Below are 72,089 nucleotides of genomic sequence, written 5' to 3' on the forward strand. Positions count from 1 at the left end.
TATGGGAACTAATGAAGAACTTTTCTGTTTGCACCCTCTCCACCCAACTCCTGCTTTTAGAGACCTCTATCCTGTCCTCCCTCCGTCTCCTCTTTTCTAAGCTGAAAAGTCCCAGTCTCTTTAGCCTCTCTTCATATGGGACCTGTTCCCAACCCCTGATCATTTTAGTTGCCCTTCCCTCTCCCAGCCTCTCTCTTCCCCTCTCCCTCCTCCTTTTCCCAGTCTCCTCCAGTTTTGTTCAATAAAGACAAATTCCATTTTTGAACACAATTGTCCTTTATTTTGTACATCAAGAAAAGGGGCTAGGGAAGGGTAAGTGGAAGGAGGTGAGGGAGGAATGGGGTACGAGCCCCTGATGGGGAGGACTGGGCTGGCTCTGCAGGCTTCTGGGGGTGGAAGCTCTCCTGCAGCCCCCCAATTGTCCCCTCTCCCCAGATGGCAGCCTGCGGCAAGTGCAGCCGGGCTGATGGCCGAGTGCTGTGATGTGCCCAGTGTGGGCACTCCGGGCACTCCAAGCCAGGACTGGTTTTCAAACGGGGCACCCCTGAGAACTGTCTGTCCGGGGTGGGGGTCGGGTCCCTTTAAGCGCAGCCCTCAGCTAGCCTGAGACAGCATCTCCACGCTCTAAGTCCTCCTCTGATGCCCTGCCGGCACTGCTTCCGGCCAGCCTTAAGTTCTGTTCAGGGTCCACTTAATGTGGACATGCTAGTTCGAATTAGCAAAACGCTAATTCGAACTAGTTTTTAGTTCTAGACGCGTTAGTTCGAATTAGCTTAGTTCAAATTAACTAATTCGAACTAAGTTAGTTCGAACTAACTCTGTAGTGTAGACATACCCTATTTTACTAAAAGCATCTAATAAAACATTTTTTTTAAAAATCAGCTTTGGTTTGGAGAAAAGCCTGTTGCTTTGGATCTAGCACATAATGCATTATTTTGCATACCCCTAATAAGAATTTGTAACTAATATGAGGAAGGTCATTTGTTTTAAACAGATAATAAAAATTGGACAAAACAAAATGGTATATGAATGAGGATAGATTTGAAATTTTGTACAGATCAAGGAAAAAAGTTCTAACACATTCACAGTTTATTAATTAAATGCAGACAGCATTAAAACCATTCAGCTTTATGAATACTGTATCTCATGCCATCACATAGGTGACTAAAGACTGAATAAAGGCCTCCAGGATTTGCTACACATATTTAAGTTATTATTTTCTGTATAACTTTTTAGCATTTTTAATTAAAAATCGTTTTTTACGGTGTAGATGTTTATTTGTTGTTAGCAGCCAAAAATACTAAAATGTTAGCAACAAGAAAGATGCAAAGATCCTCCAGTCCTTTTATTGGGGTGTTAAGTCTCAAGTGTAATTGCAAGCCCTTAAGTACAAAATACTATTAACCTCTTCTCTGCTGTACAATAAATATATTCAGCAATGCTTGCTTAAGTGTCTGGATTTTCTAGATAGAAGGTGGGTGAGGTGAGGTAATATTCTTTTATTGGACCAACTTCTGTTGGTGAGAGACAAGCTTTTGATTTTCCAGTATGTCTCAACTGCCAAGTAATTTGAATGGACAGCACATAGAAATATGAAAAACTGATGCCATAACACATTGATGTTATACAACAAACCAAGATTAATGAGATCTGTTTCCGTTCTGGCTTAAAATAAATTAAAAAAACAACATGTATATAAAATATGTAACGATATTAAAAATGCTAAAAAGTTATACAGAAAATAATAACTTAAATAGATGTGGCAAATCCTTGAGGCCTTTATTCAGTGTGTTGTTTTTGAATTGATATACACACACACACACACACACACTCACACAAACGTATTTCACCGTGGACTCAAAACTGTGGTTTCTAACCTGCAGCTTCATTTAAGAGATCAGTTATTTGCAATGATGTGCAATTAAACCTGACTGCATATAATTAGTAACTTCTGGTAACTTTACTCATCTGTGTCTGGAGGATTTATAGTCCATTAAATTCAGTGGGCTTTATATCAGGCCCTTCGAGCAGTACTTCATTTCTAAAATATTCTATTGAAATGCATTTTTAGTATTCATTGTATAAAAAGATAACCTACAATCTCTTGGAAAAAGATGTTTCATCCTGGGTGGCATTGCTGAGGTAGTGAGTGCATTTGAGGGAAAGGAAGAATTAGGGATCTCAGAACATCAGAGCTCGATCACTACAAATATAAATGCATTCCCTTGTATATTTTAAATTATGTTTATTCATTTCTAATAAGGTAAATATTTCACAGTGACTCTAAATGCAGGATCCCAAAGCACGTTACAATCTTTAAGAATGTAAAGTTCAGTGAGCTTGTGAACAGGAGCAGCTAACAGGGAGTTTGGAGAAGGAGTTCTCCAGGTAAAGGAGGAGTAAATACGGGACCCTTGTGGTAATTGGCTGTCTGTAGTATGTGTTTGTGTGTGTGTGTGTGGGGGGGGTTATTTGCTGTGTGCTGAGCTTGTGTTTGTCTGTTTGGTTTGTTTACTTGTTTGTTTGAAGGAGCTTCTAAAAAAGTTTGAAATCTAGAAGCCTCTGTTAATTGGCTGAGCCTCAGTCAGGGGGAGGGGCTACCAGGACTATATAAGCTGTGAGTCAGCGACCAGGGAGCTTGCGAACAGGAGCAGCTAACAGGGAGTTTGGAGGGGGAGGTTAGAGGGCACTAGTGACTTCTGAACTTCTTTAAACATAACTTTTATAATAATCTATAATTCCAGACATTTAATAAGAAGCCCAGTTTATACTTAAACTTATTCATAAGAAAAATGGAGACAGAAGCCCAGCAGCAGAGTGGGGGCTATCCTGTTTATTGTGTCAAGTGTAACATGCATGATTACTCTCAGTCCCCGTAATACACGAGGTTCGAAGGGATGCCGGAAAGGATGAGACCACAACTGGGGGTTTCAAAAAGCACAAACTGATTTTATTTTGATGGCGCCAGACAATCATCAGAACAAAAATTAAACAGATTGCCAGACAACACAAAACAATTCCCTGAGGCTTTTCTAAATCACAATAATTCCCAATAACTGCCCAGGGGTTAGGAACAGTTGAATTAACACTGGTATTATCCATAGGGCTGACTATTTACACAACTTTATACAAGGAAACAGTAAAAAACCTAAACCACAACTATTTATAAACTAACGTAGTAACTTTTTAGCCACTGTCACTTGGCAAGCAATAAGGACAACTAAAAAATCAATTAGGATAGGGATGATGGTGGTGGTGGAGGGGTGTTATACCAGTTCTGGAGACAGCAGGAACACAAGTACCAGTCGCATGCTCATAAACTGCCTCCACTCGGGTCGACCAACTCAGAGTACGCTCAGTAAGACTCAAGAGCGGGGGGTGCAAAGCGTCTGGGTGATCAGGCCAGGCGTTCTCTCAATGCGAATCCCCAGTGAGAGAGGGGCTGCCTGCCTGTTTTATTGCCTGTGAACTTATCACCCCATAGGTTGGTTTTTGCTGCAGTGGGTGGAGTAGCAGGCCTGAGCACCAGTCAGCCCACTGGCTGATCTGTTACTGCAATGGGTGGAGCGAGCAGGGGAAGATTATTAATTTACATGCCCTTATATGGAAAACACTCCACCTCACAGACAGAGCCCCCTATACCAGCCTCAGAGGTATTACAGGCTATGGCTCCCTGCGACGGGCAGCCATTTCTGATGTTCTGCCTCGGACAATTACCTGCCCTGTGGGCGAGTGGCATATGTGTGCACCAGTTGCAAGGAGCTCTTGACCCTAAGAAACCAAGTTCAGGCTTTGGAGGCCAGGGTGGCTGAACTGGAGGAGCTAAGGGAGGTAGAGAGCTATGATGATGAGACTTTCCGAGACACTGTAGTACTGTCTCACCTCCAGTCTGAGAGCCCCAGTGCTCTTAAAGGGGATGAAAGTCTCAAGGGAACAGAGAATTCAATGGGAACAGAGGGAAACCATCCCGTAGTTGGGACCCTCCTTCCAGAGGATGTTCGGTATCCTCTCGCACCGAGGATACTTCTGAGGGGGAGGGAATGCCAGTTGTTAGGAAGAGGTAGGTGCTAATAGTGGGTGATTTCATCGTTAGAAACATAGATAGTTGGGTTTGTGATGACCGGGAGAACCGTATGGTCACTTGCCTGCCTGGTGCAAAGGTTGCGAATCTCTTGAGGCATCTAGATAGACTTATGTGTAGTGCTGGGAAGGAGCTGGTGTTCGTGGTACATGCAGGTACCAATGACGTAGGGAAGGGTAGGAGAGATGTCCTGGAGGCCAAATTTAGGTTGCTAGGAAAGAGACTGAAATCCAGGACCTCTATGGTTGCATTCTCGGAAATGCTTCTAATTCCAAGCGCAGGGCCAGGTAGGCAGGCAGAGCTTCAGAGTTTCAATGCATGGATGAGATGATGGTGTAGGGAAGAGGGGTTTGGATATTTTCGGAACTGGGGACACTTTTGGGAGAGGGGGAACCTATACAGGAGGGATGGGCTCCACCTAAACCAGGGTGGAACCAGACTGCTGGCACTAAACATTAAAAAGGCCGTAGAGCAGTTTTTAAACTAAGAGATGGGGGAAAGCCGAATGGTGCAGAGATGCACGTAAATCGGACGGAGACTTCTCTTAGAGGAGAATCCATTGATAGAGATTCTCTAAGCTGTAGTCAGAAAAAGAGGAGGGGAGAGGACAAACCATGGGCCAGAGCAGACAAACAACTGCATATAAAGGAATCCAATGCATCAGGGAAGGGCAGACAAATAAACAGTGGCAAATTTTTAAAGTGCTTCTACACAAATGCTAGGAGTCTGACTAATAAGATGGGTGAACTACAGTACCTGATTTTAAAGGAGGAGCTTTGACATAATAGGCATCACTGAAACCTGGTGGAATGAGGAAAATCTGTGGGACACAATCATACCGGGATATAAAATATATCGGAAGGACAGAGCAGGCCGGGTGGGTGGCAGAGTTGCACTGTATGTGAAAGATAATGTAGAATCAAATTAAATAAAAATATTAAATGAATCAACATGTTCAATAGAATCACTATGGATAGTAATTCCATGCTCTAATAATAAAACTTAGCAGTAGGGATATATTACCGACCACCGACCAGGACAGCGATAGTGACATTGAAATGCTGCGGGAGATTAGAGAGGCTACCAAAATAAAGAACTCTATAATAATGGGGGATTTTAATTATCCCCATATTGACTGGATACATGTCACCTCAGGAAGAGAAGAAGAGATAAAATTTCTCAATGGCTTAAATGACTGCTTCTTGGAGCAGCTGGTACAGGAACCCACAAGGGGAGAGGCAATTCTCGATTTAGTCCTGAGTGGAGTGCAGGATCAGGTCCAGGAGATAACTGTTACAGGACCGCTTGGGAATAGTGACCATAATATAATAACATTTAACATTCTGGTGGTGGGAAGAACACCCAGGCAGTCCAGCACCCTGACATTTAATTTCAAAAAGGGGAATTACACAAAAATGAGGAGGTTGGTTAAACAGAAATTAAAAGGCACAGAGACTAGAGCCAAATCCCTGCAAGCTGCATGGAAACTTTTTAAAGACACCATAATAGAGGCCCAACTTAAATGTATACCCCAAATTAAAAAACATAGCAAGAGACCTAAAAAAGAGTCACCATGGTGTAACCACCATGTAAAAGAAGCAGTGAGGGACAAAAAGGCATCTTTTAAGAAGTGGAAGTCCAATCCTAGTGAGATAAATAGATAGGAACATAAACACTGTCAAATCAAGTGTAAAAATGCAATAAGAAAAGCAAAAAAAGATTTTGAGGAACAGCTAGCCAAAAACTCAAAAAGAAATAACAAAATGTTTTTAAAGTACATTAGAAGCAGGAAGCCTGCTAAAAAACCTGTGGGTCCCCTAGATGATCGAGATATAAAAGGAGCAATCAAGGACGATAAAACCATTGCGGAGAAACTAAATGATTTTTTTGCTTCAGTCTTCACGGCTGAGGACGTTATGGAGATTCCCAAATCTGCACCATCCTTTGTGGGTGATGAATCTGAGGAACTTTCCTGGATTGAAGTGTCATTAGAGGAGGTTTTGGAACAAATAGAAAAACTTAATGTTAACAAATCTCCGGGACCGGATGGCATTCATCCAAGAGTTCTAAAAGAACTCAAATGAAAATTGCTGAACTATTATCTGTGGCTTGTAACCTATCCTTTGAATTTAACTACATAGAAAAATAGATCAGTTCAGCCTCCGCATATTGTAAAGTCACAATACTTCCTTCCCCTGACCTGCTAGTTTGGGTCAGAGAAGATCCAGATATAAAAGCAAAGGCTCACACATTGTCCCACAAATGATGACAAGTTGAGATTGCTAGTCCAGGAGCAAAAGATTTTCTCTCAAATCAAAATCCAAAGGTTCCACTTCTCTTTTAAACCCTTAATCTGAATTTAACAACTTTGCTGGGATTACTCTTTTCCTGCAAACACAAGCACTTAGAACAGCAAATATTTTTCCTACAGAGGACTGATCACATCACCTCTGTAATGTTCAGAGCTTCTGCCCAAGAATGGTGAAAACTAGCAAATTCTTCTAAAGTCAGATCTCTCATGCTGTGTTAGCAGGGCAAACAAATACTACCTCTCTAATAATGGAGACATCACCCTGGGCACTGAGATTTTCTACAGTGAAAAGCAGCTGACCCCATCCCAAAAAAGAAGCAACATGAGAGGGGAAGTTCTAGGTCTGATTCTAAACTGTCTTAATAGCATATATAGTTCATCACTGATCAACTAGACATAATGCAAGACAAGGCATAATTTCAAATAATGAAAATTTAGAATAATTGAGGGAATATTATGTGTAATTAACAGACAATGGAAGGCACAAACCAGCATTTTCTCTAGTAGTGGAACCATGAATTGTATAAGTATAAAAATAATTAACATACTGACTTCTATCTTCCTGTATGGTTCCGTCTCAGGGTTTTGTATTGTCACCCAACATTGCATTATCTGAACATCTTCTGTACAACAACATATATTAAAGATAATTTTATGAAGTTTTTATCTTTTCTCCTTCCCCTGTGCTCTCCCTGCCTTGTTCCTTTACTCTCAATTGACTTTCTTCCCCTCATTATTACAACAGCGTGACATCTTTTAAGTGCCCCATTGACTTTCAGTGAGACTTACCTTCCTAAGCACCTCAACCACAGGTGGCATTACAATTCTAAGCAGAGCAATGCCTACTAAAAATCTGAGTTCCCCATCTATAAGATACATCTAAAAGTACTTCCCAAAGGAGAGTGTTGTCAGAATAAATACCAAAAGTATGATCAGTTACTGCAGTAATGGGTGGTCACTATCTAAACAGACAGCTTGGATTGTGAAACTTACATTAACAATAGTTCCAACATGGCAGGGTCTATCCTGTACTGAACTCTGAGAAGTAGATTATCTGTGGCCTCTGCCAGTTATTTTCTCTGAGCCTCAGTGTCCAATATCCACATTAGCAATTTGAAACAGAATTGGAGGTAACTAGTTACAATTCTGAGTTGCAACTCTGATTTAGTCAGGTCACACACGAGCATCTCTTTGCGGAAACACTGGACACAATTCTTTTGGATAATTCACTTAAAAAACCTGAGGTTCAACTATATTGATCTTCTTACAACTTTGCTACTTGCTACTCAGATTCATAGCTCTGCCTTGACATCTTTCTTCAGACATTTAAAATATCCTCGCTAATCTTGACTGATAGGCCCAATTACAATGTAAGATAACTCTATTATTAAGAAGAACTCTAATATAATAAATCAAACTATAAATAACCTTAAAGGACTTTTCAACACAGAGCTGTACTTAAAATATGCTTTATTACGCAGAGTTTATAAATTATACATTCTCTCATTCTCAACATTTCTATTCCACCTGATGAACCCCATTTCAAAGAATACAGTAATGTCAGCCAAATCAAAAAGTCTCTTGACATATATAAAAAATGTGATACATATTACATTCAAATTCCCTTTAGAAATTTAAATTTTAATTACCTTCCAAATACTAAGTTACTCAATAGTTCATATACTCCGCATCATTCCAAGGTTCATTTAGTATATTATAACTAGTTTGTTTTCATTTCAGTTTATTTCCTCCTGCAATTAAGTAAGGGTTAAAATTGCCCATCCTTTTAAAAAAAATGTGTATTTTTAAGAATGTATTCTCTCTCGTGATTAAAGATGAGTTTGATCTAAAGCCTCAAATACTACCCCTTCATCCATGCATGTCAAAGGGCAGAGAGATTTTAGTTCTGAATCTTTGAATCCATGTTTGGCTACTGCTTGCCAGATGAGGTCCTATCTATGTTTATATCTGTCCCATTGACATGGCATTAAAGCTTCTTATGTATTTATTAAAGAGAGCACAAAGGCTACATCTAGACTGCAAGCCTCTTTGGAAAAAGAGCGTCTAGACTACAACCAGTGCTTTCGAAAAAGCAAGCCACTTTTTTGAAAGAGAGCATCCAGGCAGTCTGAATGCTCTCTTTCGAAAAAGCACAGTTTGCATTACATAGCGCCTTTTTTCGAAATAGCACTTTTGAAAAAAGGCATCCTTCCTTGTAAAACGAGGTTTTCCACAGTCAAAAAAACTGCTGTGTTCTTTCCACTAATTTGAAAGGGTGAGGCAGCAGTCTAGGGGACTAAGTGAGTGAGCAGGAGTCTAAGGACACTTTTTTCAAAGAAAAACCCTGTAGGCTAGACACATCCAAAAAGTGCTATTTCTCCCTTTCTATTCCTCAGCCCCAGCCAGCAGGAATTGGTTGGTTTGGTTTTGAGCTCTTGAAAGTTGAGAGAAATGGGACTCAGTTTGTTCTAATGACACAGAGATTCCTGATCATTCCAATCTATTCCAGATGTGAGCTCCACAGTTGTGGGCCAACTGACATGAAAACTTTAGCTGCTGTATACATTCTTATTATCAGACAGGGAAAAGGAGTCTGTCAGACAGCTTAGGTCAGTCCTATGGATTTTGATGGAATATTCAGTGGCAAACAACTTGGTTAGCTGCTCTCAGGAGCTTGTATTGTTCAGCTGATGAGATGCTGTGTACTTAACTGGTTGGAGTTTTTGTTAAGTTCGTCAGTTTCATGCCTCATTATGTTTTTTAACATAGGCTCAAGACCAAAATGACGAAAAAAATCTTACAATTTCACCATGCAAGATGAATTTTTTTGTGTGGAATCAGCTGCAATTGTCAGAATTTTGACAGTGACATTGAACTCTAGTCTAAGTATAAATATGAACATTGCTTTCTTGTCTCTATTATTGATGTCTCCTTTACAGAAACACTGTGTTTTGTTACAGATCCTATCTGGTAATACACCTTCCAACAGAGTGGTTTTACATGCCAATGGAAGTTGAATAATGAGCTCTGCTAATTATCTGAAGTCTGATGCTAAGCATACAACATAAAAAATAAGATTAAAAAATGGGTAAAGCACAGACTGCAGGCATTTACTTATTTGGAAGCAATGAAAGGCAGAAGGGCCGTTCCAGCATGCTTCAGCGAGCATAACAAAGAACAATAAGCTTCCTCCATATAATTGCACATGGTGCTATTCAAAAATTGCTGCTTTCTGATCCAGAGCATGGTAAATTATGGTGTAAGTACAATCCTCTCTGGCACAGAAGCTGTATTTTATGCTGGATTTGAGGGAGACTGATGCAAGTTCTTGTGTGACAGCAGTGCCCACTGAGAGACGTCTGTTGAAAAGATTCTAAAAATAGTTGGAATCAAAGGTAGCCTTGACATTTTTTTTAAGACCAAAGACATTAATTTTAGTGAGTACAATGCAGTGGTCCAAAGACACCAGAAAATTAAATGAAATATGCTCTAAAGGTTACATCTACACTACACCCCTCTGTCGGCAGAGGGATGTAAATAAAGCACATCAAAAGTGCAAATGAAGCGGGGATTTAAATATCCAGTGCTTCATTTGCATAATCACATTCTGGCGCTGTTTCGAACAAGCGCCATTTTGAAACTGAAACCATGGTTTAGATGTGGTTTTGCCGACAATGGGGTGATTTTTTGACAGATCCTGTACTCTTTGTTTTTTGAGGAGTACAGAATATGTTGAAAAATCACCCCGCTGTCGGTAAAACCATGGTTTCAGTTTCGAAATGGCGCTTGTTCGAAACAGTGCCAAAATGTGATTATGCAAATGAAGCGTGGGATATTTCAATCCCCGCTTCATTTGCACTTTTGATGTACTTTATTTACATCCCTCTGCCGACAGAGGGATGTAGTGTAGACGCGGCCAAAGTGGATAACGTTTTTGAATTTCAACAGAAAACTGCACAATTAAAAAGGCCCTGGCACTGTTTCTAAATATAAAGACTACTTTATTTTGGGGAATGCACTCTGATCAACTTTTAATCTGAACAATTTTTATATCCCCCAGTAGAGCACCTTTGGCACAATGTTGGGCAATCTGCAGCCCAGAGGTTACCAGGGGCTCATCGGGGTTCTACGTGTGGCCCACAAGACATTTTGTGTATTGTTACCCATGTGCAGGGTTACCACATTCTGATGGTTTCTGTTTACATAGGTTTTTTCCTACTGGTATTTACTAAAGTGACATATAAAGCAAGGCATGCTGATTTCACACAACATTGACTATGAGGGCTGTGCACTGCTTCTGCATCAACTCAAAGCACTACTGCAGTTCAGTTAGCACACCCCATAATTTCATGGCACACAAGCAAAACTACCCTATCCTGGGAGACTGTCTTAGTTATGACACTCTTGCAGCCCACTGAGCTGAAGAAGGGCTTACTCAAGCGGTCCATTCACTAGCCTACATTGCCCATCACTGCTATGGAAGGTATTTGTCACTTGATGCTGTTGTTAAATGGATTCTGTTTAAGAATCCTACAAATTATACAGCCCATGCTAACTAAGGAACAAAAGTCAGACGGAGGAGACAGCTGAGCCTGAACATTAAGGTTAACATAGTGAACATAAAGTATATAGAAGCAGTTATACTCAGTTAATGGTATCACTACCTTCTTTGTGTCAACCAGAACTATTTTTCTCACAACATACATTGATTGCACTGAGTTCATGTTATAACCAATCTTTTGCAAATACATGAATTACCATCGGGATGTCAGATTTTGACTTTTTAAAATAATGAGAAGATAATATCCATTCTTAATTTTAAGTCTCTGTCCCATTTTTATTAATATAAATGTTCATAGTTGTCCAAAATGATAGATTTAAAGCATTTCCTCCCAGTTTTTAGCTATTTAAATTTTCAGAATTATGGGAGGCCTGATAGTAAAAAGGGATCACATAATTCTGAGATAAAAAATTAAAGCTTTGTAATCATTAAAACAGAAATTGTATATTTTTACATGTGATACGGGCAAAGTAAATATCCTTCAATCAAACGAATCAGACCAATCAGATCTCAAGCAGAATTTTTCTTAGAGCATAGCTATAATTGAGTGTTTACTGTGGCTCCACCTGTAAGCAACCTGATATAGATACACTAAGCTGATGGAAGAAAGCTCCATACTGGTGCTTATGTTGGTGTAAATTATATTCATCCACGAGGATGATTTATTCACATCCTTGAGCAACATAAATTATGCCGACATAAGTTGCAATGTAGACATAGCTTTTTGTTACCGATCTATACATTTCATTTATCATCAATGGAAATATTTTTTCATCAATTTCTGTGTGTAAGGTGAAATCAATATTTACTGACATGTACTGATTAAATTTGAATCCTTCCAATGCTAACTATCCACTAGCAGTTAAATGCTCTACCATTATATGCTCCCATACAAACAAAATAATAAAAAAGACACTTGCAAGTTTCCAGTTTTTCTGGCATGTAGGAACCTAATACTTAACTAAAATGCCTTTTTAATTCAATAAAGAATTCATTCCACAAAAGAACTAATTTTTGGTTCTGGTTCTCTTGCTATAATGAAGGCTTTATTTGTAACGCATAAATGTTACAGTTCTATCTATGGCATTTGTCTAGCCCCATTACCATACTTCCCTGAACACCTGAATCTCACAGGGAGTCAGTGGATGAGCAGGGAATTGAACCTAGTCTCCCACTACCCAAACTAGCCCCCTAACTAGTGAACCACCCTTCTTCTGATCCTTATATATCAATTAGTCTGATATGAGTATGTTTGAATTTTGGTCACCAATATATGAAAAGAACATAAAGAAACTGGAAAGATGTGACAGGGTATGGTCTCCCCAGCCAAGGCTCAGTGAGGGGACTGCTGTCCACTTTCCCCCAAAGAACAATACAGACCCTGAATCACCTCAGGTCTGAGGAGAATGTAATTTCAGGTCCAGATTCCAGGCCCAGCCTCCAAATGGGATCAGAACCCCAAATAAATCATTCAGGCAAGCCCCCTTTAACAATGAAAGGAAGATGTACACATTGATTCCTCCTCCAGCTAAGATTGTTTACATTGCACTTGATAGCAAATAAAAATGATTGTATTAAGTACAAACAGTAGAATTTAAGTGGTTGCAAATGAAAAAAGGCAGAGCTTGGTCAGGTTAATCTTTTCTATACCCCCTAGTCAGCCTATTACAGTTAGAAGGCAAGCTGTGCTTTAATCTCTCTAGAATGTGCAGGCCCGCCATTTGCCTTTGAGAGGCAAAGGAGGCAATTGCCCCAAGGTCCAATGATTGAAAAGGGCCTAGGGCTCCTGGCCACCACCACTCTTGCAGCAGCATTAGCAGCCAGAGCTCTGGGCCCTTTAAATTGCCACCAGAGTACTGCACCACACACTTTGGAAGGCACTGAGGGCTGGGGGAGGGGGAGAAGTGCTCTGAGGCCCAGGTGGCATTGAGGGTTGGCTTCCTCAGCACCACCTCTTCTGTGTGAGACCTCGCCCCTCCCCTCCTACATCTCTCCCAGGGGCCTGTACAGGCTGTTGACCCCACTGGAAATGCACCCTTCAGGCCTGGCTTCCTGTGCCTCATTCTGGCTGGAACCATGTTATCCAACCACTCTTAGGCTGAGTCTCTGAGATGCAGGCCTCTGATTATGAATCATTAGTTCAGCAGGCCCAGTTGTTTTTTGGCACCTGTAAATCCTTTGTCTCCAGGAATTTGTCACAACAGCTATTAAAAGTGACTCAAAACCAGCATCTCTTCCTCCAACCCTGATCCTCCTCCTCCATTCCTGAACTTGGGCACTGCAAATTAACTATTTACAGTGATCCAGAAGCTCTGGGAAGGCAGGGGCAAAGTTGCTGGGCATGGGCCCTGACTTTTCCCCATGCTAGGGAGTGTTACTTGCTCTTGGAATCAGCCAAGGAATAAGCCAGACAAATGGTGAACTAGAACAGCACTGAGGTTTGTTTATTGGTACAGGTTCTTAATGTTATGGCAATATTCACCCACCCACACATCCCATTCTTGCTGGCAGTTTGGAGTCAGGTTGCAAGTGTGGCAAAAGTCAGTTTCAATTTCACAGGTGGCTGAGGCTGGCCAGGCAACAGCTTTCTGGAGATTGGCTGTGAGGTGACAAGAGTCCCCGGAGTCCCTTTCAATACATGGGACAGGTCTACTGCTTCCAGTCAGGTCCTGAGCTTGGCATGCTGTTCCATCTTTCCCAAGGAAAGAATCCCACCTGGCCTCCCATCACATCAATTTATGCACTTTGCAAGATCCTTCCTCACAACCATAAAAGGTAACATATGCCATACTGCTTTATGATTGGTGGTTTCTCATTCACACTGCCTCATACACTTCATACATTGACAGGTTTTATATTCATAAACATGAATACCATTGATTCTATTAAGGCAATGTGATTTTAGCAAGCATTTAACATTATGGGGATTTCCACTACTCGTCTAACAGGAAACTGTTCAGATTGCACTTGAAAGAGCAAATGGGGATGGAGAAGGCATGTCTGACTACAGGGAGCACTCATGGGAATTCCAGACCACTGATGTTGCTGAAGTACAGAAATCCGAACTAGAGATGACCAATCTGTATTTATTTACCATAAATCTCTAATTGTTCCCCATTTACAGAGGAAAGTACATTTTAAAAATAATTTTGATAAACAACACTCAATAAATCTCAGTGTCAGGGGATTAAAAAGCAGCATATTTTCAACAATAAACAGTGGTATAAAGGCATAGCAAATTTAGAAATTAGCATAAGGATTCAATTTTGAGTTGCTAGAATGATTTCTGGGGTGCATGTTGTACTATACTGATAAATCTGTGCATTTTAACTATTTTAATTAGAAAAACAACCATATATATATTTCTAGCTAATCCCGGGTGTGTTATTTACCACAGAATATTTCAGGTATTTTGTTGATTTCATAATGGTTGTGCATTTGGGATGTTTCCAACAGAGCTCTACACAAAAGTGAAACAATCCTGTTTAGAGCACCAAAGCATCAATGTCAAGCACAGCAGTTATAGAGTGTACTTTACGTTGCTATGAAATTCATATTTAGCAGTTTGTTAGATAACAATAGTTCCATATAAAAAGATTAAGATGAATAAGCTATGTCCTTCTCATAACTTTTCCCTGAACTCCAAAAATCATAAGGAAAGGGAATAGCATGTCATCATTTTACTACTTACGTTGCAATTTGCCTTCTGGAAGGTTTTTTTTTTTTTTTTCTTGGGGAAAGAATGTATCACGTCATTTAGCTTATAACAGCTACATGTCTGTTCTTCCCTGTGAAAAGTGCCTGCAGGTTGAAGAGCCCCCATAGACCTAGCATAAAAAATGAGAAGGGAATAAAGAGAGGAAGAATGATCATAAAGAACTTAATCAAAAACATTATTAATGTGCTGTTCCTCACCAGTTTGCTAATATTTAAAGTTTAGAGTTATATTCAAATGCAAACTTTACATCGAGAAGGTTGTATCACCTATCAACAAATAACTGTAGGAGACAACATTATCATCAAGGCCAATGTGTCTCATCAGACCCAGTTATTCATATCCCACCGCCCATTTTCAATGTATGTCGTGGAGAGATGGTACATTACCAGGCAATGTTAATTGATTAAAATGTCATTCCTTAGGCTGTGCAGCTTCAAATTTGAGGCATGCAGAATGAGGGACAGTTGTCCATCACACATTATTTAAGTGCCCCATACAATATCAGATTCAGTTTAATGTCTAGTTCTCATTTTCAAAGCCCTCAACGTACTTTGGCCTGACTGCCTACAGACAATTTTCCCCTCTACATCAATCTACAATTGATGGAAGCAGTGGAGTCCAAACTAGGAGTAATAGGAAGCTTGAAGCTAGAGACCACAGCCACTTGAATTAAACACAGCAAATAAGGAATGGGTTAGAGTAAATGAAATTGGAGCTGGAACAGATTCATTGGAAGAATGGAATGAAGCAGATGGGATAAATCTAAACTTTGGTAAAATACTTGATACAGAGACTCATGAAAAAGATTCTGACTTGTATGTGGGCACTTTCATCCATTGTGACCCAGAAATAAGCTTATTTGGTACATGCAGGAAACACCAAACTCCCATGTTTTGGCCCCCACTCTGTGGACTGTGTTCCTGAATCAGTACTGCCATGCTCTGCGCTGCAGTCAATGCAGCAGTGGTCTGAACATAGCTGCTACTCCCTCTCAGTCAGGTTCAGCTGAGTAGTATGGTGGATGACGTGTCATCTGCTTCCCAATGAAAGGTGCATGAAGCAATGGTAGTTCCTGGCCACAGTTTATCTCAGAGTAATAATCTGAGGAGAAATCTTGTCAAGGTGATCAAGGTTGCAGTCATAGCCCAGGTCCAGATGTGAGAGAGACCAAGTGAAAAAGAGGTGAGAGTGATCCTACTGCATCAACAACAGCAGAGATGACACTGGTGGAGAGAAGAGATATGCAGTGGTTTCATTTCAGTTCATTTCCCTCTGCTACAAGACCCATCATTGACTAAAAGCATGTGTTATACTGAGAGGTGTTATTTCCCAACTTTGTGAAAATGTTTTAAAAATTCTAGATATCTAGTAGAGTGGAATCAGATAAGGTGATAACACATTTACACAGAAACAACTTACTGATTCCCTCAGAGCAATCAAAGCTGAGGTCTAACTCATCAACTGCAACTGCAATGTTACAGGACATCTTTGTGCAAGATCACCTCTCAGTCCGTCAGGCATAATTCTTGGACAAGAAATTTAAACATTGTAGGAACTCCTGTTTGAACTCTTCAGGTCTAGGATTTAATTTTAAAATCTCATCTGATGATATTACGAACATGAACAATCTGCAGTAGTAAGATAAATGGATGCAGCAACTACCAAGCATTTCACAGAATTTAAATTCTAAATTCATTCTAATAAAACTAATTACAATTTTGAATAAAACTAACTTGGGTTAACTAGTTTGGTTTCCAGTTTGTTTGACATGAGCGTGCCAGAGCATTAATTCATTCTGTTAGTTCTTAGCTGATGTAAATAAAGCCTTTGTCAGAACTGGCTCTCAGTTTACTAGCATTGCATATTGTTAAGCTCAAAGTGCTGCTTCAACATACATCTTCTGCTAGACCCTGAAGTAAATACTGTCTGTGGAAATCAAAATAATAGCTGTGTAGAGAATTATTCACTTTGACACTAGACTGGTTAAAAACATACTTAGACACATTCCTCTATCCAATAGTTTTCTGCTGTCTTCAATGAAAATATATCAAAATTAATCAAAGCTTTCCTGCTCTAACAGAAGACTCTGAGCTTTTTCAAATCCCCAATATAAATTTCTTTGACACTTGACTTTTTTTTCTAAGACCAAAAGGCCATCACTATACTAAGCTCCTTAGAGATAAGGAGGTATTAAAAATAGAGTTCTGTGACCTGTAGGTCATTAATTGATTGTTAGACCAAAAATGAATCTGTGAATAACTACTTTGATTCTCTGTATCATCACAAAAGCATCCTTCCCACATAACGAGTATATTGATAGGAAAGTTTCATAGATGTTTTATCACTCTTTTTACCGAAGCACTACAGGTTTTGGGCTAACATGAGGTACAGTTCACTAACATACCTTGTATCAATGCTCTGACCTTTTACTGTGACTCCCAGCTCCAGGAAGAACTCAGACTTACAATAAGAGTGTGAATTTGAGAGAGGTTATTTTCCAGATCTCTCTTGTTGCTGTTTGGAGGTCAATTGGTAGCAGTGGGGAGAGGTACAAGATATTTCTAATCATACATAGAGCATTGTATGCTGTAAGAGGGCAGTGATATTAAAAAGGTATGTAGAGAAACAGATAAAATGTAATACAAGTTGTACGCCATACAGATTTTAACTAAACGTCTACTACCTCTGGACTATTGAAATGGCTTAACAAGCTATGGGTTGACCTGTGGAACCTGATGTTCCAAAGGACTGAGACTGACAATTAGGTTGGGAACAGTAACCCTGTTAACCCAACAAGATTCTGAATTTTGAAGCACATAACAAAGAATCAGTCCTTCTCATTTTCCTGGGCGGAGGTAGGAAAAAAGACAGTTCCCATGTTTGAGCAACCTTGACCACTGTGGTAATACATAAAATTGGTGCATAATGATTAACATTGCTGAAATCTACCTGAAGAAAATATGCAAGAGACACAAAGTGTAATGGGATGATGCCCCTAACTATGAGCACTAGAGCTGAGCAGCTCATCCAAGAGGAAATGCTATAAGAAAACATAGCTACACACAGATTGATATAGGAATCTGAGGCTCGGAGATTCATGGAGTGATAAGCTCAACAAAATAAATATTAACAGTAGGTGAACAGTGTTCAAAGTTTTTCAAAAATACTCCTTTACTTTTAAGCAAATTGACTTTGATTGTGTTTGTGTCCCTTTTGTATGTGGTTTCCACAACTGTTCTAACAAGTGTACTGATGGGAATAGTGACAGTGAATTTGAAGTGAATTTTGAATTTGTAAACATAAGCACTTACCCCAGCAACCTGACTGAATTCTTCCAACCACAGAGCGGATTTACACCACGTTACCTATGAGTCCAATCAAAACTAATTACCATTCAAATTTCAGTATCAACTACAATGTGCCTTATTGTCTATAACTCAAAGACTAAGATTATTCACTTATATTCTTCAGTGATTCAATGTGACATTTAACAACAGCTCACGGTAAGGGGCCTTGCAAAAAGCACTAGGGAGAAGTTCAACAAGTGGAAAGCAATCTCTGCTCCAAAAAGTGGAACAACAGCCATGGGCCAGATCCTCTGCTAGTGAAACCAATGGAGCTCTGTCAATTTACGTCAGCAGAGGATCTGCCCCATAAAATCTGTGTGTACTTAGGGAACCCTAAAGGACATTCTGCTCAGAGATGAGCAGAAACTGTGTAGCCATTGCTTCTTTCCTTTGGGTGGAGTTTACTCTCTGCAGGAGCTGAACAGCTCTGCTAGGCTGGGTATACATGTTAGGAGGGAGGAACCAGAGCACTGGGCTTGATTACAGTAAAAAATGTACATGGGTAATAATTGGTGATGGAGGAGGAGAAGAAGGCTCCATGCATCTTCCATGCATTCTGTACACCTTCATAAAGGCTGGGCATAAAGTGACTCTTACTGAATAATTTCAGACAAACATGTCTGAGAAACGTATAAATTCGTCCCTAACAATTCACAATAGAAAAAAAATCAGATAAATTATTAACTGCTAATTTTTCTTAGATCTAAAAGTATATTTTAATTTATATTTTAAAAACCTATTTAGCTAGTCTCAGAGGGGTAGCCATGTTAGTCTGTATCTGCAAAATCAATGAGGATTCCTGTGGAACTTTAAAGACTAAAGACATGTCTACACTAGGCATTTTTTTTTAAAAAACTACATTTGAAATAACTCCAGGAATAACAAAATCGAAATAGAGTGTCCCCATTATGGGGGAGCCTGAAATTAGTCTGAGGCAGGCTCCATTATTGTGGATGTCCTATCTTAACTTAGAGCCCCAGGAAGTACTGGGGAGTGATTACTTCAAAGAACTCTGGGGAGTCAGTATTTCGAAATACCAGCAGCAGTATGTCCACATGAAAATCTACTTGGCAAAATATTTCTTTGATATCTTTTCTAATGTGCAATTTAGTTGCATTGTAGTATACACAATTAACAAATCCAAGTTAACTTATTATCCCTAAAAATGGGGACTAAACAGACCCTCTATACTAAACTCATTCCTCAAAGAAAACCTGAACAGATTGATAAGTCTTTCATTCCACTCAAAAGTTCGGGCTCTTTTCACTGTCTTCTGACATTGAAACATAGGGAAGGTCGGTGTAGTTGCTTTAGTTACCTCAACTTTTGGAGAATAGTACAAAGAGCAGCAGTTGTAAAATGTGTAGGAACAAAGCATAAAAACCCTAAATTGCACCCAGAAATTAAATATGTAAGCAGGCAGCTGCATTCTACACCAACTGAAGTTCATATGTGGTCTTCAGGTACAAAATCAATATAACACATTGCAAGAAGCTAATCTGAACAGATAGAAGTATAATTAATTGTCCCAATCTGAGAATAGTTTCCACCTCCTATCCAGATATGACAGGAATAAAGAAAAGGAAACAGACCCACAGGGCAAATTAAGTGGGGAGGAGAACCTCAGTGATAGAGAACTGGAGACATGATGGAAGAGAACAGTGTCACAATCTTGGAAGAGGCAGGCAGGCAGGCAGAAGATCAAGCAGGGGAACGGGTACTTGAAATGAAGCCCCTTGGGCTGGCTGTGGTAGGTAAGAAGTTGCTACTACCTGCTAAATATGTGAGCTGTAGAAATGGTTATTCTGAAAAGGCAAGTCCCTCCCAAACATCCTTTATCTACCATCTACGTTCATCATTCATCTCTTTTCTTCTTAGAGCTAGGGGCACCCCTCTCTCCTCACCCAATCAGGAACTACCCCAGAAATGCCTTCCTTCCTCTCCCCAGGTATCCCAGAAAAGCTCTGCAGCTTCCAAGGAATGCATCTGTTTTTCCAAAAAAAAAATTCGGAAAAGCAGACAGGGTTTTTTGGCATCCCTGTAAACCTCCTTCAACGAGGAAGAATGGGTGTTCCGAAAGAGGCTTTTTTTGCCAATATTTGGCCCGGTATAGATGGATATGTCAGACAAGCCTCTTTCGGAAGTTCACAATTTGAGTATCTTTTTCTGAGTTTTCTTTATAGTCTAGATACAATGCCTATGTCCAGTGATAGAGCATGCATTCTCTTGTCCATGGCATTCATATCTCCCTCCTCTCAGAAACTCCTTAACTCTTTGGTGCTGTGTGCTGTTGCTGATGATGGGCGGGAGACATGAAGTGGAACATATGGGAGTATCTGTAGTTAAGAGAAGCATAAGCTGAAAGTTATCAGCCTTCCCAGCAAGACACTACAGTTCTCTACTGGAGGACAAAGATGGAAGAGTTGCCAAAGACTGCAGCAAACTCTATGATTACACAAAACACTAGTGAGGTTTGTTGGCTTAGTCTTCCCTGAACAAGTATGTTGAAGTTAGGGCAAATCGTAGCAAAGCTGTCTCTGTCAAACTATAGTTTCATGAAAAAGGGTCTAAAAACCTCTACATCTTACAATAGGAGACGCTTCAAGATTCAACAGCAGAATCAATGTTTCACCCAACGACTGTAAAAATCAAAAAGGTTCAAATGTTAATCCTCACTTAATTCTCACCACACATCTCTTGGACAACCAATAAACTGACCAAATCTAATCAGCAAAAATATCACAGTTTTCTAAGAAAGTAACTCACATACATAATGTTTTACAGGATTGAGCTCTGCATCATAATTAAAATAAGAATTAACAACAATGGAGAGGCAAGGTGGGTGAGGTAACATTTTCTATTGGACCAAACTCTTGGTGAGAAAAAGATAAGCTTTCAAACCACACAGAGCTCTTCTTCAGGTCTGGGAAACCTACTCAGAGTGTTACAGCTAAATACATGATGGAACAGATTGCTTAGTGTAAGTAGTTAACACAAATTTCAAGGGACCTGTATCATAGGGAGGAAAAGAGGAAGCAGCTGGGCGAGTTGGTTATCGATTGTTGTAATAAATCCAATGTTTCTATTTCATCCATAATTTTTAGAAAGGAAAGCTTTCTTACATAATGGGGTTCAATAGAGGCTGGGTTGTAATGTGATCATACCCTGTACAGGTTCCATTGTGGGGTGACAATTAGGATTGGGTGATCAGAAAGGGTATTATTTCTATATTAAATAGGGTTCTCTTGAATCCTAATGGCAGTGGTTAACACTAGCGCTGGGTACATATTGTAATCTTATTCCAAAAACATTCACTCATATTTTTAAATGAATTTGCTTCAGACGTGTTCACATATTTTGAGTTCATTTTACTGGGGAAAAAAAAAGTAGAGAGCAAACTTCAAAGTTGCAGGGTGAATATTTGTGGAAACTGAATTTTATATCTTGACACAGTTATTCATGATATTAAGGGGACAGAAACAGCACCAGATGAGCACAATACATCACTGCAAGTCATTACAAATTTAAGCATACCAAATATTCATATTCCACATTTCATATTCCATTACTTTTTGCTTGGTCAAACACATAAGAAAAATAGCTTTGCTTGTTTTTCGTGAAGCTATTACTATGAATAAAAGGGCTCACAAAACACTAAAAAGCCCAAACATTACTTTTAAGGATGTTTTATTTTCACTTGACAAAAATATTGCTTATACATTTTTGAAGTGGATTAACACAAAACTTCATTCTGCTTCTACTCTTCTTTGGAGGGTAATCACAAGGTCCAGATGCCAGGCTATCTTTCAGTTTTCTTCTGAATTAAATTAGATTTTGACTTGAGAAACGTGACCACATTATCTCTTTGAACATAAGGAAACTGCACAAATCCTTCATAAGACCTATGTTAAACTCCTTTTATGATTAAGAAGGGGCAATTTTCTCCTGTCCATATTTCTAAGAGAGAAATGTGTGTTGCCCTTTGAGGAACTTGCATTCTGGTCCATATTCTGCTGCATTTGTGAATCAGTAGTGAGATATGTAATCAATTTGCTAGTCAAAATAATAATTAACTTGAGTAAGTTTTCTGTAGGTTCCCATTGTAATAAAGATGTGATGCACCTATTACAGCCAAGGTGCCATAATAAGTATGTGGCACTTATGGCTAAGTCTATGACATTTCTTATAAGAGATAACCTAAAGTTCAAATGCTAAGATAAATTAATTTAACATTACTTTAGAAATGGAAGGGGAAGAAATTATGTGAAGATGAACACTAAAAGTTGCAATGAAGATCCACAATTAGGAAAAAAAAAGGAGAACAAAGGTAGGATGTGTGCATCCATAACTCTATCCCCTAGTGCATATACATAATAGTTCAGGCATTAATTACGTATTACTCCTCAAATTCATTGCTTCCTAAATCATAAAAAGAATCGGAAATACCTCATGGGTATTTTATCATCTTTCCATACTTATATTACCTTCACAGTCATCCTTGTACTGTATGTCTTTCCAACTCCTTACATGAAAAAAATCTACTTTTTATAAAATAGCATACATTTCACTAGTAGGAGATAGTTTTTATTATTTGCATGTAAAAGGCCTAGTGAAATGGGCTCCTAATCTATCATTTGGACCTCAAGACACTAGCACAATGTACATAAATTAATAAATATAATAATAATAATACATACAATTTTCCTTTTGACTGAATATACGTACATCTCATGTAGGACAAATCTTGGCTCCCAGAAAAACTGTAATCCTGTAGACATGCAAAGAGATATTTAATTTTTCTTTTTTATAGATCTTTTTTTATTCTTATCTTTCCTCTGAACTGATGTCAAACTTCCTTAATATAGTTCAACGACTGGCAACAAAACTGTATACAATAACTTTAAATATTATTAAGTATTTCTAACAAGTTTTTTAAAGTGAGTATTTACAATTTTCCACATACAAAGTTAGATTTTTTTTTCTAACCACAATACCCTATTACAACAATTTTTGGCTAATAGGCAGTTCATCTGTTGTACAACTTTAATTTCTATGAAAGCAGATAGAATGTGCTACAGTTATCAACGTAAAACAATGATGATATCATTTTTAGAAGATTGCACCCTTTAAATAGTGCAACACCCATTGTTCAATACAGCACAGATGAGGGCTGAAATCAAAGAGAACACTGAGTATGATTTGTTATTTATAGTCCAGTAAAGGTGAATAAGCCAAGGAGAGCAGATATAAAGATTTATAAGACAACAGGCATACTGCCAAGAATAGGTTATGGGGCACCGATCATCAGCTGGCTGTAAGACTTACGGGTTTTGTTTCCATCTTTTGGACACACTTGGCTAGTGGCTAGCCCCTGCTCTTAGTTTCTTCCAAACACTAATATCATTTATGTGAAGCTATTCTACCTGTTGCTGATAACAATAACTGAAAATCCTAGACATCAGCAGGGCAATAAGGAAGGAGGCTGAAGTTAGCTAAATGGGGAGGTTGTCTCTCTGGGTGGGTTTGCAGAGTGGCAGAATAGGGCACCAAATGGCTTTGTTGGGGAAAGCTCACTGCAGCCAAAAGATGACAGGAGCACCTAAGAGTCACTGTTTGACTCTACCTCTGCCCAGGATTCCTAAACTCTAAAGCTATGTCTATACAATGCTCTTCGCTGGAAGAGGCAATGCAAATGAAGCGCTGATTAGCATTTTCTCATGCTTCATTTGCATAAACTCTTCCAATCCGTTTTTGTGCAAGACGTTTTTGCGCAAAAAACATGCAATATGGGTGTTTCCTTTATGCACAAAACCCCCTTTTTGCACAAGATCCTGAGGCATAATGATCTTGCGCAAAAAGGAAATATGCACACTGCGTGTTTTTGCACAAAAACTTCTTGCACAAAAATGGATTGGAAGAGATTATAGAAATGAAGCACAAGAAAATGCTAATCAGCACTTCATTTACATTGCCTCTTCCAGCGAAGCGCGTAGTGTGGACATAGCCTAAGTGTATCTACGGTACTCTTTCATATTATGGTACCACTGAGCCCTCATGTTGGATGTAATTGCTTTACTGCTCCCTGTCTCATCTCTTGTTGTTTTTCTCTATTCATCCCTCTATAAATAAATATTTCCCTTTCCTATGTTAATTGTACTCTTCTTATGTGTGTATATTTACCTGCGGGGGCAGGGGGGTGTGGAACAGGTTCTCTTGGGGCAGAAAGAATCTTCTCTACTGCATTCCAGACTCCATCTTGGCCATGAGTAACCATATAAGTTAACACACAAAAATAAACAAAATACCATCCAAAACAAAACATTTGGTGTGCACCTTTCTCCTCCTGGGGGGAAATTGATAGAACACACAACACATGATAGATGATAATAATTTTTTAGTGTACTACCCGGAAGGAGTGCAAGATGGTGATGAGCATAGTAAAATAACAGACTGTGTTATTCTTGTGCATCAACAGGTTCCACATAGTCACTTAGGCTACGTCTAGACCACAGGCTTCTTTAGGAAGACACTTTTCTGGAAGAGTTCTACCAAAAAAACTTCTTTCAAAAGAGAGTCCACACTGCCAAAGTGCATCGAAAAAGCTATCTGCTTTTTCAAAAGATAGCGTCCATTCTGAATGGATGCTATTTCATATTTAAGATGTGATTACTATGGACGGAGTGGCCACCAGGCACCTGTGCTTTTTCCTCTTCTTTCGAAAGAACTCCCTCTTCCCTATCCACACATGCCTTTTTCCTGAAAGAGCTCTTTTGGAAAAAGGCTTCTTCCTCATAGAAAGAGGTTTACCAATGTCGGAAAAACCCCTCTGTTCTTCCATTTTTTTCTGAAAGAACATGATTGCAGTGTGGATGTAAGTAAAGTTTTTTTGGAAAAACGCCTGTTTTTCAAAAAAAAAAAACTCTGTAGTGTAGACATAGCCTTAGTATGTGACAGTCTAGTGAACCCCATGCACTAAGTGCCTCTATAGACAAACCTTAAAACAATCAGCAGGTTTTCAGATTAACCATGCTTTCCCACTTAATCTTCATTCATCATCATCATCAAAAAAATTATGGCAACAATAGACTATCATTTTAATTATAATTTTCACTCTATATTTGAGACTGAAGTGTGCCCAGAATAATTTTCTTCCTCTTTCCCCCACTTTAATTAGTAGGGTGTCTAATTTCATTTACACATTCATTTGTACATTCTATAGCCCACTTTTCCAAACACAGACAAAAAGAATTTGTAGACTACTTTATAAAAAATGGCTGCATATCCACTGACTGCAGTTATTTGCCTACTGCCATCATTCTATATTTACCTCTGTTTCGACAACATTTTGGAATATTGGTTCTACCTGCCTCATCCACAATAAGCTTTTAAGAACTATTATCACTAGAAAACTCCTCAACTTATTTTGAGCAAAATTGACAGTGATTTATACAACAATTCAAAATGGCTATCATCTTTCTCTTCCCCCTATTTAATTAGCTGCATACTGAATATATTTAAAGAGGCCTAAAGAACTTTCTGTTATGTAACCCATGAATTAACTGAGCTCATATTTTCTAGCAGAAACAGTTTAGCAGAATTCTTGATTCTAATCAGAAAACCTGACTCTTACAACATAGAAACACATGAAGGGCTGGATCCTGATCTCTATTACACTTCAGAGATACTGCAGGGACTTACATCAGTACTCCAGTTCAATTATTATTGATTCACAGGAGTTCAAAAGAGATCACAATCTGGTCATAAGGCCTGTTGTTATAAATACACAAATAGAAACTAGAATCCTATTAAAAATCAGGAAAGAGCTAAAAAGTTGTGCATGTGACTGAAAAAAAATCTATAGCTTCTACTGATGTGAGTAATACTCACTTGAGTTCTCCCATAGAAATCATAGGACTATTTGAATGCATAATGGTTGTATAATCTGACTCTAAAATTGTATGAGAGAAGATACCAATTTAGGATCATATGCTATTTTATATTGTGTGCATACATGTAATTTAATATTCCTGCATTTGTAATGCATATTTAAAATGAGATATTAATATTATGTCCTGAATTAATTAACATAAATATTGTATTTTTTCTTTTACAATAAAAAGCTTTAACCTATAATAAATACAAAATCTGAAAACTGTATGCTGTAGATTTGCCCCATCTAGACTACGGTTGGGTAATAAAATGGTGGCAGTTCATCAGGATTAGCCCCTGCCAGATTACCACTGCTATATTTCTCTGCACCTCCCTGTATTGGCAATTGCAGCTCCCTTTGGCTGGTGATAACCCTGGTGGACCAGATCTGGCCAGGGACCCAGTATTTGCCCACCTCCAATCTAGACACACTAACAGCAGCACAACAGAAAGAATAAAATCATTAATGAACAGGGTGCACTCACTGAAGGGAAAAACAATATAATCTCAAATGATGGGATTTCCAAGCCTTCATTAAATTGTTAAGGCTTAATGAGAATTAACTAAATTGTTGTACATTATTCAGTACATTTGAGGCTGAGCTGTCATGTACTCTGGACAAATGAGATTTCCTTTTATGTGTGCATGAAAAGGATAAGAAAATTGACTTTTTTATTATTATTTCTTTAACTTTTACCATTTAGTTTGAAACTAATAAAATTGGTTAAAATGTATTTTTTCAATCGGCACATTTCTATCAGAATCAGTTCCATCCATCATATGGAATCAGAAACGGCTTATGTATAAAGTCAGAATCAATTACTACTGCTTGTATTGTAGCAACTGTATGTCAGTTATGGACAAGACCCCATAGTGCTACATATTGTAGAAACAGCACAAAATGGGAGCCCCTGCCTCAAAGAGCAGACAGTCTTTCTGGGGGTGAAACTCTGGCACCATTGAAGTCAATGGTAAAACTCCCATGAATTTACCTTCGCTGTTACAGACTAACTTACTTATTCCTCTAAATCTATTTGTTGTTTTTTTAAGTTTTTCCTGTTACAGACTAACTTATTATTTCTCTGAAGCTTATCTACTCACTGTTTTTTTTTCTTCCTCCTCTCCATTCCTCCCTCTCCCTTATTTATTCTTGGATCTGGACTTCCAACGCTCCTGTCATCTGAAGAGGTGGGTTGTGCCCATGAAAGCTCATGATACCATCCACATGTTTTGTTAGTCTTTAAGGCGCTATTAGACTATTTGTTGTTTTTTAAGTTTGTATTGTTACAGACTAACTCGGCTATCCCTCTGAAGCTTTTGACTATCAGAGTAATTAGATGACTTAATTACTGTAGTCTTTGAACCTGAGCTGTATTCACGCACAGAGTTGGAGCCCAAGCTTTGGAAGTTTTCATAGAATGTCTTGGCCACTTCCTTGCTCTCTGCCTGCATTTTAGCAGGGACTCCTTTTGGAAATTTTACCCTCAGACTAAAATTTCAGGTTTAAGAGCAATATATTAAAATGCTCTAAAATCCACATACATATTCACATATTTCTTTAGAAGTGCAAGTTGAGTACATTAGGATTTTTTAAATAGAGGAAAAATTAAGGATAGGATATAATCATGTTACCCGAATGACGAAGATGAGTATAATCAAAGGAAAGCAAGTTGCTGGGTTCCTGACACATAGCTGCTCAATATTTTCAGCATCTTATTACATTTTTGGTGCAGAGCTGAAAAATACGTGGGAATGAAGCTGTGAGGAGAGAATGGGGAGGATGAGTGTTGGTGTAGTGAAGGACACAGGGACTGGAAAGGTGCAGGGTGGGTAGATCAGGGGTCCGTTTTGATTCTACATATGTACATTCACTGTAAAATATTGAATGTTTTAAATAGTTTTTGTGCCTTGTAGCCCACCAGGGCTCCTCCCCCTCAAGGCAGCCACTCTGCCTGACTGTACCCCACCTCAGTTCTTTTGGGGAATAAGCTGTGCTGGGATTTGGCCTCAGGTCAGTGCATAGTCACAGTCACTATGTCCGGGGGCTCAGGCTGAGGATCAAGTCAAACCAACAGTTCAAAGAGACAGGTCCAGGCCCTGGATCAGGGTGGGGTATGAAACAAGCATTTCTGAAGCCCAAGCCCTGGGTCAGGGCAGGGCAGCAACAAACAATCAATAGTCCAATTAGAGCAAACATTCCTATCTCCTTGCTCAGGTGTGGGTCAGACAAACCCAGGCAGTTGGCCTGGAACAGCTGAGGGTAGAGACTGAAACCCAGGGATTAGGTGGCAGGGGGAGGATGAAGGCCTACCCACTCCACTGCAACCCAGTCTAGGGCCCTAACAGCAGCAGAGCTGTCTGCTGCTGAGTCAGCAGGGATCCTGACCACAACATGCTGACTCCAGCTCTGGCTCAGGCAAACTGTTGGCTATCCCTGGGCTCCTTCCATTATCTCCCTTGGCACATACCTGTCTCCAGTGCAGGTCTTCTGGTTGTTGCAGGGCTGGAACTTCTGGGCTGTAATCTACCTCTGGGCCCAGCAGTTCAGGCCAGTCTTCCACCTCTTTCAGGTCTAACTCCACCTCCTAGATTGAGAGCGCAGGGTAAGCATCTGGTTCTACTATCAGCTGGGGGCTGACTGGCCTCTCAGGCTGGCCTTTTATAGTTGTAGCCCCACATCCTGATATTGGTCAGGTGATATGCTGGGCCGGACTATGCCCACCTGGGTTCTGGGAGAGGCTCATCCCCTTTAGGGTCAGTGGGTGGCCACTCTGCCTCACTACATGCCTATACTTTATCCTATACCACTGAACATCATATATTAATCCTAAATGGAGAAAGTTTAGGCAGTTACAGTAGGGAACCACTGTAGATTACATTGTTCAGCAATACTTCATTATTACCTTGTGCACCCTGTTGCATCCACCTTTATTTGTCATGTTATACTTAAGTTTGAAGACTCCTCAGGAGAGGTACCCTCTTTTTGCTATGTGTTTGTGTCATGTGTAGTATTCTGATCACTGGTTGTGGCCAACAGGTGCTACCAAATTTGTACAATCACTTTTTTTTTATTTGTAAGAGATAAGGAAATAATCAAATCTTTACAACCCATACTATCCCTTTAATATGCAACAGTGAAATTCCGAATGCAGATAAACGGTAAGTGAACAAAGATCATCTCATTATTATTAGATTTAAGGGGATAAATGGTCAGTTAGGATCCACAGAAATTGGGTATTTAAATTTCCTTTGTGCCTTACCTCTTCAGTCTTTAGAAGTGACCATTATTATTGCCACTATCTCGGCTTTGCTCCTAAACTGTGATCCCACTGATGCTTTAAAAGCTCTGTTCTCCTTTAAGGGAGAATAAGGGACAGTTTAATTTTGACTGATTGGAGATCATAACTGGAACCTTAGAGAAAACAATGCCTTGCAAAAAATTATCAGATGACCATTGTGGAAGGTATGAAACCAATGCAAAAGCACACAGTTCTTTCCAGGGCCTGAGACGCATCCAATTCCTAGCACTTGTAGATAGCCCCAAGAAACTGCTTTTCTGATCATCAGAAAAATATTAATTTTATTCCTCAATGGAAGTTTCTTTCTACTGGTAATATCTTGGGCCTCCAACATGCTCAATTTTGGATAAAACTAGCAATTAGAATGTCTCACTTCTTTATTCAACAATGATTCTTTACAGAAAAGACCAAAACCACCCTGTCGTAAATAGGTATGGATCCCACTAAATCAGTGGATGCCACATCTACTTATGCAAACACTAGATACATACTTTTATTATCATTAGTGTCACAACCAACTCATTAGTCTGAGCAGACTTGTAAAAGTTTCATCTGACAGATGAAAGAGGCTGTTCCTTCTACATGTATTGAGATAGCCAAACAGGCTACAAAATATTAAGCATAACCTAAATTTCCTTCTTTATGAGATTGACATCCCTTGAACAGTCACTGGAAACCTAAACTGTAAAATATGATATCTTCCAAAAACTAAGAAGTCAAAAGGTGAGATTCCTTTCTTTCTGTAGATTGTAAGCTCTGTCTTTTGTTAATATACATGGACAAAAAGTCTAGCACAATGGAATATCATGGTCTATACACATTACCACAATACAAATAAGTTTATAATTAATTTTCAAAGATAATTTTGCTGAAAGTTTCTTAATACCTTTAAAGAAGACTGGTAAGATACACCAATTGCTTCTCTAAGCCACCATGCCATGTGAACATGAGGAAAATGTATCAAAGGAATATTTTGCCAAAAATTGTAATCCGTTTTAACTCTAATATTCAAGGCAGAAAGAAATGGATATCCTTACAAGTTGCCACCAAGAATTATCACAACTCGCCTTGTAAAAACTCCTTTCTCCTTTTAAAGATTCTCTTCATAGTCAACACAGGTTTTCTATTTAAACATCCCACAGATAGGATGTCATGCCAAATTAATTGTTATTTCCCCAAACCCTGTCAATGCTATGTTTATTCTGGGGTGTTATAGACCTTACTATATCTCCCTTAGCTGGTAACCTAAACACTTCAGAAAAATCTTTACATACAAAGATATTTTATTGGGTCTCAAATTATTTTCTCTCAGGGTATGTCTATACTAGCCCCCTAGATTGATCTATGGAGGCTAACGAGGGCCAACTAAATTGCTAATGAAGCGCAGGATTTAAGCATGGCAGTGAAACAGATTCGGAAATAAAGCTCTAACTTGAATTAGCTGGTAATCCTCATTGCAGGAGGAATACCAGCTAATTCGAGTTAGGGCTTTATTTCAGACTCCCGTTTCACTGCCACATGTACATGCGAGCAGTTACTTCAGGCTAGTCAATTTCTAAAATGGCGACCGGCTGGGAACATGCAAATCAAGCACGGGATATTTAAATCCCGCGCTTCATTTGCCATTTTGGTCACCCTCATTAGACTCCCTAGATCGATCTAGGGGGCTAGTGTAGACATACCCTTATTGATTCACTGGAGTACATTTTGGGAAATATCTGCTTTAAATATCTGCTTCCAATTCTAATCTGAGGAACTGAACAAATATTTCATATTAAGTGGGATATCATTGCTGACCTGAAAATATTTTAAGTCCTTCCTGTCTACTCTTCTGAAATGCACTTTTCTTTCATATGGGAAAATAGAATACACAAACTCCACAATTCCATTTTACCATGAGAGTTCATTGGACATGAATGATCTCCTTGATGGGGACTGACATCCTAGAGTTTGCTCTTGGGCTTTTAATTGTTTCTTTGAGTATGAGCTGCTCATCTCTAGCCCACAATAGTAGCCCAATATTTTAATATGGTAACTCTGCTCTCTTCTCTTTATCCAGCATTACAGGGTTTCATCAATTGTAATATAAAGCAGAAAGAGAGAGAGAGAGAGAAAGGATAATGTCCCAATCCCAGATTCAGCAGTTTCTGAACACGGAGTTGGCAAAAAAGGTATCTGCAATATTAGCTTCCAAAGGGAGGGAGAAGTGTGAACACTTTCTGCAGCTGATTTTATCTTTTTGGGCCTTTGTGGTGTCCATTATAATGGGAGCTGATGGTGCTGGAAGAAAATAGCTTTTATTGCTGCAAGCTGACTTGCTGCCAGAAATTCCTCAACCTCTGGGCCCTGCAGTCAATCAGCCACTTGAATAGACTGGACTTACAATCTTAGGAAAATTCTGCCTGAAGGCACAATAAAAAATAATAATAATAAAAAACACCACCTCTGAAACAGTAAAAAGACTTTGGAATTGCTTCCCCTGTTAGAGGCAGAAAAATTGAATAAAGATCACCAGCAAGCTTTCTGGACACAGTACAGACAGGCTACCTCAATAACCCAGGGATGTTTGAACACAGGGTTTGGTTACAGCCCATTTCCAATACATTGTGAAAAGACAAGCTAAATAGAGACCCACTAGGTTGAAAATCAGAGTAGCTGACCTAATCCCCTGCCTTGATAAATGAGATGATTATTCTGTCACTTGTTGGATCTCTGTCAATAACTACCATCTCTCAATCTCAATGGCTTTCTGACCACACAACCATTTTCTTCTTCCCATTTCCCAAAAATCCCTTTACAATGACTGTTTGGCTGTCAAAGAGGATCTGTTTGGACTCTGGGTTTCCAGTTTCTTGTGTTCTGCCATTGTCATTTTTTTTTTTTTGCTTTTTCAGGGAGTGTTTTATCTATCAGTGCATAAGCATTGTCAGAAGTATTCTGGATGTCCTCAAAAATTAGAGGGCCAGCTATCTCAGAAGTTTCACTGCTGGGTTTCAGTGAGGCAAAGGTTTTAAATCTCCCCCTCCCCTTCCAAATATTTTGCTAGTAATACTGGAGTTATCAATTTTAATGGGGCAACCTGGGTGCTGAAATTTAGGTATGCACAAAAAGTACCTTGGTGAACTTGCTACTTCTACTCCTGCCAATATTTGGGTCATATTGTGTTTCACGTTTGGTAGTTACTCACTTCATGCTGATCTATTCTGGTAATGAAGTGAATCAATCTCACAGGAATATATTTTCATTTAAATAAATGTCTTAATTTGTAACAGTGTGGTTCTCAACCCACAGCCTCAGAATCACCTGTGGCCCAATCAACACACAGCTGTGGCTCATGTGACATCCTCTGAGTAGATATATATTGCATGCATGTGGCCCATATAGCATACAGGGAGCTGCATATGTGGTCCACAATGGTAAATATGTTGATCTATAGCATGCTTATTTGCAATGAAAACCTGAATTATTTATTAGTTCTATGATAAGTAGGGCCACTATTTAACTGAACATTACTGTTAACTCCAGAGATGCCAGTGTACTAATATAACACAGAAATATAACACACAGTATAAATAAGCTAACTTCAAGGCACAGGCCACTATAAGTCACATGCAAACACCCTAGCACAAAAAGATTACATTATAAAAGCATACTTGAAAAGAATGCTTGATCAAATAATATAATCATTCTTTTGGAAATTCACTTTCCATACTACACTTCCATGTAACTATGATTTTGTATGTGTCTGTGTATTCATCAGGTCTCTGGAGGATAGCAAAATGATTTAATCAGTAATTATTTCTTTGAGCTAAAGACAGTCTAGTAACTGCAAGGTAAATTATCTATTATGATATGCAGACTAAACCACAGATTCTTTTTCTAAGCAAATTCTATTCTGTAAGACACCTCTCTCCTTTTAAAGATCAGTATACAGTACAACTAAATTTTCAGAAGTAACAGTATTATCTGAAAGCAAGCATTTTACCCAGTAAAGTCAATTATTTAAAGTGAAGCTCAACTATTATGGCATCTGACATTATCTAATTTCAATAGAAAATATTTTTTTCTATTTGAATGTAATTAATAGATCCAGAAGCAACATGTTGTTGGTTTTTTGCATAATTTGACTTATTTGGAAAATAAGTTTTGTAAAAGGATAAAATTATCAAGAAATGGAGAAAATATATCAATCCTTATAGGAAGCTTAATTATATACTAATATATGTTGTTAGAGCATTAAACATCTTACATATGGAGGAATTTTGAGTTTTAAGCACAAATCCAAGAAATGTTGGAGTCAGTTTGTAATAATGGAATATTTTACACCTACTAAACTAAAATACAGTTTCCCATTAATATTTTAATGACTTGCTATGTTTGAATTATGAACAGATTTGGTAATACATTTTTATTCAACTGTTTCTAATAAAGGTTCCTTTGAAATAAGCAAGACACTGATACATCTTATATAGATTTGACTCACAAAAAAAAGCACAAATAAAGACTGCCCTACAGACCACTCCCAGAGTACAATAATATGGGTGGGAAATATTTTACTCACCAGAGGCTTTGAAACAAAACACAAGAGATCACATTAGAAAGATTCAGCTTGTCTAGGTGCTACATCAGCTTGGACCTTCTCTCACTTGTCAGTGATTCAATGCATACTCAGAAAAAAAGGCTTCATGGCAATCCACCCCCTGCACATCACTTATTCTGATAATGAATCCTTGTGTAACAATTTCAGCTTTCCAAGAGCATAAATGGCATTAATTTCCTACCTATAAAATATCCTATTCAATTAAAGATGAAGTCAAATACTGAGAACTCTACTGCAAGACTTCCTATTATTAGGCTACTTCTGTTATATACTATTATACTCCGCTCAAACTTACAAACATAAGTTTTTTTAAAATGCATACAGCTCTTTAACTGTAGTACACATACTTCTATAGTTCAAGGAATCAATAGTATACATGGTTAAAAGTATATATATTCTGTATGAAACCCTCTGTATCCTGATCTCTAATATATCTGACAACAGAAACAGCTGCTTTTACAGATGCTTCAATCTATTTTAGTCTGTCAACTCTTTTATTTTGTGAAAATTTGCCAGTTAATACAAAGTATAAGTAATATTTGCATAGTGAGAAAACTTAATAAAAGCCTGAAAATCTAAGATAATATGAGCATTCTGTCTTTAACTCTTCCAATTATAACTTTTCCTCTACCTTATCACATAATAAACTTGTTTTGTTTTTTAAGGTTTGATAATATTACACTGAAAATTGTTACCAAAAGTCTACTCAAGGTTTGGTAACACTGAGGTTGTTTGCAGCACACACTATGGTGTATTACTAATCAGTTTGAAAGTGTGATTGACTCATGTGACAAGTGTAGTATTTTTCAGCCACTGGGACCTACTAGACAGAATCCTGAATTCTCCCTGCCACTTTCTACATTTTAAAATTTGGGTACAGTTCTAATGGAGTAAAACTCTCAGTGATTTCATTGAGAATTTTGCTTGCATACTGACTGTAACAAGAGTGTAGTGTTCAGTTGTACCAGACTAGAGGCCAGTAGGATTAATATAAAGCTATGAAAACTAAATGCATACATGTCTAAAGTTAGTATTCCCAAGTACACACAGAGGCATCAGATAGTCATAAATGCTGATTACTCACAAATTCCTATTGAAAACCAGGCTTCTTGTTTAGTTGCCTAATTTTAGGAACTCATTCTTTAAAATGCAGGCCCTTGAAAGGCAAATAGAATTTGCTTTGTTGGAGGATTGAATAAAAAAAATGACTATAGACTGTGTAGCAGGAATTCTTTGAGCTACACAGTCCATGATCTCAAAAATTCACTGAACTCTCAGTGTATTCTGCAGAACTTATTGTACATTATTGCCCATGTGCAAGGGTAGTCTAATGATTGTACAATTTTAACATAGAGAGCTAATAGTTGTTTCTGGTTCTCCACTGTGAGAAAAAAGAAACAGAGTGAGGTTTAAACACTGTTTTGTTGGGATTTATTATTAAGACAAAAAAATTAAAATGATCCAGTTCTTCAAGACTCAAACATAGATAAAGTAATGTCTCCTTCAGATACTGTGTAAAGAAAAAGTATATACATATGGCTTCCTTCAGAAAAAGTTAAAGAAAAAAAGTAGAGTGTGAAATTCTCCAGCTATGCAAAAAGAAAAAATGCATAACAAATTATAGGATCTATTCTAATTCACTGGCTTCAACTCCAATACAGTCCAGTTTCCCAAAGTAGTAAGATCATAACTCCAAGAACTCCTCATTGCTTTAGTATGGCTCTTGGTTCAAATAGCCTCCCAAAGAAGAGCCAGTATTTAGATTTCAGAATTATTAGCTGAAAAAAACTGGACTATTTTTCACAAACATTTTTGCAGAACAAATTTTAGTACTCCAACCCAAGCTCGGTTTTCTAAGCAAAAGAAAGTAAAACATCCATCGTGGGAGTGTTTGCTGATTATTTCCCGTAGGGTTAATGATGAAGAACTTCCTGTCCATAGCTGGCATCCCTTCAATTTCTCCTTTTGCTTCTTCCTCCTTGCAGATTCATAATTGGCCCTTGCTGGCCTGTTTGTGGATGGGGCACATTTTCTATGTAACAGGCCCTGTATCAGAAGTTTACTGAATTTGAGATATGGCTCTTTGTAAAAACATATGAACCATGCAAGAAAATTCACACATTGTGGGTATGTTTCTAGTTATGTGACAGAGGGTGAATCTTTCAAAAGGAATAAGAAATGCAAAAGAAGAGTAACAGTTTCAAGAGAAAGTTTACATAAAACTAAAAAGGAAGTACTTTGTGGGGGGAAAAATAAGCATAACAAAGTTGACCTAGGTCAGCCTTAATTTATGAAGTGAAAATGGGACTCACTGAAACGATCTTATACAACTGTAACACTGGAAACCCATACATACAGTTAGGGAATCAATAACAGCACTATGTACCGAACAAGCATTTTTATAACTATATTATGTACATATCTTGTTTCAGTTTAGCATTACTATATATACAACTGAGCAACATCAGTTCTGAAAATATATACATTGGATCAGGATAGGGGAAGCGGAAATAGAAGATTGTGAAATTGCCTTAAAAACACCTCTTCCAAGTAAACTTGATACAGTGGGCTACATTAGCGACATTACTTTTAAATAGACAAACACTGAGGCATTGGCACCTAACACTTCATCACTATTATTGAAAAAATGCAATAAATATTCACACACTGGCACGCACACACATATACACACGTATGCAAAATAATAGAAGGGAAAGTTGCAAAAAGGACATAAAATTAGAAACCATTAATGAAATACTGTGTATTTTTTTACAGTATGAGAAGTAAGAATTACACATAACAGTTCATCTGCTCTGAATAGCCTCACAGGTAATTTAAACTTGTTTTTATGGATTGAAGAAGTTCAGATGTGACTTGGTTCCTGATGAAATTTTCCTTCTAGCATAATGAAACAGTGTTCTGAGTTTCACTTGCATTTTGTGTTGAATGGTTGGATTTTTAAATTATGTATGTTTCTCTTTAAAAAATTAGGTAACAAAGAACTATTACTCTACAACAAACTACGAAATAGCATTTAAAGCGGATTGGGCAATACACAATGTGGTTCACCAGGGTTAGTCCCTAAAGGGCTGCCAGATGCATTATTTACCTGTACGCCCACAGCTATGGCTGCTTCCAACTCTTGTTGGCTGAAGAGCTTTGTTCCTAGCCACTAGGCGATGCAGGAAGAGGTGTGAGCAAGACTACCACTTCCTGCAGTTCCCATTGATTGAAAACAGTGACCTGTGGCCAACAGGGGCTGCAAGAGGCCGTACCTGAGGATGTGCAGATATATAAAGCATCTGGTGGCCTGCCAGTAGCTAACCCTGGTGAACCATGTCCAGTCCGTTGTTCGCTAATTGCCCATCTCTGTTTTAAAGTATGCTTGGCACAAAACCCAAGCTACCGTACTATCACTTTAAAACAACAAAAACAGCAGCAGCAACAACAAATTTTTGTGGCCCGATGGGACCAAGTCGTTTCTTTTTTTAATTCCATCAAGAACTATAAACTCCCAACTAACAATGAGAATTTGCTTATGAGTTATGAGTCCACAGTATCATTTTCTATTAAATGCTATTGAAACATTTCTGATAATACAAAACAAATCTGCAAACTGGTCATTGGCATACCTCATAAAAAGCAAATTCAAGTGTGTCCAATCAAGACATATAGCTGGATGCACATATCTAAAATAACACTTAAGCAGAACACTTAGCAGAACACTAAGTAGAACACTCCAGATTTAACTCATCCTGTTGAAGTCTCATTGAAGCTATTGATCCTGAGACCAACTAATTGCTTTCAGTGTCCTTTGACATCGTTCAAGTTCATTGTACTGTACTAGAGCAGGCTTTTATTGTACATGTTAAACAAAGTATGTTCTACTCTCATTTTCAGATGCCACATGTACTTGTACTTCCTTAAATATGGTTTTTCATTTTATCATAGCTAATTAGGTGAATTTTCCATGTGGTATTTCTCTCATTTTAAACATGAAAACATAACGATGACTGTGCTGTCACTCACATTTTGTTAGACCATTTCCTGTGGGAGCAGCAGGATCTCCCCATTCCAGCTTGCAGCCTTTTCCTTGAAATTATGCTCTTTCAACAAGATGAGTACCGCCAGCTGTTTTGTTCTGAAATGTTTAAGGTTCAATATGCTGCAACAAAATACATTTACCACTATTGAAATGGATTTTTGAAACAGGATCAAAATTTGACCTGCGCATTGCTCTTCAGAGAATGTTTTCACTCTTATGATGTCCAGTCTTGTGACAGCGTATAGCTGAAAATGGCTGCAGCATTGCCATTCATTTTATACACAGTATCCAATATAACAGGCAAAGTATACTATTACGGATTGAGTTAAACATTGTGGGTCATGTGTAGCCACCTCCTTGCATTCAAAATAAATGTAAAGCCACCATTGCAATCAGGTGGCTGAGAGAACAGCAGTAGCTCCTAAAACTTAGGCAACATGGAAAAGATGAGTAGAAGCAGAATCATGTGGCCTAAGAGGTTTTACATGCAGGGGTTTCATGAAATTCTTTTGGACCATATGAGAAAGAGAGATGACACATGGTGAACTACCAAAGGACAAGCTGAAAGAGTGAGAGAAAGTCAATAAGAATAACATTTCATTGCCATGGCATTAAAGTAATTTATAACCTAACACCAGCCAAAACAAATCACTTGGGCAACAAAGTGCTAAACTAGTTGACAATAGAGGAGGTATTGGGGAAATTCAGGGGAAGTGCACACCCTTCCCCATTGCGGGAGTGTATGGAAATCTCTGGCTGGTTAGAAAAGTGGCTATAGGAACTTTCTCCTTCTGTTTGTTTTCCACTGTTTTCATGGAAACAGGTTTTTGTACATTTTTTTGTAAATAAACAACATTTAATCAAAGAAATGACTGACTATCACCAGTGTTTCTTTTTAACTGGAAGAACCTAGGAGACTCCAAAGTTTTGACTAGCTCAAATTAAAAGTGGGTAACAATACAGTAAGGCTATGTCTACACTGGCGCGAATTTGTGCCAGAAATATGCAAATGAGGCTAAGCGTGGAATATCGCCGAGCCTCATTTGCATATCTAATGAGCTGCCATTTTTGCAGAAGAGGCTCTTGTGCAAGGAGGAACGTCTACACTGCCCCTTCTTGCACAAAAGCCTCTTCCGCAAAAATGGCAGCTCATTAGATATGCAAATGAGGCTCGGCGATATTCCACGCTTAGCCTCATTTGTATATTTCTGGCGCAAGATTGCGCCAGTGTAGACAAAGCCTAACTGTTCAGCTTGACTAAAGCCCATGCATCCCAATGAAAGGATTTTCATTGACTGCAGTAGACATTGGTTGATTCTTATCAAGCTACTGCAAATATGTCAAAGGTACTTAAGAATTATTTTAGTTCAGAATAAAATACTAATTAAATAACTTACTCTTCCAAAGTTGTAAAAATATTGGAATAAAATATTTAAGTTGAGAATAAAATACTAGTTAAATAACCTCCTCTTACAATGTTGTAAATATTTTTTCCTTGGCTAGGAGTTATTACATTAAGCAACTCTCTCTCAAAAAAATTTAAAGCTAGAAAAAAGAGGTTTACAATGAAAATTTACATCGGCATTTAATTCTAGCCTCTTGAATGGTAGTGCTATCAGTCATCTATATTATAATATGCTTTGTGTAATTTTAGTCAAACATCAGCTAGGTAAAAATATACACATATTTACAGTATCACAAAAACATATTTTATTATAATTACCTAGTGATAAAATCAATACACACAATTTAATAAGCACTTTGATTTTCAAAATGTTTTCTTCAAGCTTGCTTGCTGAAACACATACTGTGTCTTTCATTGCATGACAAGGCAAACTTCATATCATCTTTGATAACAGTTTAACTTCATTCTAATTCTGTTTGAAGCTAAATGTTGAGTCATGTTTGTTTCAGAGCTGAACTCTTTTTAAAGATGACTAGCCTTTAACAGCATACTGTCATATCTGGCAGAATCACAGGGATCCACACAGTATTGTCACTAGGTAGATGTATTTTAAATTAAGAAATCAGCATGGTTAAATGATAGGAAAATCATTTGTAAATTGGCTTCTCTTCCTCCACACTTAAATTACACATATCTGACCTAGCTATAAGAACAGCAGGCTGATAGGAGCAAACTAATTGTTTTATATTGACCTATTAAGCTCATATACATTATTCTGAACTAGCAGCATCATCACACTAAGTTTCCCTCCACAGGGTGCAGGGAAATGATTTTATTGAACAGTTTTTAAACACAGTTCTAGAGGATTCAGGCTAACATGGTTTAAACCTGTCATATGATTCTCTCATTCATTCTGGAATAGACTCTACCAGCTAAATTTATTCTTTGCATAATGCTTGATCAATTCAGTGCTGCTTTCAGAATCCATGAAAATGTCTTTACTGTAGGCTTAGACAACACAAAAGCTTTACTCATGCTAGCAACAACTATGTTAAAAAATGGTTCTCAAATATTATTTAAAAATCATCATTATAGCTTTATTCCAACAGTGTGATTTCAACCATAGATTCCCTGTCCGGTGTGACCAGCAATTTCTCTTCAGCTATTTTTCTACACTAAAAGTGAACTACTGACCACCCACTCTAGTGTGTGTTCTGAATACCACTTGTAACCACTGAAGTCCGTCTACACTAGGAAAATGGGCACCTGGTTTTCCTAAAGCAGTCAGCAATGGCACAGCTGTACTGGTAGTAAAACAGTTTCATACAAGACCCTGCTGAGACCCCGCTAATGTAGCACTCAAAATGGTCCCACAAAATGGCCAGGCAGTGAACAGAGAATAGCTTGTTCCACCATACTGAAGGATGAATTGAGACAATTCATACTGCCTGAGAATTATCACCAAGATTTAACAAATAGTGTTAGTTTATAGGCTTCACAATTCCCAGTTCCTTTTTTTGGGGGGGGGCAGGGAGGGAGAAGGGCAGATCTACAGCTACAGAATCTAGTCAGTGACACAGAGTGGGTAAATGAGCAGCAGGGATTTGAAGCGTCCAAATGTGGTTTAACTGACATAGGCTATGTCTAGACTGCAAGCCTCTTTCGAAAGAGGCTTTTTCAAAAGATACTTTCAAAAAAGCCTCTTTCGAAAAAGAGCGTCTAGACTGCAAGCGGAACTTTCGAAAAAGCAAGTTGCTTTTTCGAAAGAAAGCAGCGAGTGAGTCTGGATGCTCTCTTTCTAAAAAGCCCTGTTGGCATTCAAGAACACCTTTTTTCGAAAGAGCACTTTCGAAAAAAGGCGTTCTTCCTCGTGAAATGAGGTTTACCGCCGTCGAAAGAAAAGCCGCGTTCTTTCAATTTAATTTTGAAAGAACGTGGCTGTAGTCTAGACGCAGGTGAAGTTTTTTTGAAAAAAGGCTACTTTTTTCGAAAAAACCCGAGTCTGGACACAGCCATAGAGACCAGGATCAGCTTGCTCCAACGCTGTTTGCCAAGGATGAAAGACTAGGAGTTTGAAACATTTTAATTATTTAAATCAGCAAAGCATCCTGTGTTTCTCATCAAATTGTTGCCCTGCCAGCTGAATAAAGAGAGACCCTTAACTAGTGTCCCAAGTACATGAATATGGTCCTGGTACTGTCCAGCTTGCTACCACAAGTTTCAAGAAGTGAAGGCAAATCTGACAAGACAATCACTGCATTGTGCCAGGGGTATAAAATAAATGCCCTTTATGATCCCTCTATGATTCTAGGGTAGGTATTTCCAAGAGCAGAATTAATCTGAAAGTAAAAAAGTTGTTACTCACAAGGAGTAGTAAGATACTTATTCACCATCAGGTTATGTACAGCTACCTACAGTTATTTAGAAAGGACGGTGTTTATTCATTGGGTAGCTGGACTGACTTTTTAAGCATGCTTGAACTTAGTTATATAGTCTTGGATTACAAGGTAGATTTTGCAACTTGTTGATACTGTTGTAGTAGACGTTCTGTGTGCTAGAGGTGGCTGTCATGTCCTGCTTTCATTGTACCAGTTGGGGAAAGGTAGGGCCTAAACTAGTGACCTGAATGGGAAGTTTTTCAATTGACATCAGTGCCTTTGGATCAGGCTCAGAATATGAGAATGGGCTTTATTATCATCTATACTGCTGTACCCAAGAGTTCAAAAATCACAAGTCAGGATGCAAAAAAAAGAGATGATCTTAAAAATAAGATAAAAAATATAACTGGTGCTCTTTTAATTTGACTTCTGGTTTCTGAGCCTTTATGGGGCACTTACTTCCTGTTTTCAAGCTTTTCTCTATATCCAAAAGGGAAAATTGCTTCATTGATTTCCATGAAAGCTGAAAGGCTCATTCAATCTCTGGATTCCAGCACTTTTATAAAAACCACAAAATATCACAATATTCCCTGAGAGTTGGCCCCAAAGATAAACAGCTCTCCATAATAAAGCACATTTCTTCCTAGCATTGGTATGGTTTGCAACTCAGAAATCATATCTGAAGAGAATCTGAGGCATGTGCCTAGTGCCCTCAGGCTTTATGGTTACTTACTACTGTAGGGATTAACAGCTGTTGAATAACATTGCCATTTGAGCGATTATGTTTCAATAAAACTTGCAACCTTGGTCTTTAAACCAATTGTTAGTGTATTGTGTTTTCTTTCTGCACTATCTCGAAAAACATCAGCAAGCACACTGTACTTAGCATTTCTATAGTGCTTTACTGTTGTCTTCTAAAGCAGAAACTATACCTGCATTAACTAATTATATGATCTCTTTAAATGCAGTAGGCCAAATTCCACCCTCAAATATATGTGAAAAACTTCCATTGATTGCAATCTTTGTAGATTCAATAGGAGTTGAGCCTAGACCTTGTATCTGAGGGCAAAATGTGACCCACTGTATCCATTAAGTAGGCTTACAATGTATAGCTCTTTATCGAGTTAAAGAGAGAAAGAGACAGATAAATGGATGGAGAAAGATAGAAAAAAATGGTTCCCCCCAAAAGATTTCCAATGAGCTAAGGGACACAACAGAAATCTGAAATACAATATAAAGGGAAATGTTCAAGTGTTACTGATTTTCAGTTATGCCAATAGTACAAATTGTCAACACTTTAAAATATAATCCTTACGTTTCTTGTATTTTAATACAAGAAATGTGGGATAAAATCGGGAGTTTAATATCCTTTTTAAAACAAAACATAGCATGTTGTCTTGATGCATTATAAGTTTAATTTTGTTTGTTCTGAACTCATTAACAAATCTTAGTATAAATGTTCAAAAAATCCATTGTCAAGTTTAACTGTTTCATAGATGTAAGCAGGGTCTGAACTGCTGCTTGCTATCAGCCATCTAAAAGGAGAGAGCTGCCCTGGGCATCGGTGTGCCCACTCCAAGGCTGCATCTACACTGGCATGATTTTGCGCAAAAGCACCTGCTTTTCGCAAAATCTTGCCGCCTGTCTACACTGGCAGCGAGTATTTGCGCAAGAACACTGACTTTATAATGTACAAAATCAGTGGTTCTTGCCCAAATACTGTGACACTCCCACTCAGGGATAAGCCCTCTTGCGCAAGAGGGCCAGTGTAGACAGACACATTAATTTCTTGTGCAAGAAAGTCCAATGGCTAAAATAGCCATCGGAGCTTTCTTGCGCAAGACAGCGTCTACACTGGCATGGATGCTTTTGCGCAAAAGCAAATCTTTTGTGAGAAGGCACATGCCAGTATAGATGCTCTCTTGCACAAATACTTTTAACGGAAAAACTTTTCCGTTAAAAGTATTTGTGCAAAATTATGCCAGTCTAGACGCAGCCCAATTGTTTAGCTCTGAAAGATAATTAACTGTTAATTGTTGATATGTAAATACAGCTCATGCCAGCAGGGGGAAGGAATCCGAGGTATGTCTATGTAAATCCAATTCAGCCAGGGCTGATGGAGGATCAGTGTTGGAATGGAATGTGGTGTATTGTAAATAAATTGGGGCTGTTGTGGGGGTCACAAATCATGCTACCCCTAAATGTGGGAACTGTAAAACATGACACTAGCACTTGCAGGAGAGACATCACCATCATTGTAAGAGGTCTCCAAGGAACAAGCCTCCCCCCTTCCAGAGTTGAGTGAACTGAGCTCAGGGGAAGGGTTAAAGGGCTTGAGTCAGCCTGCTTCACACCTGCCAGGTGGAAGTTGTAAGACTGGCCCAACCTGACCCTTTCCCCCCTTTGTTTTAAGGACAGACTCCATGAGGAGTCTTTTGCTAGTCCAGTGGAAGCTGGAATCCTTTGCCAGTCTAGGTGGTGGCTAAAGAGTTGAAATCACTAAGAGCTGAAATCACTGGTTTGGCTGTGAGCCAAACCCATTGCAGACAGCGAAGCAGCAGGTAGGAGTGGTGGTGGCCAGCGGAGTGGCTGGTGGGAACGACGGGCAGGCGGCCAGTATGAGCGGCAACAGCCAACAGAGTAGCTGGTGAGAGCGACGGGCAGGCAGCCGGTAGGAGCGGTGGCGGCCAGCGGAGTGGGTGGTGTGAATGACGGGCAGGCGGCCGGTAGGAGCGGCGGCAGGTGACCAGCAGCACGGCCAGTAGGAGCAGTGGCAGGCGACAAGTGGAGCATCTGGTGGAGTGGAATGAAACAGCTGGTGGAGCGTGGCGGGGTGGCTCGCGTTAAAGACTGCAGCAGAACCCTACAGAAAGGTGGGGCCGTTAGCCTCGGACCACGTAAGGTGCCCCTATCTATCCTCACCACCCCCCCATTTCCACTAAGGTTGGGAGGTAAAACCCTGCTCGTGAACTTTTGGACTCTGGGTGGCACTGACTAAGGACAAAGACTTTTGGGGTGTCGGACTTTGGGACTTCGGGTGATTCTTGGCTGGGGGGGCTTATCTCATGTTTGGGCTACGAACTCTGTTTATGGTATTTTCCCAAGTTAATGTCGTATGATTTCTCTGTCTGTTATATTAAATGTTTCTTTCCTACACTCAGGCTATGTCTACACTGGCACGATCTTGCGCCAGAGATATACAAATGAGGCTAAGCGTGGAATATCACCAAGCCTCATTTGCATACCTAATGAGCCGCCATTTTTGCAGAAGAGGCTCTTGTGCTAAAAGGAGCTAGCTACACTGCCCCTTCTTGTGCAAGAAAAACCCTCTTGTGCAATGCCACTATGCTGATTATTTTCAGGAATAACGGCATTGTGCAAGAGGGTTTTTCTTGTGCAAGAAAGGGCAGTGTAGACAGTTCCTTCTAGCACAAGAGCCTCTTCCGCAAAATGGCAACTCATTAGGTATGCAAATGAGGCTCAGCGATATTCCATGCTTAGCCTCATTTGCATTGCCTTTCAGAGGCGCCCAGGGGTATGTGAATTTCCCAGGTTACTGGGTGGGGGCTCGAGCTGGTTGTGTGTGAGATGGACCCCTAGATATTGAACCTGGCCCTGGTTGCTGCCGGGCCTACCCGGCAGAATGGTTACATATACAACCCTGACTTAAGTTATCACTGAAGGCCTGACAAAAATTGGTTGTTTGGTAGAAATGAGCTTTTAGTAAAGGTGGAACCGAGTTTTTAGACTTAGTGACAGTTTGGGTGATTATTTCAGAGAGGAGATTTCCTAATAAGAATGCTCTTGGGTACAAATTTCACTGGAACACAAGGGGTATAGTTGACATAATATAGTATAATACTCTAGAGCTACGTCTAGACTGGCATGTTTTTCCGGAAATGCTTTTAACGGAAAAGTTTTCCGTTAAAAGCATTTTCGGAACAGAGCGTCTAGATTGGCACAGATGCTTTTCCGCAAAAGCACTTTTTGCGGAAAAGCATCTGTGCCAATCTAGACACGCTTTTCCGCAAAAAAGCCCTGATCGCCATTTTTGCGATCGGGGCTTTTTAGCGGAAAACAAATATGAGCTGTCTACACTGGCCCTTTTGTGCAAAAGTTTTGTGCAAAAGGACTTTTGCCTGAATGGGAGAAGCATAGTATTTCTGCAAGAACACTGACAATCTTACATGAGATCATCAGTGCTTTTGCGGAAATTCAAGTGGACAGTGTAGACAGCTGGCAAGTTTTTCCGGAAAAGTGGCTGATTTTCTGGAAAAACTGGCCAGTCTAGACACAGCCTAGGGATGTTAAATATTAGTTAATTGAATAGTTGAGTAACCTCATGAATTCTTATTGGTTATTTGACTATTTTATAGTCCCCAGGTGCGGGGCTGGCAGCCAGTGCACTCCAGCCGCACTCCTGAGGAGTCCCCCTGCCGCTCTGCACTGGGTGCCAGGTGGGAGCTGGTCTGTGAGGAGATACAGAGGCAGCAGCCCCTGTCCGGGGATGGAGGGAGGGAAATATTTGTAGTCTATAGCATTAACTTATAAACTTTTATTTATCAGATAATCGGTTTATCGACTACACTATTACATTCCTATAATACTCTAAAACAGTGTTTCTCAAAGCGGTCTGCAGGCCTGCTTTGGGAAAGACACTAGCGGGCCCACATCACTTTGTTTACTTAAAGAGTCAATAGCCAGGGAGGCTCGCAGCTCCCATTGGCTCTAGTTCTCAATTTCCAGCCAAGGGGAGCTGCAGGAATCTCCTGTAATATGCCCATAACATCTGTAGTTACTGAAGTCTTCAAATTCTTGATTTAAAGATTTCAAGTTACAAAGAATGAATCTTTGCTTTAGATCTCAAACCAGCATGCAACCCACATGCCCCACACAGCAGAGGAAGGAAGAAAAAAAACCCCATCATCTCTGTCAATGTGACTTGAGGGGAAATGTCTACCTCACCCCAAATCCAGCAATCAATTCAACTATGAACATGTGGGTGAGACCCATCAGCAAGACGTCTGGGAAAGAATTCCCTTCCCCATCTAGAACCCTAACTTCTCTTTTGTTAAATACTATATCTCCCTATATTTCCTTTAAACCCTCACCAATATTTGCAATTTTTTAAATGCAGAACAATGTCAGTAGAACATACCAAATATTTATCAGAGCAAATTTAATTATTTTCCATCATTTTTAAGAAAAAAATATAATTTAAAAGACCATACACATGCACACTCGGCCTTACTTTAATATTTTATGCTTCCAAATGCAAGTATGTATATATTTTCAAAGAATCACCCATGTACTATAGTATTTTCAACAGAATTACTGACTGCAGTTTTGTTATTCTTTTTGAGTTAATGGATAAGTTTGCTCATCTCTTTCTTTATTATAAGGCAAAGATAAATAAGTCTTTTTCACTCAATCTGCTGAGATAACTTGTGCCCATGCCGAAAGGTGATCTGTTCTAATCAACTTCGCAGAGTCTGATGGAATTACACTGAACATATTTCATACCTGACACAACTACAGAATGATACAGTTCAGGACAAACATTGGTGACCTGAATAATACATGACAGACAGATGACCGGGTGAGAAAAGTAATTTTTCACCTACACCACTTGAGTTTCTTTATTAAAGGCTGAGACATATTTGATGGAAAGAAGGCTGCTTTGCCAGCTAAAAGCTGGTGTGTTTTATTAATAGCTCAGTCAGTATTCCCTTGCCATTTTACTACCTGAAACATTATTTTGACAATAAAATACTGCATGCACCTAGTTGGCATGTAAAGGCAACATTTAAAAGACATTCCATAAGAATTTTAAGTCACCAATAATCAAATATTAGAAATTCATCATTAATACCACCAGGAATATAAAGAACACTAAACAGACATATAAAGATAGAGGTTTAATTATTTAACAGTTCATTCTTAATAACTGGGTACTTTGACATCAGCTTATAAATTCTCTTGGGGAAAAGGAGGATTCTAGGACTAAAACAGCTACAAAATCATGATATAATACGATTAATATCTATACATTGGTATAAATTATTTTCCATGAGCTTACAACTAGTTATGATGCATTAAAATTTATGAACTTTAATAAAAGGCAAGCAAATTTGACCATAGTTATGAGATATTATTTTGTATCACTTTGTTTAATAATATTTTCGCACAGATGGATAAGTATAGAATAAACAATAATATCCTGGACACTGTCCTGTGTAAAGGTGGACTGCTTCAAAGTATTTCTGGTTTCTGAAATCATATCAAATTTTATTTTTGGTAATATGGTTTCCTCTGCAGACTATGTCCAGAACAAATAGCTTTCTACTAAATTCATAGTAGGTTACACCCACAATTCTATGGGGCAGAAAGAGAACATATGCTCATAATGTATTAATGCTTCTTGTTTTATCAGTTTAATAACAGAAACCCTTCCTTCAGAAAATAACTAGTGATACTACAAACAAGCTTATTTTTCTTTCATGCTGAAACCTTAAAATTTATGTTGCATGAAGTCTTAGCAGTTTGTTATGACATTGTTCTATGCGATGCAACAGAAAAAGACAGTATGTTCCTGAACTATGTCTCATCTCTTAGGGTGTGTCTACACAGTACCAAATTTCAAAGTAATTCGCTATTCTAAAATGCCTCTTAACCCTTTTGGAACAAGGGTTACTGGGATGTTGGAATAAGCCGCCTGTTATTTTGAAATCTATATCAAAATAACAGGCTGCTTCAATAGACACGGAATAGCTATTTCAGGATACTTCTGGTATACCAAAATAGCTTTGCAGTGTATATCAGTGAAATAGCGAGGGAGGTGCAGGGGGGCAGTTGCCCCGAGCGCCACACTAGGGGGACGCCAATTTACTCCCCCTCCTCTCCCACTCTCATTTCTTGGCTTGCCTGCTCCTCCTCCACCTGCTGCTGCCAGCTGGAGCTTCCTCTCCGCCCCCAGCCCAACTCTCCTTCATCTCCACCGGCGGGTTAGTGCATGCAGGGGCCAAGTCCCATGGAGGGGGCGGGGGAAGATGTGGTACAAGCTCCCTCCTCCCTTCCTCCCAAGGTCGGGCTCAGCCATTCCCCCGGGTGCATAACACCCTCGCTACGCCTCTGGCATAGATGTACCTTTATTTATGGTAATAAATACACGTTATATTTAAAATTATAGTGCCATAAATTCTAATTTGTGTACAAAAATGAACATATATATGGTTAGTGAGCATCATCCATTGTTCACATATACATAGGGGTTTTTTTTAAATCCCCTGAAAGAGGGAAAATTTAGCAAGAATTTATCTTGGAAAAATAAATGTTGAAATTAGTATGTTAAAAGTATTTTTGAGTATGCACGGTCTGATACTGGATATCTCTTTGCTAACATTAGACGCTTCATAAATCTACAAAATCATTTAGGTACATCTTTAAAGGTATACTGCTTAATCAGCTTTAAAAAATTAAACCCCACTGTAATCGAAAATTGTTCCAAATCTGCAAATGGCTTTAAAATCCTCTGCTTCACAAAGCACTAAAAAAAATAATAAAAAAAATAATGCAAACACCATTTTTTTACTTAGGAAGATTAGCCTTTTAAGTCTCTGGGTCTTGGCTTTTCAGGCGTTTCATCAACAGCAAGTAGAGCAACCACAAAGAAATGGGTTCCTATTGCATTATAAAACACATTAATGGAACCTTTCTCATATCCCAACAACAACAGAGATGACCCTTTATGAAGGGGAGTCTCCATAGCACTGATGGAGACTGAGAATCCTTTGATTAGGATCAGAAGAACTTCCTTTTGACATAATTGTGCTTTATTAATCAACAATAGAGATCTCCACTGATACAGACGTGTTTTCCAACATCCAGGGTCTGACCATACTTCTGCAATATCTGATATCATGGGAGACAGAAACTAGGAATGAGACACAAAACTATTTTCCTTCATGGCAGTATGGTTTTTTTTTTACTTCAGACTTAAGACCATAAAATCTTTGAAGCAAGAACTGTGTTTGGATGAACATCTGGAAACAACCTCGACATGTGGCTCAACCCCACTAGGTGTGTGTGTGGAGAGATGTATGTGTGTGTGTGCATATTGCAACAGTGAATGGGTCTGGGTTACATGGGCACTACCAGAAACAAAATACATTAGACTAGATCATTGCTACTCTGGACTGTACCACTAAGGAGACTTTCTCCTACATGGATGAACACAAAACTAGATATTGTTCATGAGAGTTTGGCTCTCTCATTTCACAGCAAAAAAGGCATCTTAGACCCCACCCCATTTCTTCCTTGGAATCTGAATTCCCTCGCGAGAGTGCTGCAGTAGCCTTGCTTATTTTGCATTCAAAGAAAGCTGATGTAAGCTTGCTACTATTTCCAGTGTTCAGCTTTGGACTGTAAACATTTCCTCTCACAAACTGCTAGAAACTTCAAAAGAATTGGATTCCAGTAAATGGAACCTGCTGGCTTTCGTTTTAGGGCAACCTCAGGATTCTCATTCCTGCTGCCTCCCTCAGGCTGTGTCACTGCAGCCTAGCACAACCTGTTAAACTTTCCAGTGGTATCCCTCAGCAATGCAATACAGCAGTCTAGGCTTTAAAACTAGACTACCTGTACCAACGGATCATTTAAACAGTTATCATACAGAAAAAGAAAGCCTGAATTTTTTTCTCAGAGGCTACGTCTACACTGGCCCCTCTTCCGGAAGGGGCATGTAAATTTCACTAGTCATCGTAGGGAAATCCGCGGGGGATTTAAATATCCCCCGTGGCATTTAAATAAAAATGTCCGCCGCTTTTTTCCGGCTTTTAAAAAAGCCGGAAAAGAGCGTCTAGACTGGCCCCGATCCTCCGGAAAAAGCACCCTTTTCCGGAGGATCGGGGCCAGTCTAGACGCTCTTTTCCGGCTTTTTTAAAAGCCGGAAAAAAGCGGCGGACATTTTTATTTAAATGCCGCGGGGGATATTTAAATCCCCCGCGGATTTCCCTACGACGACTAGTGAAATTTACATGCCCCTTCCGGAAGAGGGGCCAGTGTAGACGTAGCCAGAGTGTATAGACTAGCAGTTTAGCTTAAAAAGCCTCATTAGCTGATCTGCTGGGTGTTGTGTTGTTGTGGAACCGGAGCAAGGTTCACAGAGAAGCTTATGTGGGCACAACAAGACTAAATAGTTTATTGATAATTGGGAAGCAGCACAAATCAGTCTGTACTACTTCCAGGCGTAGAGACTTTCAATGCATTGCAATAGAACCTCCATCTTAACTGCAGCAACATTTGAAAAATCCATTGAGGCCTAACCGTACATTCAGGCTGGAAGAAAATGCAGACTACATGGAACCATGGGCCTATGCAGAGCATTGTTGTTTCTCATATTCTCTACCAACTGACTCTTCTTTCTTTTCTTTGGTTTTAGTCTTGTTCATCCCTTCCTCCTTCATTTTAGATTTGTCCTTTGTCTTTCCTTAGAAATTAGGTATTTTTTTAAGTCTAAACACTCATTAGCAAAATGTCAAGCAATGCTTAAAGAAGCCATTTGTTGTGCATAACAACAAGTTTTATTGCTCCTTTGGAACCCAGGAACTATACAGCTATTGGCATTTTAACTATTAACTATTGATGTACAAAGACAGAGCTCTCTCAGAACAAATAGAGCTGCATACCTTGGATGTGAATAGAAGATATTCTATATCAGATCGGTGGAGAAAATCAGATGTCCTATTCTTACTTTATGAGGGTTTTTTTTTAAGGCTTGCCTATCACCAGATACAATCCAACATGCCAACCAAGCATGGCAGTTAATAAAGCCAGATGCTCAAGAGACACCTAAGTACATTCTGCAAGCAGTTCATCAAAATTCTGGACCAAGAAGAATAAAGCTTTCTTCAATCAGATTTAAAACTCTTTCACTAAATCCATCAAGAATGAAACCCCTTCCTTTGCTGATGCAGCCTATGGTCTTTGTGGCTGCCCACAATCTAAACAAAGCAAGAAAAAAATTAAAATGACAAAAAGGAAGTAAATAAAGTAAATTCAATTTTCATTTCTCCTGGAGGGATTCATGTTACCTGTATTTGATGTTTCTTCCCTTCTCAGGAATTAGCTTTTCCTTTTTTCTTCATCCCATGAGCAATGTCCAGACTAGTGGATGCCTGTGTATGAGAAAGAAAATTAGTTTTATCACCTGTAATTTAAATGTCTACAAAATGGAAGGCATCCACTGATCTGGAAAAAACTTTCCCTACAGTACATATCAAAATATTCTTCATAACGTTTTTGCCAGTTGTTGTAACTTAAAATTCTAATAATGCTATCACCTGCACTGTTATTACAGTTTTCTTCCGGTCTGTCATCTTCTGATGATAGAATGGTGTGGTTTAGCCATTCAGCAGAGGGAAAATGAAGAATATGGCAGTGTTTTTCAACCTTTTTCATTTGCAAAATCTTATACAGTCTGTGGATCTCCAGGAGTCCATGGGTCACAGGTTGAATAGCACTGTTCTGTGGGAATGGGAATCTTTTGTGGACCCCAGGAGTCCACAGACTACAAGCTGAAAACCACTGTTTTAAGGAGTACAGAGAAAAATAAACTTCTTTGTTTCAGAATAATCAAGTGTAAGCCCCAAAACTGGGTACCTAAAGGTAGCCCTCAATTTCACATTTAGGCTATGTCTACAGAGCAGCGTTATTTTGGAATAACTGACATTATTCCAAAATAACAAAGAGCACATCTATGCTATAAGCCTTAATTTTGAAATAATGTCGAGCTGGAGAATTTCTTCCTCCAACTCCTGTAACCCTCACTTCATGAGTAGTAAGGAAAGTTGAGGAAAGAGTGTTCTTCTTCGACTTCCTTCTGTGTAGACCACATCAAAAGCTGAAATAAGCTATTTCAACTTAAGCTACACAATTAAGTTAGCTGAAATTGCGTAGCTTATTCCAACCTTAGCCCAGTTATGTAGACGTAGCCTTAGGGACCTAAAAGTTACCTGGATTTTCAGAACTCTTGAGACTCCTTAAGTCCCAGAGAAATCAAATGGAAGCCATGGATGCTCAGAATGTTGGGGGTGGGGTGAAAATCAAGATTTTTTTATTTAGCTGTCTAAATAGGAAATTAGATGACTAATCACACATGCTTCAGGCTAACTTGTGCTCTCTGGTGCACTCATGTTTAGCTCCTGCTGAAATCAATACAAACCTTACAAATGTAACTAATGGCAAAATTTGGCCCTTTGACAATACCACCACTTGAACTACAGTTCAGAATGTCCTTTCTCCTTTTTTATAGTAATTAAAAAATCCAAAAATGTATAACTATACTTTTTATATTTCAATTGCGTACCAAACAAGGCTTAGTAAAAATATATAGAAAGCACCATCCCTTTTCCAAGGATTTTACATACTAAGCAGGCAAAGATTATTAACTTATCTTCCTGCACTCATGTCCTTCCTCCTTTTTCTTCCTCAAGTTTTCACTGCCTTTGGAGAATACTTTTCTTGTTAATTATCTGAGCGCTCTCACTCCAATGTTTGCTGTTCAAAAATATATCCTTTATTACATCACATGCTAATGTGTTCTTTTATGATATTCTACCATTTCTTGTGTTGACCTTTCTTTCTTTTTCCTTCTTTCCTTGATCAACTGGATTCTTCATCCACACAGTTTTCAGGACTGCACTTTAACCAAACCAGCGGAGCCTACACCCTCCCCCCTCCCATTTTTTTCTTTTATGGATGTTACTTCGGGAAAGTCTCTAACATGCCTCAGATGATTGTTCTTGCTTACGCCACTCACATATCTCAACATCCACAGCATTAAATAGTGCTAACTTGACCTCTCTGTTGCCTAGAACCCAGTATCATGCATTGTAGTCAGATGGACAACTTCTGTACCTATTTTCTCTTTTACTCCTTATTGGTGTCTTCCTATCACAGAGTACACCATCTCTCTCTCTCTATCTCTACATTTGCGCAAGGCATTTGTTATCCTAGCGCTAATTACAACTTTTATTTCCCCATTTTCCTGGATTCTGGAAGTTTGCATTTTCAGTATGGTCTGCCCATCCACTTTCAAGGATAATGCTTCAGTGTTCACACTACTAAAATTGCATATCACATACTCTGTTTTCCCGCTGATTATTTTGACCCATATCTTTCTAATATGTCCCTTCATTTATCAGGATCCATGTCTAGATTATCTTTTTCCTCGTTACATAGAAGGACAGAGCTGCAAACTGCATACACCAAAGAGCTTCCTTTTGTATGTTTCTTACCCTCAGAACACTAGTCTCCTTTATACTTGAAAAAGCCACTCTGCATCTTCTTCCCTTTACAGCTAAACTCAACTGAATGTGGAGTTGCCACAGGGCTCAATCTTTGGGCCCCGTACCTCTTCTCCCTTTATACTCTCTCTGTGGGTGATCTCATCCACTCACATGGTTTTAAGATCTTTATGCCAGTTTCTAAGAAATATGCCACTCCTCTCCTGATGTCTCCCACTCAACCAAATCCCCCCACCTCTATGCCTGCCTTTTCTTTAACCTATTCCTGGATGTTTCACTAGCAACAAAATTAATGTAACCAAATTTAGCTCCTGATCTTTCCTCCCAAAACCTATTCATTTTTTCCAATGACATTAACACCACCTTCCCAATACACAGGCCTATATAGTGGTCCATCTTCAGTTTTGGCCTCCGTGGCCTGCACCTCAAAGCTGTGTTCCTCTATTGCCATTTTTTCCCCTCAATAACACATCTAAGATCATATTTTCTGTTGGGGAAATGGAACTACCCTTCCTTAGCTCTCTCACTTTCCTCCTGTTGTGCCCTGTTTGTATGTAAGGACAACACGTTTGATGCTCCTCTGCTGCAATTGGCGAGTTCGTTTGGCACAGAGAACCCCAGAATGGTTCTCCACTCCACCTAGAGATACCTGTTGGGTCTTCTAGGCTGGGGGCTACCAGTGTTTGCAAGTACAAAGTACTTTTCAGCTGCCTCACTAGATAAGATCACTGGATTTCCTAGTATGCTCAAGGCTTAGCCAGTCACTAGAGTGATCCTGCTGGAAATGGTTGAGGGTGCAACCCAGATCGTTTGTAAATTTACATGTGTATTTATCAATTGCATATATTTGATTGTATCCATCTCTCCCAAATCCTTTATGTGTTATGTCATTTCTTAGACTGAAAATTATCCAGGGAAGGAATTATATTTAGACAGCATCTAACTCAATATATTAAACATTTAATTTAAAATATATAATTTAAATATTAAATTAAAATAATAAATGAGTGGGGATGGAAAATGAGTGTCTATAGGAGAACATCCTCATTTCAGAACACATTATTCTGAGCTATTTTACTATCATCAGATAGGAGTGATTTCAAGCTTTTTATTTTAAAATTTATTTTAAATGTATTATTTTTATTCTTTTTAAAAAATCCTTTTAATTTCTAGACAGCTATTGTTCCTCTAACATGGTAAGTTACATTACAACAGTACTTAAAATGGAACCGTACACATAGTACAAAGGATTTTTCCCTACAGTATGGGAAAGATGGAAGATGGCCACATCCATTCTACTCATGAACTGGTAATGTTCCTATTTGGAACATTTTGAGCATTTACAATCATTTTTCATGTCCAACACTTCCTTAATTTCATGAGCTGTAGCAACATTGTTAATTCAGGCCTGGGGTTCTTAGATTTTTAGGAGAAGTGGTTACTGCAGGCCAATACTTATGCTGCAGCCGTAGTCTAGTAAATAAGCAAACAGTCTCCATACCACACTTTGTTACCTGCCAATTTTTTCCCCCTATGATACATGAGTTGTAGGAGTATTTCTATTCACAGTATAAAATCTTATATTTATCTCAATTTGTGTTCATCGCCTCCTTTCCTGCAGTTAATTTTCATGTGCTTCCCAGATAGCAAGCTCAAAATCTAGCGCACACAGAAGGAATATGAGTAAAATTTAATTAAGAGGTGTAAATCCTTCTGTTCCACATATTTTTGAAAGAGATCAGCCAATGCTCACAATTTTCCAAGAAGAGCAATCCCTCCAACTACTGTGTACACTACATAAGGGAGCAGGGACAGTTTTAGCCACTTATAAAACTAAATATATTTGTGAGGAGGCCAAATACAATAATCAACTGTGAGAACTACAGGAACCTTCGGAAATCCAGTGGTAAAACAGCTGGGTTTATGCTGCTTTTTCATTTAAATGCAAAGAGGACTGGCGTGACTCTTACTTTTTACACCCTGATATTGCAGAACTTTCCTGTGTATCTTTTCTTTATTCAAAAGCGTTTTAAGTATGAATCAGTGGTTCCTGTTGAGAACAGGCATTGCCATCTTCTCTTTAGAAAAGTACTACTTTTTTTTGGTTGGAACATTTTTTATAAGTGTTCTCCTTTTATCCTCCAATATTCCTTAGATTCATGTGGAATGATGGCAACATACTTTATCTTCACACTAAAACAACTACTGAATTTTTGGCAAAAATATCCAAGAATAGCTCACCAAGGTTTATGGTTTTAGTTGTTATAGTTTAAATCAGCAAAAGTTCAATAAATAAAATCTTCTGACAATGGAGGTGGAAAAGAACTTCATCAACACAGAAGGCACTGCTGCTATGAAGCTCCAGCTCCTTGAGAAGCCTAATTTATGTTGATATTATGTGCCCTATCTTGGCCCTACTAAAACTAGGCCAAATGAAGGGAAGATTAAGTTCTCAGAGGGAATACACTGATGGGTAGTATGGTGAATTGGTCTGGGGTTCTTCCAAGAGTCAAAGACGACACTTCATTGGTCCAAAATGCCAGCCTGAGTGACTGCAGTGGGGATTGTGAATAAACTATAAGCTTTTAGAAATAACTGTGACCACTTTTTTAGCATTTCCCAATGGTTTCCATTTCCACTGCTTTCTCCATAGAAAAGTTGCTGCAACTCAAGTTTAATTTTAGAAAAAAAAAGTTTGGTATCTATGTCCCTTCAGCAGACACAAGTCTCACATGCAGCTCTACAGAAATGGAAGTGTATACACTTTTGAAAATATGCTCAGTGGTTATATTAGCTAACATGGGATTATTCCAAGTCTCATTATTTGCTTCATAGTTTTTGTTTCAATTAAAAGAAACAGAAGATTTAAAGTAGCTGTATTGGTGAGTCTTGCTAGCTTGCAGAATACATGCAGTTAGCTTTAATTGTGGGGTGTCCAGATTTTATGAGCAATTAACCCGTGCTCTACTTGAAACATGAAAATTGTCCCACTAAAGTCAAGAACACTCAGGTAGATAAAAATAAGAACTTTTGTGAGACCTAGAGCAGTTAGGTCTCAATTCCAGATTCACTCTGAGCAGGTGCTTGAATCTCCAGACATCATAGTATGGGAAAGATACTCTTTCCCAGAAATGCCTACTCTCTTATGATTTCAGCTAAGTTGAGCCAGTCTGTTGCACTTGGGTCATCTTGCTAGAACAGTGGAGAAGAACAAAGTGGGACTGGCTAAGTACAGCATTTCAAGTTATGCACCCGCTTTACAGCAATTTCATCCACCACATATTCCTAGTTAATGAGAATGTCATGTAAGACAAGGTCAACAACTTTGCTAAAATAACAATAAATAACTCTACTGATTTCCCACTGTCCATGGGGCTATAAAAGAAGGAAGTTAGGTGGTCTGGTGTGATTTGTTCTTAACAAATCCATGTTGTCTGCTAGGTGCATACTAATCTGTTGTCCTCTAGGTGCATACATATTGATTAATAATGTGGTACTATATCTCTTGAGGTATTGAAGCTTGTCCTTTGTTCATTTTTACTGTGTGTCCTCTTCCAATCTTCTGGCATCTTGCCCATCCTCCATGAATCAATCCTTCCTGGACTCTCCACGATAACACTGGTCTACAATTTTTTAGAAGTCGTCTGCTTCAGAGATAAAATGTGCTATTTATTATGTATTTTGATGTGCTAAATTCAAATATCACAATTAAAACAACTGATTGGCTACTGTTTCCAAGATATTTAAGTTTTTACATTTTACATCTATGTATATTGTGTAGATAGTAGAGTTTTAATCATAAATTGTAAACCTAGGTCTTTTCATGTGTTTATGGTTGTTTTACATGATAATATTTCACCTGTCCTGTTTATGTAACACTTTAAAAATCAGCAAAAGGGTTATAGAAATAAAATTTATTATGAAACAAAAGGCAAAAAACTATTATGTACATAGTTTAGTCCTATTCAGTGTCTACTCGGCGCTTCTTGGCTTGTCTCTTGTATTCATTAAATGGAGCATCTCTTGTCACTGTCCAGCAATAGTCTGCAAGCATTGATGGGCTCCATTTGCCCTGATAATGTTTCTCCATTGTTGCAATGTCCTGGTGAAATCACTCACCGTGCTCGTCACTCACTGCTCCACAGTTCGGTGAGAATATATACCTGCTAGGTGTCTATTTTGCATGCATTTAATAAGAGCTCAGAGAACCAAAAGGGTTTCATGGTACCTGTAAGTGACTTATTAGTGTAATTTCTGTCCTGTCCTTTGTAGTGGCTGTGTTATCTGTAACACAGTAGTAGCATTTAACAGCTAAGTTTACCCTGTAACAATAAACCTGTAACTGTTTAAGCTTTAACCTGACTCCTTCAGTTGCTGTAACAGAACCAAGCACAATTTAAAAGAACTTCAGCCGGTCATAAGGGACAGGTATAGGAAGAGCTTGGGCATTTTGGATCGTGTCACTCCCAGGTGACAGATCTGTTGGGGCATCTCTCAGTCTTCCCTAGACTGCCCGCTGCGAAGGGATCCTGTATCCTAGCAGCTAAAATCTGAGGTGTAATAAGCTCTCCCTGTAAACTTCTTGGGGCGCCCGTCAGTCTCACCTAGACTGTCCACTGCGACGGGGCCTTGTGTCTCAGCAGTTGAAGACTCGGGTGTAACACACACACATGCACTGCCCTGACACATCGGCTCCCATGCCACAGTCCCAGATGGGCTTTCTAGCTGGGTGTGGTTCTGTCCCTGCTACCGGGCTGGTGCACAGCCCCACTCAGGCTACCACAACACAACCCCACTGCCAGGCCAGCACACACGGGCTACTCTGGACCCACTACCACAGCTTCGCTGCTGACACCGGGCCGCTGAGGCCCTAACCCCATTACCACCAGCCTCGCTTTTAACAGGGCTCCAAGATGCTGCCTCCTGCCCTGGGGCTCTCTCATTTAGCAACATGAGTGGTCCTGCCAGACCACAGATGTTGCCAGATGAGAGAGTTCTGGTTTAGGAAGATGCAACCTATATATTTATTGCCTCTTCCTGTTGCCTTTTATATCACTTGTGTGGAATAAATCATTTTGTTCCTTAACCTTTCTGATTTCGTCCCAACTTAGGCAATCTCCATTTATTTATTTGTTTATAAATTTATGCCTGTGCTATACTTTTGTACTCATGCTGAAAAACAGGTCCATGTTTCTACTTTTTGTAAGATACTTTTAAATTTTCTGGTCATTAAAGATACCCAAGAGTTATCACAGTTATTCCTGTTCCAATGATAGAGGGAAATATTGTAGCTCTAAGTCTGATTAACTTTAGCAAATACTGTCTTTTTAACAGTGGTCACTTGAGGCTATGATAGAGATTGTGCTGAAGAACTAATATTTAGTGGTCTTCTGGCAGAAGAGATGGATCATACTTTCATATAGAGGTGAGAATGGAAATGCTTTTAGAGCAGGTTATTGGCTCCTCTCAATATAGTATATTTATTTCTAACTGAAGACCATTCCTATCCCTTTTAGCAGTCAAAAACACATTTAATATTAGAATGTTATAAAACATTATATCATTAACAATTATATCTTGGAAATCAAGGTAGCAACAGATGATTTAAGGAGAGCAAAGAAACACATTATATGAGCCTGATGAATTATGATAAACCTATGCTCATAGGGAAGTGGAACCAGAAAGGAAAGGGAGCTTTCTCCATACATTAAATTAATATATTTATGTATAGAAACTTGTAACAATGCACTTCCACATAAATTTAAAAATCATTAAAACAAAAAAAGAATGACTTCTAAAATTTTAAACTAAACTAATCTTTTACTGGACCAACATCTGTTGGGAAGAGAAAGAGAGAAGCTTTCAAACCACATACAGCTCTTCTTCACGTCTGAAAAAGATACTTGTCTCTCTGACCACCAGACGTTGGTCCAGTAAAATATCCCTTGCCTGTACCTGCATCCACTTTCTTTCTTTAGCCTCCTGAGACTAACATGGCTAAAATACTGCAAACTAAAGACAGTCAATGAAGGATTTAAAAAGGAGTAAAAGTTATATAGAAAGAAAAAAGTAGTAAGATAAGTGCATCAAAATAAAAATAAAATAAAAACCTGCAAAAACGCTGCACTTTTTTAAAAATTAAGAAAGATTAAGCATTTCAGAAGAGACTGAACTCTACAGCTTTGGCACCATCACAGCAAAGGCCCAAATGGCTGCCAGCTTTAGACTTGATTTCAGAATAATTAAACAGCAGGCAGTGTTTGAACACAGGTACCCATAGACAGAGGCACAAGGTATAGATCTCTAATCCAGCCAGGGCCTCCACTGCTAAGTGCTCTAAAAATCAACAGTGACTTCTTAAAATGAATCCACCACTTTATAGTCAGCCAATGTAAAGAATGCAGGGCGACTGTAATATGATCACAGCACAGACAGCTAGTGAGCAAACATGCCACTGCGTTCAGAACAAGCTGCAAGTGGCAAAGAAGCCAAAGATAAATTTCATTTGAAATCAAATTTCAACTGTAAGATTTTAAGCTGTTACTGGAACAAAGCGCTCATCTGAGGTAAATTCAACAAAGTGCTCATCTCCCGGTTCCTATCCAGCCGCAGGAAGGGTCAGGGAGAGAGCTCTCCCGCAGGAACCGGCAGATGAACGCTCCCCCGCCTGGAGGCTGGTGGTTGTGCAGCGGGGGAGCACTCATCACCAGCTGAGTAAAAAAAACAATGTATACCCAGCACCCGAGTATATCCTGTGGGGGGGGTGTGTGGGGTTTGTAAAAAGGAATATAACCCGCAGGTTATATTGGCTAAAATACGGTAGTTAAAGAATGTAGATCATATGATACAGAACTGAACAGTATCCATTTAAGATTGACTGCAAATTAAAAACATGATGTATTTTGATTTTCTTCCTAAAGTCTGTCAGGGGTTAACCTATAGCTATAATGTTCCTGATTTGTCTGTTTATAATAGTTTCCACATTACAGGTTAGATCCTTCCTTTTTGTGTCGGTAGTGAAAAAGGTCATATGGCTCCTTCCCTATGAACAAAGAATAGGGCAAGAGCTCTTCCTCTGAAAAGAGCATGAGGAAATAGGGCTGGCTGATGGTTCAAATAGAGCTAGTTCATTCGACTAGGAAAATGAACCTACAGGTAAAGGTACCACTAGTCCCTTAGTTCATATGTTCCATCAGTCAGCCAAACCAGAAACTCATACTGCTCCTTTTGAAACACACAGAAAAGTATGAAAAGCAACATCTCCCCCAGGCATGCCTCATGCTAACAAACCTGGACCTGTGATTTAAATCCTTTCCAGTGATGATCAAGAGTGTGAGAATTTAACAGAATTTGGTTTGTTTTTTGTAACTGTGCCTAAGGAACATGATCCCTCAAGGCGCTGGCACTATAATGTCAGAGTAGCTCTCACTTGTCCTTTTCTTTCCCCTTCTCCTATTTATCTCACCACTGTGCTGTAACTCTATAAACAACTAATTGTTGAGGGGGTCTGACTGAAATATCACAGGGGGTGGAAGAAGTCAGGTAAACAAGAATATCACACAGAAAAGAAAAGAGAGGCAGACCAAGGGCGATTCTTTAGGACAGGGTTACACAACTTTGAAAGGCCCAGGGGCCACAATGATATCCACAGCACATTCCAAGGGCTGCAACTTAAGTGTCGTTGTATATACATGCAAATATATATACAAATAGCTTTTTTCACACTGACTGGCATGAATACAAAGATTATGGCAAGACTACTCAACAAGTCAGTTCTGCTGATATTAATAAAATGCAATATTTACCCGATTTCTACCTATATGACAGTCCAGGTATTTAACTACTAAAATGCATATCAACAAAAGACCATTATATTAACAACTTTTTTGTTTTGGCTCCCACCAGTGGGCTGTGTGTTGAGCCCCATGTAAATCCAAACAGCACTCCAGGCTGCAAACAAATGGGCCATGGGCAGCATGTTTAATAGCCCTTCTTTAGGAAATGCTACATTGTTTGGCTCTTAGATGTAATCTACTATATATTTGAGAGAGTTTGTACATCTGTCTGTCTGAGTGGGAGTTCATTTGTTCAAGAACTCCTCCTAAACAGAAAGAGCTAGGACGACCAAATCTGGCATGCAGCTTCCTCTTTTCCTAATTTAAAGTAAGGTAAGGGTTTGGTTGTGTCAGGACAATGGGATGTGGAATGTGATTGTTTCCCATCAAATGGAAAGGAAGGGATGTGAGAGCAGGGGCAGTTATACCCACAAATGACTGCAGGGAAGCAGAAAGCACCCCAGGCCCTGGGAGCAGCCACTGGCCAGCAGCAAAGCCCCTGCCATCCCAGCCTGCCCTGGGGAATAGTATGGCCTTTACTGCTCCCACCAATCTCAGAGAGCAGCTGCCAGTCAGGCTCCATGGCTCCCTCTCACCATGCCAAGGTGGCCCCAGGGAGAAGTCGGTGGGCAGACTCCTCCCCACCTCCCCCGCCCTAGGGCAGCCCTGAGGAAAAACCAGCAGGTAGGCAGCATGGCGCCCTCAGCGCTGGTCCCAGCTGCCCACTCCCTTCCAGGCTGCTCATTCCCTTCCCCCTCCCTTCTGTGTTTCCTATCCCAGGCTGGCCCCAGGGAGAAGCTGGGAGGCAGGGGGACTGAGCTGTTCCTGCCACCCCGGGCTGGGGAGCAGCCACCAGCTGCCCCCACCCTCTGTCCTGAGCCCTCCTACACCTTGTTGGGTTATTTCAGAGTAATATATTGTCTGGGAAGGCCTGCAACATTGGTGAGGGTCTGACTAAGGCAGACATTGTCTTTTCTAAATTATAGACCTGTTTTCCTCTTTGCATGAGGCCCGCTTTCTCCCTCCTTGCTGCTGAGGAATAGATAGGGGTGTTGTTACATTAACCTGCAACTTGATAAACGCACCCATTGTTAATGGTGGCTCATTGTATCACCTGCCTGTTCTCACTTGCTGTAAAACTTATTATCAAGGTCACAGCTCCTTTTCCCTCCCTATAAGCTGCTGATTAAGCCAGCTGATTCAACTGAAAACTAGTAAACAACAAACAGGGGTGAGTATAACTGTATTCAGCACCTGCTTATTAATATTCATTGCTGGGTGTTAACACTACTAAATAAGGGTTTATGGAAAGTAGTGATAAATATGTGAATTTACCTACTAAAATGTATAAAGGAACGTAAACTGTTAGCAGCTCATTGCCACTCAGAACATTGTGTTGCGGGTCTGACGTAAATATACATGGGTAATTAAGTAGTCTGTAGACTCCATCCACTCCTGAGTCTCCTGAGTCCTTCTTCCAACACACCTCCCAAACCACTGCCCTGACTCCTGCACCCCCACCTTCTGCCCTAAGGACCAATCACATTCCCGAGCCCTAGCCCTAACTCCTGAACACCCACAGCCCTAATTCCTGTCTGGAAGGATCCAAGCAATGCCAGGTACATTTTCTAGTAATAATTATACCCAATGGCTGAGATGGCAAGTGTTCATCTGTAGTTCCGATTTAAGTAATTTTAAATTTGTTGAAGAAGAAAAGGATAGCCATTTAAAAGGTGATTTGTATAAATTCCGCATGTGGACATGGGCTTATCATGCAGAAGAGTCTTGATGCCTATGAATTATTGTTCCACCCACTCCCCTCTAATGATTAAGGAGAAAAAGTGGTAAATAAATTATATTCCACTTTTACTCATCATATACTTATGTCCCACACATGTAGGTATGAGAATAGATCCAATCTTTTGTAATTATTTACCTAAGCAAATGAATTTTTAATAGAATATTATGAATATTTATATTGTAACATGATCTGTACCTTGAGATCACCTGGCAAGGGAAGTTAGTATAGATTGTAGGGCAGGCCTGTTTATTAAGATGAGATTTGAGTTAGTAGCACATTATACCAGTGCTCTGTAATGTTCATTGATTGCCAATACTCTTTCCACATGGAATTCAAGATACTGATGTTAACCTGCAGAACCCTAAAGAATTACCCAAGCAGCTGCCTCCCTTGCTATGTGGTATTGCAGTAATTGTGGTAATGCTCACGCTAAACCATTCTTACTGTAAATAGATGCTATGTTGATGAACATGGTATCCAGCTATCTAGAACAGCACCAAAAAATCCAACTAGAACAGAGCTCTCTCAATTTCTAGTTTCTACCATTGTTACCTCCAACACCCAGACTTCTTACCCTTCTACATTTGTTCACTGCAAAATCTACTTGCCCATACACACACTCCCTAGACTTTTGAAGGAGAAAACATTGGACGATTGGTTGAGTTTGGATTTATTGTATCAATTTCATTACATTTGCTGGTGAATATCTGCAATATTCTGTACTTATTTGGATTATGTAATTTATATGTATGGGATGAACACACAAAAAGGCATTAATAACTTTAAAACAAAAATAAATAAATAAAAGCGTGCTCCAAGAAGTAATTTATACAACACTCCCTACAATAAAATTGACAAGTTGTAACACAAAGCTAAGGGACCGAGTGCTTTTGTCGACTCTTATGTGACATATTAGGTTGGAAGAAGAGATTCAGAACACACTAATATAAGGTAAATCCTTTCTAACTTTATGTAGCTTTTATCGATAGTGTTCAGTTTAAACAACCAAACTAGACAAAAGTATACTTCCACAAAAGTATTATCATCAATCACAATAATAGCAACAATATTATCTTCAGACCTAAAAACTGTTGAAGGCAAAGTAGCTCAAATGATTCTTAATGCCTTTCAGGCACATCTGAATCAAATAAGGTAATTATTCTTTAAAATGCTTACACAAAGTCTGATTTGCATGCTAGTAATTGCTATGCCTTGTGGCATCTAGCAATTGACACAGCAATGATTTTAATTATTGTAATTTCATCAGTATAAATACTTCAAAGTTATGCAAATAGTACCTCATAATCCACATAGACAGTTCCGAGTATTTGATTTACTAGTCTTGTAAGTCTCTTTGTCTATGCAGTTTACTCTCAGATGTGACTATGCATTGCAATTGAAGCCTTTCACTCACATCAAAGCTCTAAATCATAACAAGATGAGCTAATTTTACAAAGACTGACACTTCAAACATTAACTTGCAAATACAATTATAAGATGAAATACAAAAAGGACTTTACTTGGATATCATCTGGCATGGATACCTGCAGCTAATCACGTCCACTGTTTTCTATGACACTAGTAAGCAAATGATATCGCGTGACCAAATGTCTCAGGGTGAACAAGTGCAAAAGGCCACTCTTGCTTCTGAAATAAATGTGTAGAAATATGGTAAAATATTTGTGTTTTCTCTGGTTGAAATTCTGCCATATTGTCAATGTAGAACACGGTGGTAAAAATGTTTTTTTTTTTCAACCAACGTAAGGAAAATGTTTTAAATACTTCCCTTTGCTACCATAATATGTTCTGGGAAAAATACACTACAGATGACTGTTTCCCAGTGGCAGTGCAAGTGTACTTTACTGTAAATCTGGAATTTGTCAAAATTGTATGCTATATCTGGGAGGAAAAAAACAGTATTATTATTTAATATTCATCTCATACAGCTATGACTTTTGTAAACTAATTTTTCATTTTTCATGCACAAAAGCTATATAGAGAAATATAGCTAGGTGTTTTATGCTAGACACTCAGGCTACATCTAGACTGCAAGCCTCTTTTGAAAAAGAGCGTCTAGACTGCTGGACACTCTTTTGAAAGAAAAAGCCACCCGGAACCGCTTCTGCCACGCAGGATATGGGGGCAGCATTTCCTTCCGGGTGCTGCTGCCTGCCCTTTGCAGAGACGCGGGGTTAAAGGGACGCCCCGAACACCCTGCTCTGCTCCTGCAGCTGCCTCTAGGAGGTAAGCAAGGTATTGCAGTGCTTGTTTGGAGTGCTCAGCTTCCTGGGACACCCCTGCAGTTTTTTTGTGTGGAGGTTTTTCTGTTTTAGACCCTTTTCTTTGGCATGGAGCCAGAGCTGCCCCTGGGCAGGCGATGGCCCCACACCATCATACTGCAAGTGTTGCTGCATCTGCATGACACAGTGATGAGGCTATTTCCTCATCTGGACCCAGACCAGAGGTACGAAGGGTTCGTCCATCATGCAGCCCCACTGCCCTTGCCTCCAAACTTCTTTGTGGACAGGCGTTTTTGGAGGCTTGACACCATCTCTTACTGGTGGGACCGGCTCGTTATGGAGCTCTGGGATGACCAAGAGTGGCTACGCAACTTCCGGATGTGGAAGGCCAGTTTCCAGGAGCTGTGTACCTGGCTCGCCCCGGCTCTGCAACAGCAGGACACCCACCTGCGGCCCACCATCCCCCTGGAAAAGAGAATCGCTATTGCCCTCTGGAAACTGGCCACCCCTGACAGCTACCGCTCCGTGGGACACCAATTTGGAGTGGGCAGGTCTACTGTTGGATCCATCCTGATGGAGGTAAGTCATTGTCTGGGGACAGTCACAGTTTTGGGGGGGGGAAGGGAGACTGTCAGGAAAGGGCAAAGTGGAGTGGGAGTGGGAGGGAGCTCCTCCGCTCACGCTGAGCTGCCGGGGGAGGGCAGTTCTGAGGAGGGAATTCCCGGGGTGTTTGAGAGGGAAGGTGGGTGGTGGGTTCTCCTCCTAAGAAATAAGGCATCCCTTCTAAAATTTTGTTGTCTGTCTGTTTGTCTCTTTCTGCAGGTGGTGAGGGTCATCCATTCTGAGCTGCTCAACAGGCTCGTCCGTCTAGCAGATCTGGCCAGCTTTGCTGCCCTTGGGTTCCCGAATTGTGGAGGAGCGCTCGATGGGACACACATTCCAATCCGTGCACCGCCCAATCAAGCAGCTCAATTAATTAACAGAAAGGGCTACTTTTCAATTGTCCTCCAGGCCCTGGACGACCATCGTGGCCAGTTTACTGACATTTGTGTTGGGTGGTCAGGGCGGGCACATGATGCCTGCATCTTCAGGAACTCGTACCTCTACCGGAGGCTTCAGGCAGAAACATTTTTCCCGCATCACAACTTTGCGGTTGGGGATGTGCACATGCCGGTGTGCATAGTGGCTGATGCCACCTACCCCCTGATGCCACCTGGATGCGAGCAAGGAGCAGTTTAATGCTCATCTTAACCAGGCTTGCAACCAGGTGGAATGTGCGTTCGGACGTTTAAAAATGAGATTCTAGTGCTTACTCACACGGCTAGACATGGGGGAACGCAACATCCCTGAGGTGGTGGCCGCATGTTGCGTTCTCCATAACCTGGTGGAGAGGAAAGGGGAGGCCTTCCTACCAGGGTGGGATACCAGGAGAGGCACTTTGACCAGCCCCAGACAGCTGCCATCCACCAGGCTCACCGGTCTGCTGTTCGCATCCGGGAGGCCCTACGGGAGCAATTCTCTATTGGAGGCAACTGACTCTCCTGAGGGGCTTCTGTCTGGGGGCTTGGACATGGCCCAATACAAGCTTCCCTCCTCAACCCATATCCTGACCCTGTTTGTAGAAATAATAAACACCAGGGTTTGTCTCAAAAGAATAAGTTATGTTTTATTGTTATAAATATCAGTAACTGAAAGAATGTATAACTGTTGCAAACAAAAAAAAGCTTTTGTTGATTTTTGATGGAGAAAATATACTTTAATGACAAACTATGTACAATAAACATTTTCTTTAACACAATGTTTGTTATTTAACTGGAGTGATGGGGGTGCTTGAAACCTGGATGGGCGGAAGGGGACTTGAAACCTGGAGGGGGAGAAGGGGACTTGAAACCTGGAAGGGGAGAAGGGGATCAAGTTGTATGGTGCTTGCCTGCTCGCAGTCTCCTGCTTGTGCCTCGTGTTTGGGGTCCACCATGGCCACGGGATCGGGTGGGGCGACTGTCCGCTGGCTGGACAACAGAGGGTAGGTGCACTTGGAACTGGGAGGCCTGGGGGAGAAGAGGGTCAGGGGGAAAGAAGGGGTGGGGAACTGGGGGGGCTGGGGTAGAGGGAGTTACAAGGGGGGAAAGGGACGGTGCTGTGGAAGGGGGGTTTGGTGGCATGGGGTCATGGGGTGCTGGAGGAGCAGGACCAGGCACAGGAGCAGGCAAGCCACAGACCTCCCTGAGAGTGGCACACAGGGACGTGCGCTGCTGGACGAGCTCCTCCATCAGCCGATCATGCCACCGAGCCTCTGCCTCTGCCCTCTCTTGCAGGATGGTGTTGAGCTCCTGCACGGCCACCACATGCTGCCTCAGGATGTCTGCATAGACACGCCTGTGTCTGCGGCTCCCATGTCCCTGGGATGGAGGTGGGGCTGAGGTGCTGCGGCCCTCTTGCACATCTGGTCCGGCTGTGGAAGAAAAGAGGAAGACACAATCAGTCATAAAAAACTGGACTATGTAGCACTTAAAATACTAACAAGATGGTTTATTAGGGGATGATCTTTTGTGGGCCAGACCTACTTCCTCAGATCAGACTAACAGGGCTACATTTCTATCACAATCAGTCATGTATGCAACAGCTGTCAAAAAGGGCATGCCCTCTCCTTCAGACAGGGGACTCAGACGTTCTGAAGGTAACACCATGTGTGACCTGGGCATCAGCCTGAGCATCACAGGGGTCCCGAAGTGCCAATGGGACCTCACAATGACAACCCACCTGGGTGTGTTCTGGACATGGTTTATGCCACCATGTGGCTCATCCCCATGTGTGTCACTCTACCGCTGAACATGTTGGCACATGCACAGCCAGCTGCATGATGGCCATGGTGAGCATTACAGATTTCCCTTGAGCATCACCCACTGTGCACCCACCTCCCCCACTGTGTGTTACATGAACTCACTGCATTCACCTGCTGCTTCGTCTCTGGCATCAGATGACACCTGGGAGGCCTCTGGGGTCTGGGTGACTGGCTCCAGAGAGAGGGTCACCGTCTCCTCGCTGTCCTCCTCCGGCATCATCTCCCCGTCTTCAGACTCCCTGGACTGCTCTGGGTCCTGCTCTGGCACATCCACCACAGGGCCCCCCAAGCCAGACTGGACGAGACACAGTGGTGTACGTGCTTCACCACCACCAAGGATCTGGCCGAGCTCTGAATAATAGGGGCAGGAGTGGGGGGCTGCCCCAGAACGGGAGCTCTCCTCCCTGGCCTTCACATAGCCTTGGCACAGCTCCTTAACTTTAGAGCGCAACTGGTCCTGGGTGCAGGGATGCTGCCCTCTCTGGGCCAGGGCCTCTGCCATGCGGCCAAAAATGTCCGCATTTCACCGCCTGGTGTTCAGGGCTTGTAAGGCCTCCTCCTCTGACCAGAGCTCGAGAAGTGTCTTAAGCTCTGGCCCAGACCATGCCAGTGCCTGGCATTTGGAGCCCCTGGTTGGGTCCCCAGAAGGCTCTCTGGAAGGGCCAGGAGGGTCTTGGGGCTGGGAGATGGCTGCACTTGAACAGCCGTGTACTCTGGCTGCTTTGCTGCCACAAGTGGCTGTGAGGGTGACTGTCCCTTTAAAAAATGGCTGCAGACAGGAACCAGAGACATGCAAGGCATGCCCCAGATTGTCCACCAGGGATTCTTCCTGGAGGCCATTATTTTAGAAAAAAAGGCCTCCTCGCGTCCATACTCACTTATTTTCGATGGATCTCCATTGAAAAAGGCGTTCTTCCTCGTGAAATAAGGAGTACTGCCATTGAAAGAAAAGCCGCGTTCTTTCGATTTAATTTCGAAAGAACGCGACTGTAGTCTAGACGCAGGTGAAGTTTTTTCAAAAAAGGCTACTTTTTTTGAAAAAACCCTACAGTCTAGACACAGCCTCAGAGGCAGTACATTTGTATATCATTGCAAGCTAATTAAAGCACAAAAAATAATGGTAGTATAAAACTAAAATACACAGTAAAATACCATAAATTAGCAATAGCATTCAGAATAGCATTGCCCATTTTGACCCAAGTGCTTAGCAAAAAAAATGCAGTCTCAATACATTGCTCCAGTGAGGAGGAGAACGGAGTGATAGTTTGGTTTGTTATTCCTCTGATGCAGTTTTGTTTATTAACATAAGACATACAAAAGCCTACATCTCTGAACACAGAATGAATTGAATAGCAGGAAATAGCTTCTTTTGCACACAGCATGAAGAACACTCTTTTCAGCTTGAATCCCTTGGTCAAAAACCTCTCCACAGATTTCTGCCAGTATTAGTCACCAGGCATTTAGCTATTCCTTCAGGCTCCCTCTCTTGCTTTTTGTGTTATGCCTTCCCCCTCTCACACACACAAAACCCTTCCCAAAACAAAAGACAGGACTATGCAGCACTTCCCAAAACAATACTCAGCAAAAGCTCCTGGAAACATTAACATACTCCTGGTGTCTCTGGGGATGGATTATGCTTACAGTTATGTTATGAGGTAAATTCATGCCTATCAGCCTAAGTGAGATTTTACTCAAGCATGCTTGCTCTCCTCACTTATTTTAGTTTTATTAAAGCAGATCCACTACATTCAACCATTTCCATTATACTCCACAGTTCAGTGAAAGGATAGTGAAATCCATTGTTTTTATTTGATTTACGTAACAATCTTTCCTAAAGAGTGGAAAAAATACTGTCAACAATCTGGATGCAACTGCCTACAAATAAAATACTTCAGAGGTTCCCCATAGTCACAGACACCATGGAGGCACCTGAATTCATTACCTTTCTTCTGCTTTGGCAAACAGTCGAGGAGAAAAGGACTCTATTATGATGTAATAATAATAAAAGAATGTTTAATGACACTTTTACAAGCTAGGATTTTAGATGTGGATTCAGAATCACGTGGGCAGGATTATCATAGCTGAAAATCTAAAGAATCACTTAGAATATCTGTGGACTGCATAAACATGTAGCTTCTCCCCCACCTCCACCATTCCCGATTGGTTAGGTCCCATAAATTTTAGACAGTAAAGTCAATTACTGAACATTTCACAAAAGCCCTGATGTGTGCTATTAGAGAATATCAAAATGTTATGGAAAAATTACTGTAAAGTATGCATATTTCCTAAGAATTTTGAAGCAATCCATTTATGGAATACATTCCCCTTATTTACACATTGACATGTAAGTTGTGCTCTCACATATTTCTCAGGTACAGCAAAGTTGACACAGGAAAAACCGATGTCAACATCAAACCAAGGTGCAGCCTACATCGTTTAAACAGGAAGACTTGCAAATCTAATACAAGGAAAGGATTCACTTGAAAGGGAACATACACTGCTAGAAAACAGACAGCAGCATGAACAGCAAAATAAATTCCATACAACGAACAATGAAATACAGAGAGATAACATCAGTGAACCACAATGCACAGGAGCATAGTGACAGAAGTGACATAACAATGGAATCACATACAGAAACTGAAAATATCTTTTTAAAAAAGCGAACAGAATTTAGGTTTACATGTTCCAATAGAAAAGAGTGGGGGGTTTCCAAAATTATTCCTCCATTTACTAGTCACACATTTCTACTACTTTTGTGTTCTTCAAGTCGATGTATGAATAAAAATGATTTAATGCATGAAGACTGATTTTAGTAACAAAAATAAATCCCCATGTCTCTTCCTGACTGTTTGTCACATACCATAAAATACTTACAAATGACACACAGTTGATTGTCCAGTTTTGCCTTGAAATTTGGATCTAGATAGAGATCTTATTCATAAGGCATCCTCCAATCTCTGTAAGACAGCATTATGTTTTGTTCTTTTGCATATGAAAATCTCCTTCTGTATGCAGAAATGTGAATTTTACACATGCATCAATCAGAGCACTGTAGAAAATTTAGCTTATTAACCAAAACTTTAGAGGTATGTAAGCTCTTTTGGCTCCCAATGGCTTTGTCTAGAGAAGTATGTCCCCAACACTTCTGAAACCCAGACCACTTATTTGGAAGCCTAAATGTGGTTTTGATGCATAGCTTTTGACACTTGTGTTTGAAATATAGGTTGAACGTCTCGAGTCCAGCACACTCTGATCTGGCAATATCTGTGGTCTGGCATGATTTTGGTTAGTCAGATGTCCACATATCATGGATGCAGCCAAGTTTCCCACAGTCCCATAGAGTTTGCTTACAGCCACCAGTCCTGGATCTCTACCCTCGGGGATAAGTT

Source organism: Pelodiscus sinensis, chromosome 2 (assembly GCF_052426305.1).
Source record: "Pelodiscus sinensis isolate ZL-2025 chromosome 2, ASM5242630v1, whole genome shotgun sequence".
NCBI lineage: Eukaryota > Metazoa > Chordata > Testudines > Trionychidae > Pelodiscus > Pelodiscus sinensis.